Here is a 72089-nt window from a genome sequence, read left to right as displayed (position 1 = left end):
GATGCTAGGCGGGCGGGCGGGAGTGTTGTATAGCATTGAAGCTCGTCTGGAGGTTTGTTAGCACAGTGCCCAAAGAAGGGCCAGATGCATACAGAATGGTGTCGTCTGCGTAGAGGTGGATCAAAGAATCACCAGCAGCAAGAGCATATCATTGACATTTACAGAGAAGAGAGTCGGCCCGAGAATTGAACCCTGTGGCACCCCCATAGACACTGCCAGAGGTCCGGACAATAGGCCCTCCGATTTGACACACTGAACTCTATCTGAGAAGTAGTTGGTGAACCAGACGAGGCAGTCATTTGAGAAACTAAGGCTATTGAGTCGGCCGATAAGAATGCAGTGATTGAGAGAGTCGAAAGCCTTGGCCAGGTCAATGAAGACGGCTGCAGAGTACTGTCTTTTATCGATGGCGGTTATGATATCATTTAGGACCTTGAGCATGGCTGAGGTGCACCCATGACCAGCTCGGAAACCAGATTGCATAGTGGAAAAGGTACGGTGAGATTCAAAATAGTCGGTGATCTGTTTGTTAACTTGGCTTTCGAAGACTTTAGAAAGGCAGGGCAGGATAGATATAAGTCTATAACAGTTTGGGTCTGGAGTGTCAAATAGTCTGGGTAGGCATTTGATTAGCTATTCAGGAATCTTATGGCTTGGGGGTAGAAGCTATTCAGAAGCCTCTTGGACCTAGACTTGTCGCTCCGGTACCGTTTGCCGAGAAGTAGCAGAGAGAACAGTCTGTGACTGGAGTCTGGAAGCTTGGCCCCGGTGATGTACTGGGCCATACGCACTATCCTCTGACTTGGTACCCCTGTATATAGCCTCGTTATTTTATTTTTTACTTTAGTTTATTTTGTAAATATTTTCTGAACTATTTCTTGAAATGTATTGTTGGTTAAGGGCTTGTAAGTAAGCATTTCATGGTGAGGTCTACACCTTTTGTATTCGGCATGTGACTAATAGATTCCTTGTTATGCTTCATGACTTGACGATCCAAGAGCACTATACATTTGAAGGATCAAAGCGACCAATCACTTTATTTAATTGGTCTGAAACACACAGACACAAACAGGAGGAGCATACACACACAAAATCACACACACGTCTGTCTCCATTGTGGTGCGTCTCTGTGGACCCCTGGTTCAATAGGACAGGGAGAACAATGCAGACTGCAACAGAAGAGGTCAGAGGAAGACAGAGGAAAACCTTTGTCTGCTCTGCTGCCCTTATGGAGCTGTCTGGTGTAGGCCCATCGGAAATGGGGCACACACACACAAGTACACACACAAACCACACACAAAGGCAACAAAACACACACACACAAACACACAAAGAAAACCCATAAATACTCCCCTTGGGTTCTTGGTATTTGCAAATTGGAATGAAGTGGAGCAGAAACCTATATACTTCCTGACCAAAAGTATGTGGACACCTGCTCGTAGAACATCTCATTCCAAAATCATGGGCATTAATATTGAGTTGGTCCCCCTTTGCTGTAATAACAGCCTCCACTCTTCTGGGAAGGCTTTCCACTAGATGTTGGAACATTGCTGCTATAACTGCCTCCACTCGTCTGGGAAGGCTTTCCACTAGATGTTGGAACATTGCTAAAGGGACTTGCTTCCATTCAGCCACAAGAGCATTAGTGAGGTTGGGCACTGATGTTGGGCGATTAGGCCTGGCCCACGGTTGGCGTTCCAATTCATCCTAAAGGTGTTCAATGTGATTGATGTCAGGGCTCTGTGCAGGCCAGTCAAATTCTTCCACACCAATTGCAACAAACCATTTCTGTATGGACATCGCTTTGTGCACGAGGGCATTGTCATGCTGAAACAGGAAAGGGCCTTCCAAAACTGTTGCCACAAAATTGTAAGCACAGAAACGTCTAGAATGTCATTGTATGCTGTAGTGTTAAGATTTCCCTTCAATGGAACTAAGGGGCCTAGCCCGAACCATGAAAAACAGCCTCACACCATTACTCCTCCTCGACTAAACTTTAATTTGGCAATATGCATTGGGGCAGGAAGCGTTCTCCTGGATTCGCCAAACCCAGATTTGTCTGTCGGACTGCCAGATGGTAAAGCGTAATTCATCACTCCAGAGAACGTGTTTCCATTGCTCCAGAGTCCAATGGAGGCAAGCTTTCCACCACAACAGCCGACGCTTGGCATTGCGCATGGTCATCTTAGGCTATCGTACAGCTGCCATGGAAACCAATTTCATGAAGTTCCCAACGAACAGTTATTGTGCTGACGTTGCTTACAGAGGCAGTTTGGAGTGTTGCAACCGAGGACAGATGATTTTTATCCTCTATTCACGTCAGCACTCGGCGGTCCAGTTCTATGAGCTTGTGTGGCCTAACGCTTCATGGTAGAGCCGCTGTTGCTCCATGACGTTTCCACTTCTAGATAACAGCACTAACAGTTGACCGGGGCAGCTCTAGCAGAGCAGAAATGTGACGAACTGACTTGTTGGAAAGGTGTCATCCTATGATGGTGCCACGTTGAAAGTCACTGAGCTCTTCGGTAATGCCATTCTACTGCTAATGTTTATCTATGGAGATTGCATGTCTTTGTGCTGGATTTTATATACCGGTCAGCAATGGGTTTGGCTGAAATAGCCGAATCCACTAATTTGAAGGAGTGTCCACATAAATGTATATATATAGTGTATGTCACTCAACAGACCAACACTCAGAGAGCTAGCTAGGGACCCTAGAGTCAGCAGGATACATGTTAACAACAGGTTATTAATACATAGTAACTGTATTCAGCAGCTATTGAGTCTTCGACAAAGCTTTAATTAACAAGGAAGTGTAAATACTATTTCAATAGAACTTGATAGATGACTAGATTTGACTTGGAGAGAGAAAGTGCATCCAGGTCACCTCTCATCCTGTGTGAACCCATTCACCTGGAGGCACATTGCTCAGAGAGAAGGGGGTGAGAGGTTAGAGGTCAGCGGTCAGTCCTCTCCTTGTAAGAGCAGCACACACAGCTTACCAGTTACTGTGGTTAATCCCCACACCCAAACAGCGTGTCAGTGTGTTATTTTCTACCAGACCGTCTCTGCTACTGACATACTGTATGTCAGTGTGTTCTCTTCTCTACCAGACCCTCTCTGCTGCAGACAGACTGTGTCAGTGTGTTCTCTTCTCTACCAGACCCTCTCTGCTCTGAAAGACAACTGGAATTCAACACAGCCAATGGGGCTTGCGCAAATAAGACCCTGCATGACACACACACCCACTATCTCCCTTTGACACTTCTAGAAGATTTCACTGTCTGCAGTCTACTCGATAAAACTGACAGACACACAAAGAGAGAAAGGAGAGTGAATGAGACAAAACAGAGTGGGAATGAGGACGGCAAAGAAAGATAATAAGAAAGCAAGAGAAAATTGAATGAGGAATAGAGAAAGGAGATGGACAGAGAGAAAGGTCAAGGACTCCCCACTGACAGGCAGCTTTGTGTGCAGCCAGTCACTGTAAAGCCACACACACACACACACAAAATAGGTTGGCAAAGAAAGCTTTAAATCATCTGAAATTGCCGAACTTCAGACTTCTGAGTCCCATCATACACACAGTACCCAGACCTTGCTTGCTCAACGTGATATAAAACACATACACAAACACTACCCAGACCCACACTCAGAGTGACTTGCTTATACCTTGCACATTCATTGCCCATGAAGACATATCTGCAGTCTAGTGCTGTCAATCAACCTATTCCAGCCTTTAAGACTGACCACCACTAAGGATGCCACCCCTGGCTCATTTTCACCGAGGGCTATGTCCATAGTGATCTAGAAAAGCAGATTGCACATAGATTCTACCAAGGGAAGACTTCACTGAATTATGAAGAATGTTCTCTTTCCTTACCTACTACAACCAATCATCTACCACCACCAAAAGAAAGATACTTCCCGAATCTACTAATCCAAACACCTAACACCCCTCAGGAAAAATACTTTAAAGGATAAATAGGCCACGACTCACGATAAAACAGATATAATGTAAATATATTCTGTGTTTTAACATTCGCAGCTATTCTCGGGAAAGTAGTTGATAGTTTAATTCTCATCTGGCATCGTCACTAGTTATTGCGTGCGCTGTCACCTTACAGATACGATGCTGTGACTGTTCTGCCTATTTAAAAAAAAAGAAAAAAAAAAGGACTGTCAACTTATGGCACACGCAGACTACAACTCAAGGCAAGGCGAAACGGACCTGTCTGTGTAACTTGATACATATGTTATTTAATTAGCAGGGCTACTCATGTTTGAACATTTATGAAATAGAGCGCAAATATTGCCTTGTATTCGAAACACTCGCGATCCAGGATGCGCGCATGATGTTTGGGTGGAAACGCATAGGGAAACGATCCAAAAGTACACGAAGCGTATGAAATTGTATGGACAGTGAGTTATATGTCCTGTCGTTAACAAGTAGCCTAGTACAGTGTGTGTGGACTCATCACACTAATCCTGGGTAAAGTGCCCCGCTCTGTTCTTTTCACTCACCACTCCTGAAGCTCGCGGGCTTTCCAAAACGTCTGTTTCTGTTTTTCCCGAACGTTCACCGCTGATTGCTCAACGAATGCAAAGCACGAGAGGACGCGTTATGTCGGCTTCTCTTCCGTCTACAGGAAAGACGAGGACAGGGTTACAGAAGGACCTATCGTTGCTATCAACTTCACGGTAGTTCTGCCCAACACTCACACAACCTCACCCCGCTTTCTCTCCATGACTTTCTGGTGTTTTGTTTCTAACATTCACTCTCCCTTCCACTCACCTCCCCCTTAAAGGGAAAGGACCTCTTTATCTGTCGCCACAATGGGATTGGAAGAGAAGGGATCATGAGAAAGGGCCTGGGTATCAAATCAATGGGATCATTAGACTGGAAAGAAAGGCCTTTTATGCACTCGATTCTCAATTGAAACAATAACCAAACTATCAGTAAGGTATCCCTTCCCCTACCCTCCAATATAGCACAAACAGACACACACAACAAGGGTAGACCATACATTCGTGTTCGAAAGTACCTAACACTGCTCAACACAGTACTTGAACATTCATGGGAAACAGCATTCCTTATTGGAGTAAGTATTCCAAACGTTTACCTTCTTCGTGACGTTGGTCTACACTGGGTCAAAGTGTAAGTAGGACGACGTCACCCTAAAGCAACCTGGTCTCAATGCATTTCGTATTATTCTTTACGTAAATCCGGGACATGCCTTTTAGTATTATATGTTACGTTTTGTGTGGTATGTATTCATTTGTGGATGTCCATCACCAATTTCATATGATATGTTACGAATTACAATTTGTGTTATATGTTACGAATTTTCAAAATGTACAATACGTTACGAAGTTTCTAAAAACATCTTATAGGTTACAAATTTGCAAAACTTACAATATGTTTCGAATTCTAGCTAGGTGGCTAGGAGTCAGGTTTAAGGTTAGGGTTAAGGTTAGGAGTTAGGTTAAAGGGTCAAGGTTAGTATTAGGGTTAGGGGAAGGGTTACCTAAAAGGGTTAAGGTTGGAGTTAGGTGAAGGAATAGCTAAAATGGTTACGGTCACAGTTAGGGGAAGGGTTAGCTAAAAGGATTAGCTAAAATGGTTACAGTCACAGATAGGGGAAGGGTTAGCTAAAAGGGTTAGCTAAAATGGTTACGGTCACAGATAGGGGAAGGGTTAGCTAACATGCCAAGTAGTTCCAAAGTAGCTCAAAAGTAGTAAGTAGTTGAAAAGTTGCTAATTAGCAAAAATTCTAAAGTTGTCCATTATGAGATTCGAACTCGCAAGGGTTGCTAGATGTTCACATTATATGCTTAATCATCCACCCTACTTTTGTTGTTGCCTTAATTAACCATCTGTCTTATGTAACTATACCAAACATAACATACCATACTAAATGGAGTGTCTCAGATTTACGTACAGAATAATACTAAATGCTCTGAGACCGGGTTGCCTGAAGTTGTATCACATAGTACTTTATCTGTTACAAGGATGGAAGCTTTGCAGTAGTGCTGAGCGATTAGTGCTTTTTGAGGTCAGTTCGGTTTCGGCTCGATTATTTTTGATGGTTTTCGATTGTGATGACCTTTTTCAACATTAAATGCATTGTGCGTTATGTGGGTTGAATGTTGTAACAATACAGAATAAAACAATTAGTCTCATGATGGTAGTGACAACCCATTGCTGCTCACCACTTATAAACCATCATTTATTCACATATAATAAACTATTTCAGTTGTTGTGTATGTTACTTTTGTTTTATTTGATGACTTTATTTACTTCCGAGTCATCTCATCTCCATAGAGCTGCTGCCTGTGCTGTCTGACAAAAACACTATTTTGTAGTTAGCCAGAAGAGGACTGGTCACCCCTCATAGCCTGGTCTCTAGGCTTCTTCCTAGGTTCTGGCCTTTCTAGGGAGTTTTTCCTAGCCACCGTGCTTCTACACCTGCATTGCTTGCTGTTTGGGGTTTTAGGCTGGGTTTCTGTACAGCACTTTGAGATATCAGATGATGTAAGAAGGGCTATATAAATAAATTTGATTTGATTTGAATTTGATTTGAAGTTCTTCACTGTAAATAAGACTGCTGAATACCAACTATCAATCACTTAGATCATGTATTTTCAGGTAGAGATACCTCGTTAATCTACAGCTGCTCTCTATATCGCCTCACGATCGAGCATTCTTCTCTCTTCAGTAGCAGGCTTAAAATTAACGCAGACTGACAAGTATATGCGCTATGGATTATGGTAATTGTAGTCCGTTGTGAAAAACATACCCAATAGTCATACTTGAGTAAAATCAAAGATACCTTATTAATTGAATGACTCCAGTAAATGTGAAAATCACCAAGTAAAATACTAATTGAGTAAAAGTCTAAAAGTATTTGGTTTTAAATATACTTAAGTATCAAAAGTAAATGTAATTGCTAAAATATCCAAATATCAGAAGTAAAAGTATAAATAATTGTATTGAGTAAAAACTACATTATTTTCTTTATGAATGTAGTGAAGTAAAAGTTGTAAAAAATATAAATAGTAAAGTACAGATACAAAAAAATAAACTACTTATTTAGTACTTTAAAGTAGTTTTACTTAAGTACTTTACAATACTGATTGTAGTTAATTACCACGTTTTTGTGCTAAACTAAGTAGAATATTGGCCTTTTGGAAACTACAACTCCCGACTACATTGCACAGTTCAGACTGTATATGATTTATCTCTACAGAAACAGTGCGATGTCCGCATTGAGCTCACAGAAGAAGAAAAAATTAAATGGAATTCAAATAATTGAACCAAAGTAGGTTAATTAGTTATTTAAAAAATAACCGAAGTGTCGGTTAATCGCTCAGTCATTCACACAGTCATTCAGTCAGTAGTAAGTGAATCGATCAGTCTGTCAGTATGTTATAATCAGCCAGCCTGGGCTGCCCTGGCCTGTGTTTACATTCAGCCCACTTTCCAGAGAGAGAGAAAAAGAGAAGTGAGGTCCCTGATAGAGGGGGGGGGGGGAGAGAGAGAGATAGAGAGAATTGGGAGAGAGAGAGAGAGAGAGGGAGAGAGAGAATTGAGAAAGAGAGAGAGAGAAAGAAAGAGGTGAGGGCGAGGGCCGGGAGAGAGGGAGAGAGACTATAGCTAGCTATAGCTGGGAGCGAACTGATGTGCCATTTCTAATCCCCCCTGTTCCTGCCTTTGTGCTGTGGCCCAGCAGGAAGTGGGAGCTGGGCAGACAACAATTAACAAAAGAGCTGTGAAGAATACAATTAGCCATCAATGGCCAACCACAGTCCTTTGTGCCTGTCACCATGGTGATGGCCCAACACCACTATTGCAGAACCCTTTCTCCACTTCTCCTTTTTACTCCCCTTCGCCTTTGCTCTCTCTCTCCCCTCTCTCTCTTATTTTCTTTTCTACCTCTCAATCTCTCCCATCTCGTTTCTTTTTTTTCTCCCTCTCGCCAGTTCATCTTTCCTCTACTCTGTACACACTCTCTCTCTCTGTTTATTTGTGCGTCACTCTGGTGTCAGTAAGCTGCAGTGAGACTGTTTGCCTGTCTTAGGATCTGGCACCCTTATTCTCTCCTCTGCCTTTCAGGCCATGCATCTTTGTCTACCCTGCCTGCTGAAGCCAACCAAACTGGGCTGAGCTTTGATATCAATAGAGAGAGAATGTGAAAACACTACTCCAGGGGTGGGAAACTCCAGTCCTGGAGGATTCACAGTGTGTGTGCACACTTTCATTCAAACCCAGCACTAGCACACCTGATTCAAGTAATCGACTTACCATGGTCTTCAATCTCGATAATGATACATTTAATCTGGTATGTGTGCGTTGATCTGGGCTTGCACACAAGTCTGCACATACTGTGGCCCTCCAGGACCAGAATTGCCCATAAGCAAAGAGACAAGCTTTATATTGGTTTCAGTGGGACCTATCCCCACAAACCAAACTTTTTAAGTCCGTTATGTGTGTTTGCATCAGCACCTAGCCTTCATGCCATATATGTTGTAACAGACACAATCCAAGCTGAATGAGATTACCACACTCTCTTCCTGTGTGCCAGGTTGTCTCTTTGCCTCACTTTTGTGGGGTTGGCAGCCCCCTGCCCTTCTCTGATGGCAAAGATCTGCATCAGACCACACGGCTGCCTGCTCTCTGCCCTCACTCATTAGATGTCTATCTGACTGTGGGCCTCTCTGTTCTCTCCTGCATCTGATCTGTCAGCCTGCCTGCCTGTCTAATCTAACAGCACTCTCAGCACCACGGTTTGGTTGGACTGAAGCACAGTTTTCAAATGAATATCAACACACTGTCTGTCTCTCCCTGTGGTGCTGGTGGAACCCAGTCCATCGCTAACACTGCACACCCACAATCCCAACCAGTGTTCACAGCAACACAATGTACTGAAGACCTTAAGTTAAGCACGAGCCCACTAAAACCATGACATTGGTCAGCAGGGGGTTCCAATGTCGGGGCACACTTCTGGATTAAGAGACTGGAAGATGACTGGTAACATTGGTTGTTAATGAACGGGTCATAGAAAAAGGGTCATAGGAAAAAAAGTTTGGTGAGCCACCAGTTTTGGGGATAAAGAAGAATCATACTCATAATGCTTGCTTGTGCTGTATCACACTGTCAGCCAGAACATCAAGCTCAACCATTTTGTTAGCAATGCTAATGTTTAAAGAAAGCCCTAGTGAAGAGAGATAACAGTCAGATAAAGCTGTGGGGGAAAGCTACTCATGAGGTTGACTATATCCTATTATTCTGCTTAGCTGACACTACTGTATATTTGATGGCAGCCAAAGAGATAAGGCAGATTTGCCTATGTGTGCACTTAAACAAACCAAGGTGTCTTCACCAACATGCAAAAGGCGAGGTGGGAAACAGAAGAGGTCGGATACACACACCGACCGCATGGGAGAAGTAGGCTGAGAATGTTATCGAAAACAGCAAACACATCACTCCTGTGTGTGTGTGTGTTTGTTAGTGTGCGTGATACATGCTTATACGATAACAAATGCTCACATTATTTCTCAGAAGCGAAGGGACCGCAACACCCCCTGTTCCAACACCGCTTCCGCAAATTCGAGCAAAACAACACATCTAACATCGGAAAAACACACTGCCGCAGTAACACTCCCTATCACAAACATTACCCTATTGAAACCACAGTGACCCGCTTGAGCTGATCGTTATACTAGTTCATGCACAGAATTTAAAATAAACTGTTATAATGTGACAGCCAATCTTTTTGTGACAACAATTTGGGTGATAGCCAACAGAAGGCCTCAAACCAGTGCCTTTGTGCTTGTCAAGCCTCATATGGCTGTTCAATTGGTGGAGTCAGGTGTGGTAGTGGTGGGCTGGAGCAAAAGCCTGCACACCATGCCGCTCTTGAAGACCTGTTTTGAAGAACACTGGTGAAGACAGTGAAATCAATGTCTATCTAACTTCTCTCTGTCTCTCTCACTATCTCTCTATTTCTCTCTTACTATCTATATATCTCTCTGTCTAAAGTCTAGCCCCAGTAACCACCCACACTCTCCCGTGCCCTGCCCTAACATAAGGCAAACAGCAAGCCACGTAAAGATCTGCTCCCTCTCCACGGGCACACACTCACACCAGTGGATGCTGCTGAGGGGAGGACGGCTCATAATAATGACACACATGGAAACCATGTGTTTGATGTATTTAATACCATTCCACTTATTTTGCTCCAGCCATTACCACGAGCCCGTCCTCCCCAATTAAGGTGCTACCAACCTGCTGTTACACACACACACTCAGGGCAGCGGCGCAGGGCAGTTTTGTGGGGCACCCACGCAAGGTCCAAGCAAGGCCTCCTTAGGGTTTTTTCTCCTTCCATGGGGCAGAGAGAAGAATGTGCAGTATTATAGCTAATCTCATGCTATTTTACACATTTTGAGAGAATGTTGTTGTTTTAGAGCTCAGAGATTTTTGAAAAATGGGACAATCTCAACAATTTCCACAAATATGTGTCTTAATATTAAATGTTTTTTAAATATATATTTTGATAGACCAAAGTATTAGCTATCACACCATGTAAAGGAACAACCTCCTAATTATTATTTTTTTTCCTCATAAGAAGCAACTAACTGGATTATGTCAACTCTGTCAGACACCATCATCAAATTAATTACAAATTAAAGCTGAACTGTGAGTCAACAAGTATTCACCAAGTATGTTTTGGCAAGCCTAAATAACTTCATGAGTAAAAATGTGCTTAACAAGTCACATAAGTTGCATGGACTCACTCTGTGTGCAATAGTAGTGTTTAACATGATTGTTGATTGACTATCTCATCTCTGTATCCCACACATACAATTATCTGTAAGGTCCCTCAGTCGAGCAGTGCATTTCAAACACAGATTCAACCACAAAGACCAGAGGTGTTTTCCAATGCCTAACAAAGAAGGGCACCTATTGGTAGACGGGTATAAAGAAGGGAAAAAAGACATTGAACGTCTCTTTCAGCATGGTGAAGTTATTAATGACATTTTGGATGGTGTACCAATACACCCCGTTACTACATGAGGCCAACAGTGACTTTAAAACAGTTAGAGTTTAATGGCTGTGATAGGAGAAAACTGAGGATGGATCAACAACATTGTAGTTACTCCACAGTACTAACCTAACTGACAGAGTGCAAATGATGCCTGTGCAGAAAATATTCCAAAACAAGCATCCTGTTTACAACAAGGCACAAAAGAAGCTGCAGGTAGCATTGGTAGTTAGAGCATTCGGTGGTAACTGAAAAGTTTCTGGTTTCAATATCCAAGTTGAAAAATCTATTGGTGCCCTTGAGCACTTAACCCTAATTTGGTCTAGGGGTGCAATACTACTATGGCTGACCGTGTAAAACAACACATTTCACTGCACATTGATGAATAAAAAAACATTCTTAATGTGTTTATTTTATTATATTTATTAATGATATTATGAATAGAAACAGAGGAGTTGTCACATACGCAGCTATCAAAAATATATGGGAATATCTGCTCAATCCAAATTTACAAGCAATTGATTGCAGCATTACCACAAAAATGGAGGAAAGTGGAAAAGGGAGAAGGTAGGGAACTTGTTTGCCTGCCATATATTAAAGATACAAATTGGCTGAAAGGAATTGGCATAAATAGAAAAATATACCAGTTACATTTTGAGGACAAAAAGGTTGACAGCTGCGCCATACAGGTTGTAAAATAAATGGGGAGAGATGTTTTATGTAACGATTCCATGGCACATGGTTTGTGAACTGGTTCAAAAAACACTTGATTCAACACTTAAGAGTTTTTAAATTTAAAAGATTATATACAATTCTTGCCACCAACAGAATGCTATATATGTGAGGCATACAACAATCTCAGCTCTGTAGATTTTGCTGCGAAGAGACAGAATCAATAGATCATTTATTCTGGTATTCCCCTATGTAGCTTGTTTCTGGTCACAGGTTCAGGAATAGTTAAAAAAAATCACACCACGCACTTACAATTAACCTTACAAAATAGCATTGGTAGGACATCATAGGTCAATTTAAAAATATATGGCACATGGAAACCAAATGTAGCAGAAAAGCTGTAGAAAAAAAAATATATATATATATTTGTCCTCCAAAGAGGGGGGGATGGGTTAATACATTTTCTCTATTTTTCATGAAAACATTTTTTTTTTTAAATACATAAAGTGAATTAGTCCCAATACTTTTGGTCCCCTAAAATGGGGGGACTACATACAAAAAGTGCTGTCATTTCAAAATGGCTCAAAATACCCTCAAATTAAAGCTGACAGTCTGCACTTTAACATCATAGTCATTGTTTGATTTCAAATCCACACTTCCAGAGTATAGAGCCAAAAGAAGAAAAAAATACTTCACTGTCCCAATAATTATGGAGGCACTGTCTATAAAAGTCGAGGGCCCCTTCCCCACGACTTGTGGGAGCTGTGAGGGTGTGTGCTACGCCAGTGATAGGGGGGCAGGAGGGGTACAGTCTCTCGGCAGGGATGAGGGGGGTGGTGGGGTTGAGGGGAGGTGAGTACGGCACTGCCCCACACAAAGCCAGCCCTGAAATAGCCCCTCACACAATGAAACCTGCCACTCTGTCTATGAGATAATGTCTAATTGAAAACACTGCAGCCATTGTGCTCCTGTCACCGGCATTATTGTCCAGATAGCCCTCCCCCACCTCTTTTTCCATTGACGCGGCACGATTGTTCCTTGCCATTGTGGCACCCGCACCCTACTCTCTTTCTCTCTCCCTCTCTCCGTATTGTTATAATTTCATTACTCTGCTTCTCCTTTCGCTCCCCTGCAGATCTTTTGTTCAACACATTTAGGCACTTCATTTGGAACCACTGCCAGTGTGTATGTGTGTGTGTATACAGTATGTGTGCTAAACAGCTGTCAGTTTCATGAGATAAAACAGGAAGTAAATCATCTGAAGAGATATGTCTCATTCTGTAACATCATAGGGTGCTATAAAGCTATATATACCTGCAGATGTCAAGAGAAAATGTAGGAAATCTATTTTTTGTAATGAAATCACATGGTAGTTATGAAGAGATAAGTAGTATAATCTATTCACAAGTGAATCAACAAATCTTGTTTGAACACAGTAAACCACATCAGTGGTCACCAACTCTGGTTCACTAACTCTGGTCCAGAAGAGCTACTGTGTCTGTGCTGCCCGAATACATGAGATTCAATAAAATATCAAGATCTTGATTAATTGATAATCAAGATTCGATAAGGCATCATAAGTAGCTGAATCAGGTAGCCTGTGTTAATATGATTCCTGCAGCCTATTTTCCCAAAACCTTGGGGTGACTTTCTAACACCTCTGGTACAGGTTTGGCCTCAACACCCTGCCACTGTAGATCAGATCCTGTGTGTTACAGCCAAAGAGTCACACAATGAAAAATTCCTGCACATTTCCTCATTTTCACAAACCCTATTTCAAACAAAAAGGCCTTACCGGACCTGCGTATTGTTCACAGTGTTAATTGGGGGGAAAATAAGTGTGTATTGTGCATTGCGACGGCCCTGTGAAAACAAGATAAGAGCCTTATAAACAGGTTCAAGCCGATGGCCATTCAATGGATTGTTTGATAGAAAGAGTGTGAACAAGTTGAAAACAGGTTTTTTTCACGTTTTGCTATGACCAAGTCTGTCTGCCTGAGGTGAACGGTCTGGAAGTCCCCCAGGTCTGTTCTGAGAGCTTCTCCTGGATGCTGTCAGAGATGGTGACAGATGGCTGTTTGACACAAAACATCCCTGCATAGGTCAAAGGTAATACATATACCTGTATATTTGATTGACTTGATTGATTGGCAGGTAAAAAACATACAGAGACAGAGTCAAAAAAACACCCTGAAGTCATCCAAGGTACAGTATTTACAAATTTTCTCAATTAATTATTGTCACTCCATCATGCCAAGCACTAGCTAATTGAATGTTGTTTAACGTTACACACTTACACACATTCTCCCTTTTTCTCTCTCTCACACACACACAAACATGTGCATGCACACGCTTGCAAGCACACACACACACACACCACAGATTTGTGTGAGGAATAACGCAGCCCACCCTGAAGACAGAGATGGCTGTCTCTTTCTGCTGACACCGTCACCATGCAGTAACCAGACACAGTAAGCACTATTTGCATTACCACAAACTATCGCTAGCTGCAGCTGCTGCTCCAGTTTGATTTAGGAATGGATAATAGCAGTCTGGTTAGATTCATTTTAACCATTTCTTTGTAAGGAACATATTCAATTTACATTACAAAGACATGTCAAAACATTTAATTCCTACTTTCTTTTTTTGTTTATGACACAGATAAAAAAAAGTGTACTGCATGTGTTCACACAAACCCTCTGTATTTGGAAGAATTGTGGTGGCAGCATCATGTTATGGGTATGGTTGTCACTGGCAGGGACTGGGGAGTTTGTCAGGATGGAAAGAAATATGAAAGAGCAAAGCCCAGATAAAAAAAGTTAGAAGAAACCCTGTCTTCTGAATACATAACCTTCGGATAGAGTTGAATTATTTTTATGCCAAAAACACAGCAGAATGGCTTTCCAATAGGTGTTGAGTAGTCCTGAGTGGTCCAGTCTCAGTCAGACTTAAATGTTCTACCAACTAAGATTCTAAGTTGGTAGAATCTTATTCAAAATGATTCATAGCTGTAGGCAACCAAAGTAGCTTCCACCAAGTATTAACTCTGGCGTGTGAAAACATACGCAATAAAGACATCTTCGTAATCGCTTTTTACATTTCATTTGAAGGCAGCAAAATGTGAAGACTGTGCTAGGGGTGTGTACCCCCGTATCGGTACCCCTGTATATAGCCTCGTATCGTTACTTTCTTTTTACTTTACTTTATTTAGTAAATATTTTCTTAAATCTTATTTTTCTTAAAACTGAAATTGTTGGTTAAAAGGGCTTGTAAATAAGCATTTCACAGTAAGGTCGACACATGCACCTACATTCAGTGCATGTGACAAATAAAATGTTATTTGATTTGGGTAGACTTTCAATAGGCACTGTATGTTCATACAGTAAGTTAGAGGTAAAACATTTTTCAATTTCAATGTGTGCTTTTTTGGGGGCCAGTGACTGATGTCATAAGTCTGACACATTTCTGTGTAATTGTTTTCCTTCCTTTTCCACTTGTAAGTCCAAATACATAATACCACCCACCCACCCTAAACACACATAAACACACAAAAACCCAAAGAAAGTACCCTGAATACATTTTTTATAAACCGACCAACCAAACATCTCTGTTTTGAATAAACAAACATGACTATAATAACAATGTATCAAGTAGCTCTTGGTTCTATTCTTTCCTAGTCTCTCAGTCCAGGTCATGATATGATGCTATCAATGGGTGCTGGCTTTACAGGGACACACAGACTAACAAACAAACTACCCTGAGAATCAGAATAGGTACCAAGGCCACCCAGAGTTTGAAATAACAATCACATTAGAATACATCTGCCTTGATGTTATGTATTTGAACTTTCGGCATAACATTTATTCATGGAGTTTTGATACAGGCCATAGAGAGAGCAGATGTTGAAAGAAATAACCACACAAGAGTCTGCGCCCAAAACATGTTCAATGAGGGTGCTATGAATAGACAGACAGAATGAGAGAGTGGGAGGTGGGCAGGATACAGACCCACACCTGGCAGAGCCAGGCTGAGGTAGGAGAGGGGTCAGGTGTCTTAGGGATGGTCAGACGGATGAGAAGGGGGAGAAAAGACAGACACACACACACAGCAACAGGAAGTGGTCTCTGGAGAGAGAGGGGGGTTGGTTATCTGACCCAGGCACTGTTTCCTTTGTCTGAAAGGGGGAGACACAGGAAAGACTGAGGAAAGACGGATGAGATGTAGGCCTACATATGTATAAGTGTGTGACTGTGTGTGTGTGTGTCTGGTGAAGACCTTTAAAATAATTTCAATTGGCTTACTACGTAGAGAAATCCTCTAGTAAAACTTGTTTGCTAGAACCGCACCAGTGCGACGGTCAATTGCCAACGTTCTCAGTCGGACTTAAGAAGGTGTGGGAGGCGTGTCATTGAGTCAGCCCATTCCTCCTCATAGCACAATGAGGGTCATCTGGCACTTGACAACGATGCATGTTGCCTTCCTTTTAAGATGAGGCGCAGGGTTCCCCTCCTGTACTCCCGTAAGACGACACCTCAGACCTCGCTGCCGAGGCTACCTGCTCCTTTTCTTTCTCCCACTTGTGGACTACGGTCTGTCTTCGGCTGCTCCTTTCCCTCACATGTTGTATGTTTATATTATTGTAAACTGCAGATTTAAAGGAAAGGCTCACACATCTGGAATACTATATTGTTTCGTGCATCTATGAGTGATGTTCTATCTTTTACGTGGGTCATTTCATATTTTCATATGCATCTGAGTTATTGGAGAAGAGTGGGCAGAAATCCGTCCGGTATGACGTAGCACTGTGATAAAGTCCCCGCACTACACTGGAAGTTAATATGAATACAACGTTTAGATCGCGAAAACGTCTAGCATGCATGTCAGATTTCAATACTGGCCGATGTCATTTCTCGGGAAGATGTCTTCTCTCGAATGAGCCATTGATCATATTTTTGCGATAGGTGTACCTCGATAAATGTGTCATTTAACAGAGGGTATAGCACAGTTTTCCTACTTCTCTGCTTCTTTAGTCCAGGGTGCATTGCATGGTACTGTTGCCAGAGATATTATACAAAGGAGATAGGAAGCAAATGAATGAAGGAACGTGTAATGCCCCATCCAGCAGACTGTGACCAATCGCTTTCACGTTGTCATGCTGCATCACGCGGTTGCTAAGCTAATCGTCACGCAATCGCTTTCAATCAGTGTACATGTCTAGAAATGCGCCTATTTTCCTCAAAAGTACGTCATGTCACAATTCCAAAACTATTAGATAGCAAGATAATCTCACGCCTCTGAAAAGATTTGTAATGTTGTACTTCTTGATGAAATTTGTGCTAATGTTGGGTTTTTGAGCTAGCGCCCAATTGACTCCCATTCACTCCATGAAGGAGGGCGCTCCTGGTCCCAGAATTACCCAGAATGCACCGCGATGCCCATTGACGTAACATGAACGTTTCCCATATCCTCAAATTATCTGCCGTTGTAAATGCCAGACTACACTCTGAGGCACATCGATCTGCAGGTTGAACATGGTGAAATTGTAGACTCCTAAATTGATAGTAGTTTGTTTAGGCGAATAATATTAATAAATAATATTGTTGTTCTCATATGTGTTATTTAACACTGTCAATTAAAGGAATGAGTGGTTTTGGGTGGATTTTTCCTTTAAGGCTGGCCTTCCTGACCTACTCAAGATCATGTGTTACAGGTATATTGTACACAACAGTGAAATGGCCAGGTCGTGCTTTATATAATAGTCTATTAAAACCATATGGGAATACTTTGGCCATTTACGATAAGATGCATGGTAATGATGATTGACATAATGGCAGTCAGCACTGTCTTGCAAGCAACATTTCCTGGATTCTCAAAATGAAATGAGAAAAAGTATTGCATCCCTGTTGAAAAATCTATCCATACATTTATGCGAGCTTCATTGAAATACTGTATGGGCATATCACCTCCTGGTGGACCATCGATGTATTGTCACAGTCCAGAAATACAGAGTGTACAAAACATTAGGAACACTCCTAATATTGAGTTGTACCCCCTTTTGCCCTGAGAAAAGTATTCATTCGTCAGGGCATGGACTCTATAAGGTGTCGAAAGCATTCCACAGAGATGCTGACCCATGTTGACTCCAATGCCTCCCACAGTTGTCAAGTTGGCTGGATGTCCTTTGGGTGGTGGACCATTCTTGATACACACCGGAAACTGTGTAGCATGAAAAACACAGCAGCGTTACAGTTGACACATTCAAAGGCACTTAAATATTTTCTCTTGCTCATTCAACCTCTGAACGGCTCACATTCCCACACCATGTCTCAAGGCTTAAAAATAATTATTCAACCCGTCTCCTCCCCTTCATCTACACTGATTGAAGTGGATTTAACAAGTGACCACAGCTTTCACCTGGATTCCTCTGGTAAATCTAAATCATGGAAAGAGCAGGTGTTCCTAATGTTTTCTACACTCAGTGTGTGTGGCTATGAAAGTCAATATTGCAGGAGAAGAAAATACATCTAGAAGCATATCTCAATCAGTAGCCCATGCAACCCAACAGCTGAACTTATTTCAATTGGTTTTTTACAATTCTTTACAAAGTTACAGGTAACTATGTTCCCACTGAGAAACTAAAGAGTAATTGGTTGAGTAGATATTTCAGATAACAAAACATTTATTAGAGGAATAGTTGGCAAAAATAAACAATTACATTATTCATGTAACACGAACACCATTGAGCTTCAATATTGTTAGCAAAAAAATCTAACATAAAAAAAATAAAAAATACCAAAAAGGGGAAAGAAATATCCTAGAAAATGTATGTCGGCTGGAGATGGATGGACTTGGTCCTTTTGGGCTGAGTTAGGTGGCTACACTCTGTAGCAGGGTGATGTTATCTCCTTTCAGCATGATCCTCCCTGAGAGAGATGGATGGAGAGATACAGGGAGGAATTGAGAGAAGTGAGGATAGATGGAGAGACATGTGATAAGCCTACAGTAAGTGACACTTCAGCCAACAGTCATGATGACCAGACTGGTTGATAGGACACACTTGCTCAGACTGCCAAAAAAGGAAAGTTGTTTGATCATCAACAACATATGAGAAGTAACTAGAGAAAGGTGTTAAAAAAAAAAAAAAAGTATTCAGCTTTCTTATTAAGTCCTTACTCAACTTGTGGTTTTTGTCAATCCGATGGCATTAATAGGCCCTAGAAGACAATTAGTATGGAGTGTCAACAACGGCATCCTATTAGTCCAACGTGCAGGACAGGGCTGCTTACCATGAGTTGGTCACAGACTAGTCTTAAGGGCTATCCTTCCTAATCTTATCTCGTTGACTTCAATATTGAATAATGCATTTTAATGGCAGTGCTGTCTGTTAAACACCTGCATTTGATTGGCTCTGGGCAATGACGTAGATATTGCAATTCCCCTCAGAAGAGGCATTTGCTTGTTTTGTCCGCATCACTTTTAAGGCAGGTCGGCCAGCGTTTTAGTAGCTTATCTTATGCCACCTAGCTTGTTCCAAGTCGGAAAAATGTCCAGGGTCCAGTTTCCCAGAAGCATCAAGAGACCAAATTCACCAAACTATAGTTATTAAACGTGCATTTGAAAATTATCTAAATCTAATGCCTAAAATATAAATAGAGCAGGCTATAGGCCCATTTCAATCATATTGAAATACATTTGGTTACATTTTTCTTTACTTTTAGGCTACGGTCTGTAATTTGTCTCAATATATTTCATGATGTGAGGCCTAATGTGCGCAATCATGTGCCAAATGAGTAATTTAGTGCATTTTTAATCGGGCAAGCATTAGAATTAGCCGCCTCTATTTGCAGCTGAAGGTGAAAATACCGCTCTAGGAGCTGATCTATCGTCAGTATTTTGAAATAATTATAATGTTAAGGTGAGATTTGAATTGGGAACACTGATCCGAGGGCAGCACTGCCTTTCTTTTAATCCTATAAGTATTGACACACGCTTCAACAAAGCACTTACCGACTGTTCTCCTGTGTGGTGTTTTGGGAAACGCATGTTACAGATTTGGCCTTTGTAAGGAAAGGTGCATCATTGAAACGTATGTTTTTCAGTCACATGCAAAAGTACAGTGAAATGCTTTTGTTGCAGGCTCTAAACCCAACAATGCCGTAACAATTAACAATGAAATACAAAAAATAACAAGGTAGAACAAAAAACAATAGGCCTAAATTATATTGGGAAACTGGGCCCAGAAACAACCAGGAAAAATCAACTTGAACGTCCCTCCAACCGGTAATAACTAGTGGGGCACTCGCTTATAGTTCCTGAGCTCCGACTTCTCCCACATGCTGAACTCTGACTTCACAGACTAGCGCCTCGATTCCACCAACAGCATTACTGCATTTTGGTACACCAGAAGTACATTCATTTCCAAAGGAATGCTGCGTTGGCCTTGCAACATTGCAGAGGCAGTTGCAGTGCGTTGTGTGGTGCATACATTGGATTTATCAAATGTATGCATCAAACTGTATGCGTAGACAGCTTGACAGAAATGGTAGCATTAGGTGAATATTGAACTTTTGTTGCACGCATATCCCGATGATGTAGTGTACCATTTTGCGTAATGACGCTGTAGGTATGATCGAGGCCTACGACAATGAACTCAATAACAGCATTTTCAGCATTTACAATTTATTTAACTAGGCAAGTCAGTTAAGAACAAATTCTTATTTACAATGATGGCCTACCCTGGCCAAACCCTCCCCTAACCCGGACAACACTGGTCCAATTGTGCGCCGCCCTATGGGACTCCCAATCACGACCGGTTGTGATAGAGCCTGGGATAGAATCCAGGTCTGTAGTGACCCCTTTAGCAATGTAGCCTTAGACCGCTGAGCCACTCAGGCGGCAACACAACATTTATTAATATGGTTTTTGAAAACTATCATTTGTTTTCAAAACACACAACTTGTTCCCAGCTTACAAGTAGTAGTTTTTCCAAGTTTCCCACTTGTTATGAATGCGGCATTACAACCACGTGCGCGCACACACCGACTTACCCAAGGGCTTCCTGTTCTTGGTCTTCATGTGAACCTCCTCAGCATCATCCAGAACCAGGTTCATGTATTCATCAAAGCCCTGAGAGAGAGAGAGGTTTGTTGCTTTCAACTACACATATTGCTAGGTGTCAGCAGCCCTGGTCTAGTTTCAGGTGCTTTGGCTAAGAGAATAAAGGAGGAAATACCGAAGGATGATCACTTACGATGATGCAGCCTTCTATCCGCATGTTCACCTGTTCATACAGCCACACTTGGATACGAGAGCGCTGCAGGGAGAAGAGGGAGAGAGGCTGTGGTTATATTTGAGGAGATTGCTAACGATTGTAATGTATTATAAAAGCATGAAGTCTACCACATTTGCAACTCGCAAGAACCACGACCATCAGATCATCTGACAAATGCAGAAAATATGAAAGGATGAAACTTACGTTCTGTAGATACCTGAAAATAAGGTTCTGGTGGACATAGGGTCAAGGAACTGTGTCAAACATTTAGTTAGCAAACTGGCTGATTTGACTGCACATGTTTTCTGGAGTTACTGTTGGCTAGCTAACGTAACATAATAGAGCACGCATCATAGGTTACACTATTTGTGTTCCTGGACAAGGTAACCGCTTTCAGAAATATGCAATTAACGTTAATCAAACCAATGTTTAGCTGCAGAAAAGTAATTGTAGGTAGCTAACTACCACTAATAGTAGGTAGCTAACAATGAATGAAACGCAGCCTAGGGCAAAATAGTGTACTAAGTTTTTCATCAAGAAAGGATACAATTGGCTGCACCATAACCTTCTGGACTTTCTGTCCTTGTCCTCTGTACGCCATCCTCGTTATGGGTTTAAGCTGGGGTTTAAGCTGTGGGTTTACGCCTTGTTGTCCTAAAAACAATTGTCAAAACGTTTCACTCGAAGGAAGACAAGGAAATATTCACGTTGTGGTTCTTCAATGGCGCGCTTCCTGCTTTCCGCGTGCGCAAGCAAAGAGTTGACTCTCCTCAAAGTTGCAGCGCCCCTATAGGCGGGAGGCAGTTACCACAGCACTGTATTGAAGGGGAACGCTTCACCTCCCCTGGTTCATGAGGAATGTATTACCACCTCTTCTTCCCCATGAGGCTCAATAGATGTTGCATGGACCCTCAGATCCTCAAGAGGTTCTACAGTTGCACCATTGAGAGTATATCGAATGGCTACATCAACGTCTGGTACGGAAACTGCACCGCCCTCGAATGCAAAGCTCTGCAGAGGGTGGTGCGAACGACTCAGTATATCACTGGGGCGATCTTCCTGCCATCCATGAACTCTATAGCACGCGGTGTCAGAGGATGGCTCGGAACATTTCCAGACTTCTCTCTGTTAACGTCCGGCAAGTGGTACCCGAGCATCAAGCTCCAACAGGCTCCGAGACAGCTTCTGTCCCCAAGCCATAGGATTACTGAAAAGTCAAATGGCTAACTGGACGATCTGCAAACTCACAGGACTATCCACACACTCACTACCACTGACTCTGGATTAAAACCGAATTTCAATCAAATGCATAATTTTATGTATTGGATCGCAAAAAAAAAACGTTTGGTTTACCAATAAAATGGTCCGAGTGTGAAGTCGACATACTCAGTATTCATATCCTGAAAGAAAGAAATTCTCACTACAATACATTTTAATAGAAAGTTAGCCAAATTAGATAAAATGTTGGTATCATGGAAAGGACAACACCTGTCTATTTGTGGAAAAATCTCCCTGATTAATTATTTAGTCATATCCCAGTTTACCTGTTTACGTTTGGCCCTGCCTAAACCTAACGACTTGTTTTTTTAAATTATATGAGCACAAATATTCCACTACTTGGAGCGGCAAACCAGACAAAAGTAAACGGTCCTATTTATATAATGCATATGAATTCAGAGGGCAGAAATTATTAAATATTAAAGCGTTGGACCTCTCACTGAAGGCTTCAGTCATACAAAAACGATTAGTAAGAATCGTTTTTCACCCCGTGTTCAAGAATGGCCTTTTCCCCTTCATTCAGAGTACAACCTCTCACCTTCAGTTACAGGGCCTTCAGAAATTATTCAGTCCCCATGACTTTTTCAACGTTTTGTTACATTACAGCCTTATCTAAAATGGATTAAATATAAAAATGTCCTCAATCTACACACAATACCCCATAATAAAAAAAATGAAAACAGGTTTTTTGAAAATTTTGAAAATGTATTAAAAATACAGAAATACCTTATATACACAAGTGTTCAGTCCCTTTGCTATTAGTCTCGAAATTGAGCTCAGGTGACTCCTGCTTCCACTGATCATCCTTGAGCTGAGGCACAGATTTGGGGAAGGGTACCAAAACATTTCTGCAGCATTGAAAGTCCCCAAGAACACAGTGGCCTCCATCATTCTTAAATGGATGAAGTTTGGAACCACCAAGATTCTTCCTAGAGCTGACCGTCCAGCCAAACTGAGCAATTGGGGTCAAGGAGGTGATCAAGAACATGATGGTCACTTGCTCTGTGGAGATGGGAGAATCTTATAGAAGGACAACCATCTCTGCAGCACTCCACCAATCAGGCCATTATGGTAGAGTGGCCAGATGGAAGCCACTTCTCAGTAAAAGGCACATGACATCCCGCTTGGAGTTTACCGAAAGGCACCTAAAGACTCTCAGACAATGTGAAACAAGATTGTCTGGTCTGATGAATCCAAGGTTGAACTCTTTGGCTTGAATGCCAAGCGTCATGTCTGGAGGAAAGCTGGCACCATCCCTACAGTGAAGCATGGTGGTGGCAGCATCATGCTGTGGGGATGTTTTTCAGTGGCAGGGACTGGGAGACTCGTCAGGATTGAGGCAAAGATGAATGCAGCAAAGTACAGAGAGATCCTTGATGAATACCTGCTCCAGGACTTCCGACTGGGGTGAAGGCTCCACTTCCAACAGGCCAATGACCCTAAGGACACAGCCAATACAATGCAGAAGTGGCTTTGGGACAAGTTTCTGAACGTCTTTCAAATCAAATCAAATTGATTTATATAGCCCTTCTTACATCAGCTGATATCTCAATGTGATGTACAGAAACCCAGACTAAAACCCAAACAGCAAGTGATGCAGGTGTAGAAGCACGGTGGCTAGGAAATACTCACTAGAAAGGCCAAAACCTAGGAAGAAACCTAGAGAGGAACCAGGCTATGAGGGGTGGCCAGTCCTCTTCTGGCTGTGCCAGGTGGAGATTATAACAGATCATGGCCAAGATGTTCAAATATTAAAAAATGACCAACATGGTCAAATAATAATAAGCACAGTAGTTGTCGAGGGTGCAGCAAGTCAGCACCTCAGGAGTAAATGTCAGTTGGCTTTTCATAGCCGATCATTAAGAGTATCTCTACCACTCCTGCTGTCTCTAGAGAGTTGAAAACAGCAGGTCTGGGACATGTAGCACGTCCGGTGAACAGGTCAGGGTTCCATAGCCGCAGGCAGAACAGTTCAAACTGGAGCAGCAGCAAGGCCAGGTGGACTGGGGACAGCAAGGAGTCATCATGCCAGTTAGTCCTGAGACATGGTCCTAGGGCTCAGGTCCTCCGAGAGAGAGAAAGAAAGAGAGAAAGAGAGAATTAGAGAGAGCATACTTAAATTCACACAGGACACCGGATAAGACAGGAGAAGTACTCCAGATAACATACTGACCCTAGCCCCCCGACACATAAACTACTGCAGCATAAATACTAGAGGCTGAGACAGGAGGGGTCAGGAGACACTGTGGCCTCATCCGATGATACCCCCGGACAGGGCCAAACAGGAAGGATATAACCCCCCTCACTTTGCCAGAGCACAGCCCCCACACCACTAGAGGGATATCTTCAACCACCAACTTACCATCCTGAGACAATGCCGAGTATAGCCCACAAAGATCTCCGCCACGGCACAACCCAAGGGGGGGCGCCAACCCAGACAGGAAGACCACGTCAGTGACTCAACCCACTCAAGTGACGCACCCCTCCTAGGGACGGCATGAAAGAGCACCAGTAAGCCAGTGACTCAGCCCCTGTAATAGGGTTAGAGGCAGAGAATCCCAGTGGAGAGAGGGGAACCGGCCAGGCAGAGACAGCAAGGGCGGTTCGTTGCTCCCGAGCCTTTCCGTTCACCTTCACACTCCTGGGCCAGACTACACTCAATCATATGACCCACTGAAGAGATGAGTCTTCAGTAAAGACTTAAAGGTTGAGACCGAGTCTGCGTCTCTCACATGGGTAGGCAGACCATTCCATAAAAATGGAGCTCTATAGGAGAAAGCCCTGCCTCCAGCTGTTGGCTTAGAAATTCTTGGCACAATTAGAAGGCCTGCGTCTTGTGACCGTAGCGTACGTGTAGGTATGTACGGCAGGACCAAATCAGAAAGATAGGTAGGAGCAAGCCCATGTAATGCTTTGTAGGTTAGCAGTAAAACCTTGAAATCAGACCTTGCCTTAACAGGAAGCCAGTGTAGGGAGGCTAGCACTGGAGTAATATGATCAAATTTGTTGGTTCTAGTCAGGATTCTAGCAGCCGTATTTAGCACTAAATGATGTTTATTTAGTGCTTTATCCGGGTAGCCGGAAAGTAAAGCATTGCAGTAGTCTAACCTATAAGTAACAAAAGCATGGATTAATTTTTCTGCATCCTTTTTGGACAGAAAGTTTCTGATTTTTGCAATGTTACGTAGATGGAAAAAAGCTGTCCTTGAAACAGTCTTGATATGTTCGTCAAAAGAGAGATTAGGGTCCAGAGTAACGTAGAGGTCCTTCACAGTTTTATCTGAGACGACTGTACAAACATCAAGATTAATTGTCAGATTCAACAGAAGATCTCTTTGTTTCTTGGGACCTAAAACAAGCATCTCTGTTTTGTCCGAGTTTAAAAGTAGAACATTTGCAGCCATCCACTTCCTTATGTCTGAAACACAGGCGAGGGCAATTTTGGGGCTTCACCATGTTTCATTGAAATGTACTGCTGTGTGTCATCCGCATAGCAGTGAAAGTTAACATTATGTTTTCGAATGACATCCCCAAGAGGTAAAATATAAAGTGAAAACAATAGTGGTCCTAAAACGGAACCTTGAGGAACACCGAAATTTACAGTTGATTTGTCAGAGGACAAACCATTCACAGAGACAAACTGATATCTTTCCGACAGATAAGATCTAAACCAGTCCAGAACTTGTCTGTGTAGACCAATTTGGGTTTCCAATCTCTCAAAAAGAATGTGGTGATCGATGGTATCAAAAGCAGCACTAAGGTCTAGGAGCACGAGGACAGATGCAGAGCCTCGGTCTGTCGCCATTAAAAGGCCATTTACCACCTTCACAAGTGCAGTCTCAGTGCTATGATGGGGTCTAAAACCAGACTGAAGCATTTCGTATACATTGTTTATTTTCAGGAAGGCAGTGAGTTGCTGTGCAACAGCTTTTTCTAAAAATCTTGAGAGGAATGGAAGATTCGATATAGGCCAATGGTTTTTTATATTTTCTGGGTCAATGTTTGGCTTTTTCAAGAGAGGCTTTATTACTGCCACTTTTAGTGAGTTTGGTACACATCCGGTGGATAGAGAGCCGTTCATTATGTTCAACATAGGAGGGCCAAGCACAGGAAGCAGCTCTTTCAGTAGTTTAGTTGGAATAGGGTCCAGTATGCAGCTTGAAGGTTTAGAGGCCATGATTATTTTCATCATTGTGTCAAGAGATATAGTACTAAAACACTTGAGTGTCTCTCTTGATCCTAGGTCCTGGCAGAGTTGTGCAGACTCAGGACAACTGAGCTTTGGAGGAATACGCAGATTTAAAGAGGAGTCCGTAATTTGTCTTTGAGTGGCCCAGCCAGAGCCCGGACTTGAACCTGATCAAACATCTCTGGAGAGACCTGAAAATAGCTGTGCAGCAACGCTCCCATCTAACCTCACAAAGCTTGATAGGATCTTCAGAGAAGAATAGGAGAAACTCCCCAAATACAGGTGTGCCAAGCTTATACCCAAGAAGACTTGATGCTTTAATCACTGCCAAAGGTGCTTCAACAAAGTACTGAGTAAAGGGTCTGAATACTTATGTAAATGTGATTTCAGTTTCATTTTTTATAAATGAGAAAATATTCAGAAATGTATTTTTTTCCTTTTTATTATGAGATATTGTGTGTGTGTGTGTGTGTGTGTAGATTGATGAGGGGAAAACATTATTTAATACATTTTAGAATAACGCTGTAACATAACAAAAGTCAAGGGGTCTGAATACTTTCTGCAGGCACTGTATTTGAAAATTAAATAATCTCCGAAATATCGCCATAGAAAGCTAGTTGCAATTTCACTCTAATCCACCAGAAATTACAGAACAAACATTGTGGTTAAACTCAAATATACTAATTGATCAAGTAAAAAGTTATATATATATTTTTACTGTAGTCTTTGTAAATGATATCAGTAGGACTGGTGGAGTTATGTCACATGCAGTTAACAAAAATATGGAAATGCCTGCTCTGTCAAATTACAACCAACTGATTGCAGCATTACTGCAAAAATGGAGGCAAGGGAAAGGTAAGAAATCCTGCATTAAAGACCAATTGGTTAACGAAAATTGTGCTAAATTATTCCAGTTTAATTTAAGGACCAAAAAACAGACTGCTGTGCCATACAGGTTGCAAAATAGTTGGGAGGAGATTTCCCATGTACCAATTCCATGGCACATGGTTTATGAACTGATACACAAAATGACGGCGGATTCAACACTTGTGTTTTTTAATTTAAATCATTATAAAAAATGATTGCAACCAATGTGTTATATATGGGGGATACAACTGTCCTCTGCAGATTTTGTTGCGTAGAGACAGAATCATGAGATCACTTGTTTTGGTACTGCCCATATGTAGCTTATTTTTCTGTATTATTGTTCAGGAATGGCCAAAAATGCAACATTTACTTGGAGCAAATAGCAATACAAATAGCAATGCTGGGTGATTTTTGAAAAGTCATAGTCAAATCAATCAATATCATTTGTGCTAAGAGTTATCTTTAATTTACAATATGTAGAAACTATGAGAATAGAAAGGTTCAGAACTTTTGTGGAACAGCACAGTGGGAAAAATATGTCAGCTCGAACTCAACTGGATGGTCTTCAGAAATAGATTGGAGGAGTTGAGGGTAGCTGACGGCTGGGACTAAAAACAAACAAAAGACAACTCATGTAACATATTCTCTTTGTAAAATGTATATAGCATGTACAGTACCAGTCAAATTTGGACACCTACTCATTCAAGGGGTTTTCTTTATTTTTACTATTTTCTACATTGTAGAATAATAGTGAAGACATCAAATCTATCAAATAACACATATGGAGTCATGTAGTACATAAAGTGGTAAACAAACCTAAATCTAGTTTAGATTCTTCAAAGAAACCACCCTTTGCCTTTGACAGCTTTGCACACTCTTGGTCTTCTCTCAACCAGCTTCATGAGGAATGCTTTTCCAACAGTCTTGAAGGAGTTCCCACATATGCTGAGCACTTGTTGGCTGCTTTTCCTTTTCTCTGTGGCCCAAACCATCTCAATTGGGTTGAGGTCGGGGGATTGTGGAGACCAGGTCATCTGATGCAGCACTCCATCACTCTCCTTCTTGGTCAAATAGCCCTTACACAGCCTGGAGGTGTGTTTTCGGTCATTGTCCTGTTGAAAAACAAATGATAGTACCACTAAGTGCAAACCAGATGGGATGGTGTATTGCTGCAGAATGCTGTGGTAGCCATGCTGGTTAACTGTGCCTTGAATTCTAAATAAATCACCTACAGTCACCAGCAAAGAACCCCTACACCATCACACCTTTTCCTCCATGCTTCACGGTGGGAACCACGCATACAGAGATCATCCATTCACCTACTCTGCGTATCACAAAGACACACGGTTGGACCAACAATCTCAAATTTGGACTCATCAGACCAAAGGACAGATTTTCACTGGTCTATTGTCCATTGCTCGTGTTTCTTGGCCCAAGCAAGATTCTTCTTCTTATTGGTGTCCTTTTAGTAGTGGTTTCTTTGCAGCAATTCGACTATGAAGGCCTGATTCACGCAGTCTCCTCTGACTAGTTGATATCTTACTTGATCTCTGTGATGCATTTATTTGGGCTGCAATTTCTAAGGCTGTTAACTCGAACTTATCCTCTTCCTTTTGCGGTCCTCATGAGAGACAGTTTCACTATAGCGCTTGATGGTTTTTGTGACTGCACTTGAAGAAACATTACGTTTTCTTTTAATTTGGTTCATGCAAGACTTGTCAGTAGTTTGCACTCATTGGAGATAAGAACACTTACCACACATTTTCACATATCAAATGTATTTTAGATCCGTGTTTCCCAAATTCAGTTTGTGCCATACTGCCACCTAGCGTGTTAGGTTCATGCTAAGTCAAATAATGCTTTGAATTTATTTATTGTGTGGAGCTCAAGTTTAAGTGGTGGCCAAGGCAATGCAGATTTGTTAACCTCTACTTTATTCTATTAGGACCAAATAAACCCAAGCTGCACAACGTATCTGTAGGAGTAGCAGACAATGTATGTATGTGGAGGGATGGGTAGGCTGCTTGTCAGGCTTCGTGTGGTCCCATGGCCAGGTCACATACACAATTCCAGTAGTTAAATTAATAAGAAACTGAAAATACCAAACTTCCATATTGTTTGCGTGACTTGTGTGTTAGCAGATTGTAAGTGTTGGTTAGGTCTTGCATTTCAATGGTCCATGACATACTTTCGTGTGTAAGAATGTGGGTGCAAGTGCTCTGAGCAGTTAACTGATCAATTAATACCAACACTTTCCTTGATACCCAGCATCATAACACTTTAGGACACTGTCATAACCATGTCATAATGTCATAACTGTCACATTCATCATAAGGATAGGACCAAGGCGCAGCGTGGTATGTGTACATTCTTATTTATTTAAAGAATGAAACACTGAACAAACTAACAAAATAACAAAACAACACGTGAAGCTATACAAACGAGTGCTGACAGGCAACTACACATAGACAAGATCCCACAAACACCAAAGGGAAAATGGCTACCTAAATATGATCCCCAATCAGAGACAACAATAAACAGCTGTCTCTGATTGAGAACTATATCAGGCCAACATAGAAATACAAAAACCCCTAGACCTATAACAACCCTAGACATACAAAAACCCAGGACAATACAAAAACTAACTTACCCTGACTCTAGTCACACCCTGACCTAACCAAAATATAAAGAAAACAGAGATATCTAAGGTCAGGGCGTGACAATAACACCTGACATAACTTGTCATAACCTGTCAAAATATGGTCATAACACTGTCATGAAAAATATATTTACACCTGTTGTGACCTACAGTGTATTGCGTTATTTTATGGCTGATAATGACACCTACATAAGAGTGGCAAAACGTACCACACAAGGTAAAACATTCCATTACACCATAGCCTACTTGTCAACAGTATGTTTATGGTGTAATGGAATGTTTTACCTTCTGTGGTAGGTTTTGCCATTCTTATGTAGGTGTCATAACCAGCCATAAAATAACGCAATATATTTCACAAGTATCAGGTTCTGTTTGATAGTTGTATTAGTGGGTAGACAGTTCCTCTCTCTGTTCTCCATAGCTTGGGTTTGGTATTGATGTAAGGGCTATGGTGGGTCCAGGCCACAGTCACTTTCACACATGGAGTAATGAATATGAACTCTATGGGAGGGTTTCCCAACCTTGGTCCTCGAGTACCCCCAACAGTACACATTTGTATTGTAACCCTGGCCAAGCACACCTGATTAAACTTGTCAACTCATCACCAAGCCCTCAATTAGTTGAATGAGGTGTGTTTGGCCAGGGCTACAATGAACATGTGTACTGTTGGGGGTACTAGAGAACCAGGGTTGGGAAACACTGCTCTATGGTGTCGGACTCCAGTTCTTAAAGCTGCTCTTCCTCCTGACTGGTCCTGAGCTCCCGTTCCTTTTTAATCTCTATGGGCTCTGGGTCCTCCTGCCCCAGACTGGGGCTCCACTACTGCTCACAGTGCTGCTGCTCAGGGGGAAACTCCTCTGCAGTCAGAGCGCAACTGAGCACTGAAAGAAAATAGGGAATAGATAACTATGATGACACAATATGTACAATAATGTATTCTAAATCACTGTAGGCTTGTGGTTTGATACTAGCTAAGACGTATGCAAAATAACAGATAGCTATAGTGACACGTGTGCTAGGCCTAATTTATCCAATAAGAAAGCAAGCAACCAATGGTACACAGAAACAAACTAATATGTAGTGTTGCTTCACTGTTTCATCAACCATACACAAACCCTTCACATGCTTGCTAACCAAATATAATGAAGAGTTCAATGTACAATGTCATAGACGCAACCGAGAAAACACCACCTCTTCCTTCCTAATCTGACCCTTGAATCTTCGCCCACCAACCTTTCTTTGGAGGGCATATAAATGCTGGCCCTTGCGCTCTGAGTCCTATCTCGTCTGCCACACATCAATCATAACCCAATGGAGCAAGAATATAAATTATATCTTGTTTTAAAGCCCTTTTGGCTACCTGGTCTACTATTTTATTCCCGGTCACTCCCGAATGGGCTGGGTCCCAGCATAATCTCATTCACTACTACAGCCTCTTTCGATTCTCGCAGAGTTTCCAAACAACCACTGCGGTATGGGGTTCGTCAATAGTTACCACAACACAAAGTCATAAAACCCGCCTAATTCTACAATTGATCGTAAAATAAAATGTTATTTGAAACCCAACCCTAACTTTAACCACACTGCTAAAATTAATAACAAAAAGCATATTTTTGTTTTCATTAACTTTTACGTCATCATAAGAATATTCTGACTTTGTGGCTGTGCTATCTAGTGGAAACCCTTGGTATGTATGGTCAGAGAGGAAGAAACGAAGTGATATGTTTCACTCTCGACAAAATCTGTCCAGAATAAACCCAATGCGTTTCTATGGTTTTATTTTGGACCTAAGCTTTTCGCCTGTCTTCCCGCTTTGGGACAACGACTCAGGGAGGAGACATGAGCATCTCGTCATTATATACTGATCACTGATATGGTGCACAACATGTGGTGCAGATGTAAACAACACCATAGAGAATGATAGAGGCATCCAGTGGCCAAAAGGCCAATTAAAATGGGCAGCGCCATTGAGGGCTTCCATCGTTTTAATCTAGTCAACTCTTCCAACTTCATTGGCTGATCCCTCCTGGTGACCCTGTTGGAGTCTTGTCCAACTGGGTCATCAGGAGGGATCAGCCTATCTTGAAAAAGAAAATTGACTAATTGAAAATGGAGATAGCCTCAATGCCACTGCCCATGCTGTCACAGACACTTCAATGGTACAGCTGTCACAGACACTACAATGGTACAGCTGTCACAGACACTACAATGGTACAGCTGTCACAGACACTACAATGGTACAGCTGTCACAGACACTACAATGGTACAGCTGTCACAGACACTACAATGGTACAGCTGTCACAGACACTACAATGGTACAGCTGTCACAGACACTACAATGGTACAGCTGTCACAGACACTACAATGGTACAGCTGTCACAGACACTACAATGGTACAGCTGTCACAGACACTACAATGGTACAGCTGTCACAGACACTACAATGGTACAGCTGTCACAGAAACTACAATGGTACAGCTGTCACAGAAACTACAATGGTACAGCTGTCACAGACACTACAATGGTACAGCTGTCACAGACACTACAATGGTACAGCTGTCACAGAAACTACAATGGTACAGCTGTCACAGACACTACAATGGTACAGCTGTCACAGACACTACAATGGTACAGCTGTCACAGACACTACAATGGTACAGCTGTCACAGAAACTACAATGGTACAGCTGTCACAGACACTACAATGGTACAGCTGTCACAGAAACTACAATGGTACAGCTGTCACAGAAACTACAATGGTACAGCTGTCACAGAAACTACAATGGTACAGCTGTCACAGACACTACAATGGTACAGCTGTCACAGACACTACAATGGTGCAGCTGTCACAGAAACTACAATGGTACAGCTGTCACAGACACTACAATGGTACAGCTGTCACAGACACTACAATGGTACAGATATAAAGATGAGTCCTCTATCTAACTATGAATAACACAGCGGCCTACTTCCGCTGTGTGACTGGAAAATTGCATTTCCGCCACTTACTGTACTAATTTTATTTTACTTTTATTATGAAGGCACCTTTTGTCATAAAACATTTTGATAACCAAATAAAACTGCATAGGGAGATAAAATATAGATAAAATATTCTGGTTAAAATTCGTATTTTAGATGGGTTATTCTCTCTGTCTCTCTATCTCTTTCTGGCGGTCTCTCTGTGCTGCTGCTCCAGTTTCAACTGACCATGCCCCAGGACTACCTGACATGATGACTCCTTGCTGTCCCCAGTCCACCTGACCGTGCTGCTGCTCCAGTTTCAACTGTTCTGCCTTATTATTATTCGACCATGCTGGTCATTTATGAACATTTGAACATCTTGGCCATGTTCTGTTATAATCTCCACCCGGCACAGCCAGAAGAGGACTGGCCACCCCACATAGCCTGGTCTCTAGGTTTCTTCCTAGGTTTTGGCCTTTCTAGGAAGTTTTTCCTAGCCACCGTGCTTCTACACCTGCATTGCTTGCTGTTTGGGGTTTTAGGCTGGGTTTCTGTACAGCACTTTGAGATATCAGCTGATGTACGAAGGGCTATATAAATCAATGTGATTTGATTTGATTTGATTTGTGTTTTGAGTATTGGCTTAGTAATATACCTCTGTCAATCAGCAAGCATATCAGAAGAACTATCAGGAGAGACACTGTAAACATCAACAGTATAACTTTACACAATAGTTTATGTTGCAGTCATTGTGTCCCAGATTGTAGAAGTGTTGGTTGGATAATGGTCAGGTAACCGGTTTGAGGACATAGTCCTGAGAGGGGAGACAGTGTTAGAATGCATTTTGCATCTTATTCCAGGAACTCAGTCAGAGCTAAGTGTTTAATGTAGCTGACACAAAACCATTTTTCTTTAAGATCTTTTGGTCACAATTCCGTGCTTATCCATATGGCAGACACTGATTAAATGGTCAATAGATTTTTTGATGACACTTCACAGCAAAGACACAATCTGTTTTCAAACCACTATATTGATTATCTTTGACATAGTACTGTGCCATCTAACGGCATGCTATTGTATTGCAGTCCTTTGAGTAGTGGAGTAAAAAAAATAATGATATTGTGTGAACGCAATATTACTGTGAAAACAGCTGTCCGTATTCTCCCAATCACTATATCAGGAGATTGCAAATAGAGGGAAAAGTCAGGTCTTCTCATCAAAAAAAAAATGTATGTGCATTAACACAGAGTAAGATAATACCGGTATTGTACTGCACTATTCTTACTAGGGAATATATTCATGTTTACTGTTATTGAAATGTAAATCATTTGGAGTCAACCAATCAATTTTGCTATAAGTGATTTCTTATTAACATGTCACGCATTACGTTCTACGCACGTGCCCCTGCACTTTTGACTAGAAAGCCCCTAGCGTGAACCTGCCAACGCCCGCCGCAGAGACACAAATAAAGAGGATACGGTACGGAAAATGACTATTTTTAATAAATTATTTCTTCACGTATAGTAGCTAGTTACTATCGGTGTTATAACTAACATGTCACTTTCAACGTAGGTATCTGGTTGTTTACTCCATTGGAGATAAAATGTTTGGTTTTGTCATCTCATTCAACAACAGCATCCGCTTGGTAGCCAATCTAACGTCGTTTACTACGGTAGCTACTGCAAACTAGCGAAAGGAAGCCGCTAGCCAAACTAACTAGCTAAATCAACGCTAATCAGACTTTTTCAATGAAATGATAGCTAACGTTATCTAAATGAGCTAGTGGATTAACGTACTTAAAGCAATCGATCTGACAGGGTTTGTATGAAAACAATTAAGTTACGTTAATCTGTGTTTCTTCATCGTTGATTGACACTGTTACTACTAGCTGTTAGCTAGCCAGGTTGCTAGCTAGAATGGCGATGGTCGCTCTCTGCTTAAAACCGCCTGGGAGGGTAGTTAACGTTGCTGCTAGGAGGAAGCCAGGAGGTTGAACGATGGTAGCCAGCACATAGACGTTTCCGTTATTTCACGACAACGTAGCGTGTAATGTTACCTAGTTAGGAGTGTTATTATTTTGATTGTTGACCATTTCTCTACCAATGTTTTAGAATTGTCAGACAGATAGATTAGGCCATCGAATAGTAGCTACGAGCCATCTTTAATTAGCTAGCTGGTTAGCTCATGGTTAGTTAATACATGGATTGTGGTACATCGGGTATATGGTTGTGTAAAGCTGATATGTTTTTTTGTCCCCTTCCACAGTGCCATTCAGTCAGTGCTGATAGAAAAGCAATTAAACCAAACTCTGACTTTGTGGTACATTGATTTCATTTGTTTGGTGAACTGTACTTATTGACAGACTAACGTTACATTCAGAAAAAGGCATAGACCTTTAAAAGAAGTATGGTTATGTGGGTTGGCTAGCAGTACGTGAGTCAGTGTGTTTTCTACATAGGCTGTAGGAAGGAAACAGGGAGGCTGTGAAAGATCACTAAAGCCTTTCAGAGTGAGTAAATCCGGTGTAATACCAGACACCGCCTTGCAGATAGAGCTGCTTTTGGTAGTCTATACTGCACAGCATTGTACTGTAAACCCAGATGGGAAAGTCCCTGAAAGTCATTGCACAGCTGCATTGTGTGTCCCTCTGCCCCTTCTGTAAAAGTGTCCTAGGTGGGAGAACACCTGCATCTGCAAAGGGGTGGGATGGTGAATCTTCTATTGACATTCTTGGAATATCTGGGCATCCTAGCATTAGTTCAACATCAGGCACATGTGCGTGTGTTTGGAGATGGAGACAACACTTTACTGTTGTGATAATGATTGCATCAGCCTTAATCCACTCATTTGTGTTTGTAGGCCAGCCAGCACTCTGAAACAAGGCCAACCAAGGCAGTGAAAGTAGCTGACTGACAGAGCGGTGTAATCTGAGTCCACATAGGCGATAAGTCCACATTGCTAGGTATTGGTTGGCAACTATTGAAGTTGTTTCCTTTCAACAGGCCAGAGGCCTACAGAAAATTACAACATTTTGGAGAGGTGTGTGGAACATATGGTATGACCAGCTCTAATCGGGATGTGATTCCATGTTCTGTTCTCACGGGCCTACATGCAACAAAGGTGGTGGCTGTTTATTGAAAACCCATACACGCGTCACTCATCTTCTTGTCCGCTTGCTATCAGGAAGCATCATAATTATAGTAGGCATTAACCGTGTTGAGTCACACACAGTGACAAGTTGAGACACCATTTTAGACCCAGCAAGCTGTTGGTTGAACATGCTCATTAGTCTAGCAGTAGGCTTGGAGGGGATAGATGTGGCAACACTGTCTGTTCTTGTCAGGCATATGACCTAAACAGTGCTATCTATCATTCTTTAACTTTGTCTCAACATCACCCCAGCCAGTGTCCAGCTGCTTGGAGCCAGTGTAGGAGGAAAACACCCTGATCAGGCTGGTGTGTGTTGGAACAGAGGGAAGGTTAGCCCCTCATCCTCAGGTTGTTGGAGTGTGGAAGGAAGATGTCCATCTGTGCATTAGTTTATGTTCACTCCCTCTCCCGTTCACTCTCTTGCTCACTTTGCAATGACACTGTCTTGCTTTCTCTCACTCCCCCTCGCTCTCTTTCTCCCTTACACTCGTCGCTCATCCTCATTGCTACAGAGCTCTGCGGAGGCTCCACACATACCCATCTAGCGTCCCTCTGCCCCCATTGCCAGCCCCCCTACTCCCTTGCCTGGAGAAGCTGTGGCCTAACCTCTGTTGGATAGGGTTGCAATGAGGGGTTCTGGAACTCATGGTGATATCAAATATATGCGATATTACTGTGCATCGTAGACATTCTATTTTTTACTGAGATTGCACGTGGAGTCGTGTTCGCTAACAGATCATGTGACTTGTCTGTTACAGACCGCAAGGCTGTATGGAATAATTTGTTTGTTTAATCCCCTAACTCTGGTTTGTACACCGTCTTGTACCCTTGATATTTTCCTCATATCAGTTTTTGTAGTCCTTTCCAGTCATAGCCCCTGTCATCCCTAATACGGGTTGAAAATAGCAGATTGTCATTGATAAGTACCTAAATTGGAACGCAGTGACTGTACAGTAACATGCTATACATGATGTCAGAGCACAGGTTCTCCGCTTCACAGCGCTTTAGGTTTTGACTGACTGCTGTTCTGAACTTGAGCACTGCGTGTGGCAAGATGACGACCCTCTCCCCTCACGCTAATTGGGCTGCTTTTGCACATTTGTTGTTGTTTGGGTGAGGGAAATGCTGTAAATTGAGAGGAGTCTATTCTGAAAGATGAGATACTGCTTTGATGTCATACAAGCTAACCACACACCTATGAGTCGAAATGTGCATTTCACATTTCCATATTTGAAGTCATCTAATTTAGTGTCAACGTTTATTATCATTAAGTTTGTTCCACAGTTACAAGGGTGACATGTTATACCCTGGGTTGTCCTAAACAGAATTAACCTGTTTGTCGTATTGTGAAGAAAATGTGCCAAGGAACGCACACTTGAATGCACTCATGACTCTATTCTATGTGCACCAAAATCTGTTTGTCTGAAGTGCCTTTTGTAAGCCCAACAGTGGAAGATCGTATTTTATAACTTAGTTGGCAGTAGAATACGCTTTAAATGATGCCCACCTGACCCAGATTGCGATTTATAATGGAACGTTTTTGTGTAGCGTAAACATCATTAATTGTGTTATGGTGGGGATGCAGGGCTGTGTTCCAAACAAAAAACGACAAGTGTGCTTGCTTCAGTTCCTCAATGGCAAAGCTAGGAGACATATTTAAAAAACAAACAAAAAAAGGCACCTTTTCAATCAGTTAGTCGCTAAAAATTCATTTGACCGGTCATGCTTATCGGTCTGAAGGTTAATTTGCATAATTAGTGGAATTAAATTGTTGCTTGGGTATTTTCATTAGTCATCTCATTTATCACACGTGCATAGCATACAGAGCCTTGCTTGTGGGGCAGAATAGCTATCACCTGTCAACAGAGCGAGAGTACCTCCTCAAAAAGCTGGTACTGGAGTGAAATGTGTTTTTGTAAGCCCAGTCATTGTGCAACAAATGATTCTAAATTCAATCCTGTGTTAACTGTTTTGATTTCTCTCCTGTTTTATTGGTTCTACAGATTTATCTCTCACATATGGAATCACTCACATTAGAGCAGTACTTTCCTGCTAATTGTATTTTGGTGAATATTTGAAAATGTGGTTTTATTAGCTGCTTCATTAGCTGCTTCATTATCAGAGGTGCATGTTTAATAATAGACTATAGCCTTTTGACAGTAAGATGTTTCCATTAAGGTTTTTTTGATCTGATGATTTTCCCATCTTCTCCAGTGTTCTCTTTCAATTGCTACCCTGCTCATTTAATAACTTTTTATAGTTCTTCTGATAAGGCCAAATTGAAATGTTTCTATTTACACTGAACAAAAATATGCAACATGTCAACAGTTGGTTTCGTGAGCTGAAATAAAATACCCCAAAAACGTATTCCTCTCAAATTGTGTGCACAAATTTGGTAACTTCCCTGTTAGTGAGCATTTCTCTTTTGCCAAGATAATCCATCCACCTGACAGGTGTGGCATTTCATTACACAGGTGCATCTTGTGCAGGGGACAAAAAAAGGCAAGTTGAAAATGTGCAGTTGTCACACAACACAATAGATGTCTCAAGTTGAGGGAGTGTGCAATTGGCATGCTGACTGCAGGAATGCCCACCAGAGCAGTTACCAGAAAACGTAATGGTCAAATCTCTACCATAAGCTGCCTCCAATGTCTTTTTAGATAATTTGGCAGTACGTCCTACCGACCTCACAACCACAGACCACGTGTATGGAGTTATGTGGGCGAGTGGTTTGCTGATGCCAACTTTGTCAATAGAGTGCCCCATGGTGGCGGGGTTTGGACAGGCATAAACTATCAAATTTTATGTCACATAAACATGTTTAGCAGATTTTATTGCGGGTCTAGCAAAATACTTGTTTCTAGCTCCAACAATGCAGTAATATCTAACAATACACACAACCTAAAATATTTACATTTTTATTATCTATAAATACTAGGATGAGAAATATTGGAGTTGCATATACTAAAACAGTAGAATAGAGTACAGTATGTATGAGTAAAGCAAAATTATGTAAACATTATTAGTGGCTAGTGATATCAACTCTATGTACAGTTGAAGTTGGAAGTTTATATATACCTTAGCCAAATACATTTAAACTCAGTTTTTCACAATTCCTGACATTTTAATCCTAGTAAAATTCCCTGTCTTAGGTCAGTTAGCATCACCACTTAGTTTTAAGAATGTGAAATGTCAGAATATTAGTAGTGATTCTTATTTCAGCTTTTATTTCTTTCATCACATTCCCAGTGGGTCAGAAGTTTACATACACTCAATTAGTATTTAGTAGCATTGCCTTTTAAAAATTGTTTAACTTGGGTCAAATGTTTCAGGTAGCCTTCCACAGCTTTCCCACAATAAGTTGGGTGAATTTTGGCCCATTCAGGTTTGTAGGCCTCCTTGCTCACACACGCCTTTTCAGTTCTGCCCAAAAATGTTCTATAGGATTGAGGTCAGGGCTTTGTGATGGCCACTCCAGTACCTTGACTTAGTTGTCCTTTTTGCCACAACTTTGGAAGTATGCTTGGGGTCATTGTCCATTTGCAAGATCCATTTGCGACCAAGCTTTAAGTTAAAATAAAAGTCCATTCAGTATTGTTGTAATTGCCGCTATTACAAGTAAATAAAAGGGCCATTTAATCAGTATCGGCTTTTTTTGGTCCGCCAATAATCGGTATCGGCGTTGAAAAATCAGTCGGTCGACCTCTAATTACGAGTCAGGCGATAAGCTGTTTTCAAATTCTGTCAACATACTATTGGTAGGACCCGTAAAAATACATGTGATGACCACTTAAAGTCTAAAGCCCACGTGAAGAACAATGAAAAGCACCATCTTAGCCAGAGCATGCCTCTTCAAACGACCATTACTAGTGCAAGCGCAACTGCAGATTCAAGACGAGAATTTATTCAGGACTTTGTGGCTGTGTACGCCGAGTCTGATATTCCCTTAGAAAAGATAAGAAAGCTACAGCCGTTTCTAGTGAAGCATTGCAAACAGGAAGGAGTGTTGGCCAAAAATGAGAGCAGCCTCCAGCAAACTCACCTGCCCCATGTGGTCGACCAACACATGACTGCTGTTCTACAGAAGATCCGTTAGAAGTTGGCGGTGGTTGTGGACGAGACAGGTGCAAGGGATTGTAGCGTTCTAAACATAACTTAGCCTATTAACCTTTCTGATCTCCCCATCCCGGATCCGGGATCGTGAATACAGACTCAAGCTCATTACCATAACGCAACGTTAACTATTCATGAAAATCGCAAATGAAATGAAATAAATATGCTAGCTCTCAAGCTTAGCCTTTTGTTAACAACACTGTCATCTCAGATTTTCAAAATATGCTTCTCAACCATTGCAAAACAAGCATTTGTGTAACAGTATTGATGGCTAACGTAGCATTTAGCATTAGCATTCAGCTGGCAACATTTACACAAAAAAACAGAAAAGCATTCAAATAAAATCATTTACCTTTGAAGAACTTCAGATGTTTTCAATGAGGAGACTCTCAGATAGCAAATGTTCAGTTTTTCCTGAAAGATTATTTGTTTAGGACAAATCGCTCCGTTTTCTGCGTCACGTTTAGCTATGAAAAAACCCCTGTATCCAGGATTGTGTAAATCTATCAGCAAGCTCATTAGCATAACACAACGTTAACTATTCATGAAAATTGCAAATGAAATAAATATGCCATCTCTCAAGCTTAGCCTTTTGTAAACAACATTGTCATCTCAGATTTTCAAAATATGCTTCTCAACCATAGGAAAACAATCATTTGTGTAAAAGTAGCTAGCTAGCGTTAGCATTTAGCGTTAGCATTTAGCGTTAGCATTAGCGTTAGCATCCAGCACGCAACATTTCAACAAAAACATAAAAGCCTTCAAATAAAATCATTTACCTTTGAAGAACTTCTGATGTTTTCAATGAGGATACTCTCAGTTAGATAGCAGATGCTCAGTTTTTCCAAAAAGATTCTTTGTGTATTAGAAATAGCTCCGTTTTATACATCACATTTGGCTACCAAAAAAAACCGAAAATTCAGTCCTCAAAACGCGAACTTTTTTCCAAATTAACTCCATAATATCGACTGAAAACATGGCAAACTTGTTTAGAATCAATCATCAAGGTGTTTTTCACATATCTCTTCATTGATATATCGTTCTTGGACACATGGTTTCTCCCCTATATCAAATGGAAAAGTACAAGCAGCTGGCAATTGCGCACCGAATTCCACGCAGGACACCAGGCGGACACTTGGAAAATGTAGTCTCTTATGGTCAATCTTCCAATGATATGCCTACAAATACGTCACAATGCTGCTAAGACCTTGGGCGAATGACAGAAAGTGTAGGCTCATTCCTTGCGCAATCACAGCCATATAAGGAGACAATGGAAAACAGAGCTTCAGAAATTCTGCTAATTTCCTGGTTGATGCATCATCTTGTTTTCGCCTGTAGAATGAGTTCTGGGGCACTTACAGACAAAATATTTGCAGATTCTGAAACTTCAGAGTGTTTTCTTTCCAAAACTGTCAAGAATATGCATAGTCGAGCATCTTTTCGTGACAAAATATCGCGCTTAAAACGGGAACGTTTTTTATCCAAAAATGAAATAGCGCCCCTAGAGATCTAACAGGTTAATATACCGTTGCTATAGTCTACATTCTGCAATGTGAATTGTCCGCATGCAAATTGTGATATTCCAAACGACGAGCTATCGTGGTGAAATATAGCGATGCATAAATGTCAGCAACTGGTCTGCCTCTCCATCTAGCTAACTATCGCTATATCTATATTGTGTTTACACTTGAAATTTAAATAACACTTTAAATAACACTTATTGTCACAGTTATTTTAAGGAAAAACTTAGGTTAAAACAATCTTTCATTGCATGTGTTGAAAACCAGTACTTTCTGGTGGATGTCATTTTCATGGACAGATGCAAAAACTCCACATTTTCCCAAGCTATACTAGCCTCCCTCCACAGCAACGATCTGAACCTGAACGATGCCTGAACAGTGGTCACAGATAATGCTGCTACTGCCTGAAGGCATACAAGGAGGTTCTGAAAGGAGTGATGCCCAACAGCGTCCATGTAACCCGTCTCTGTCATGTCATCAATCTGGTGGGTGAGACCTGGCAGCGCTACAAATACTTCTCTGAAGTTGCATCACGTGTGACAGATCTTATCTGTCTTCTTTAAGAAGCCTGGCAGAAAGAGAAAATGGGTGAGCTTCCTCATTATGAAGGAGTTTGTGCAGGCCAAAGCTCCTCCTGAAGCAGTGAGCTCCAGATGGAGTAGCTGGTTTGAGGCAGTGAAGTACCATGCAGAGCATGTTCATCTCTACAGAGCGTTTTCGTTGGCAGAAAAGTCATCATCCCAGGCAGTCACAAACATCCTCAGTCAGCTGGAAACAGAGGTGGTGGTGCAGGCCCTCACTGTTAAGCTAACCTTCATCTCAGAGGGCTGCTCCAAACTGATGACAGCTCTGTCAATCCTGGAAGGAACCTGCCGTTCCACAGCAGTGTCTGCATACAACGCCATGGAGGATCTAGACTCTTACCTAGTGAATGGAATGGCAAAAACATTTGGGTATGCTGCCAAGACAGGTGAGCTATTGAGAAAGATGGGGATTGGAGACAGGTGCTTGACCATCTCCATGATGCATTCCACCTGGCCTTCAAAGTTCTCAAAGCACTGGGACACACATCCAGTCAGGTCTACAGGCTGGCAAGGGTGTTCGATCCTAGGCAGGCTTCAGCCATGGAAAAGTAGATTGAAGCCTACACACAATTGAAATCCATGGCAAGCCCATCAACAGAGCTCAGTGAAGAATGGATTGCCTATCAGCTCTGTGTGTCCAGGGAGTCCTCACCTGTTTTGGAGCTTGCGGATTACTGGAGGAGCATGAGTGCAAGATTCCCAAGAGTTGCAGTGCCCTACATCTACTTCCCAGTCAACTCAGTGGACTGAGGGGAGTATGAGCAAATACACAACTCCACTCACAGACAAGCGAGAGGCACTCACCGAGCTCAACACAAAGAGGCTGATAATCATGTACTTATAAATGGAGATGTCTGTGATAGATGGAAAACTTAGTTCCATAGATTTTGCCTATTGCTGCATGATTTGCCTAGTGAAGCACTTTATTTCACAAACTATGAATGTACCATTTTGTTTTTTTTACATAAGTATAACTAAGTTTTGCCTATTGCTGGCTGCATTGTTGCCTAGATTACCACATTACTTTTTAAATTTATAATGAAACACTTAGAACTCTGTATTGAAGCACTAGCCTTGATTTAAAAAAGTGTGCAATGTTGTGTTGCATCAATACAAATGTACTGTTATATCTTAAGTTCTTTGGGCTAGGGGGCAGTACTCGGAAGTTTGAATGACTGAGGTACCCAAAGTAAACCACCTGTTACTCAGGCCCAGAAGCTAGGATATGCATATAATTGGTCGTATTGGATAGAAAACACTGTGCCTGTGAGTATAACAGAACAGATATAGCAGGTGAAAACCCTTGGAGAATCCATCCGGGAATTTTTTGTTGTTGAGGTGACACCATTTAAAATGCCTGTCTATGGGATAATCAAAGGAATACCTCCCAGATTGCAGTTCCTAGGGCTTCCAGTAGATGTCAACAGTCTTTAGAAAGAGTTTCAGGCTGGTTTTTTGAAAAATGAGCTAGAATGTAGTTTTTCTAGGTGGCTCCCATTTTGGCTGTAGTATTGTGGCACGCGTGGATGAGCAAGGGCACTTCGTTATTTATCTCCGGTAAAGAACATACTATTCTATTATTTACATTTTAATGTTTATTTATATATTAGGGCTCCTGAGGATTGATTAGAAACGTTGTTTGACTTGTTTGGGCGAAGTGTATTGGTAACTTTTGGGATTCATTTGTATGCATATCCCTGACTTTTTTGGGATATAAAGGACTTTATCAAACAAAAGGACCATTTCTTATGTAGCTGGGACCCTTGGGATTGCAAACAGAGGAAGATCTTCAAAAGGTAAGTGATTTATTTTATTGCTTTTTCTGACTTTCCTCTGCTTGTTTGGAAAATGTTTGTAATGCTTTTGTACGCGGAGTGCTGGCGTCAAATAATCACATGGTATGCTTTCGCCGTAAAGCCTTTTTGAATCAAAGTGGCTGGATTAACAGGAAGTTATGCTTTTAAACTATGTAAGACACTTGTATTTTCATGCATGTTTAATATTACGAATTTTGCATTTCACGCTCTGCAATTTCACCGGATGTTGGCCAGGTGGGACGCTAGCCCAAAGAGGTAAAATTGTTGATGTTTTATGAATTCACATTAGACACTGATGATAAAGTGTAAATCGTAAAACACAGAATTCAGAAAATTGTAAACGATTTCATAGGGCCCTAGGTACACTGTATTTTCAGATAACTAGAAAGTAGTACACTGAAGTTTGGTGAAGAAATCTTTAAAATAATAACACTCAATTTGCAGAGCGTCACATCCATTGTGCGTTGCCAAGCCTTCCTTTTAACCTCTCTAGGGTATGTGGGACGCTAGCGTCCCATCTGGCCAACATCCAATGAGATTGCAGAGCGCCAAATTAAAATACAGAAATGCTCATTATAAAAATTCAGAAGAAAAAAAACATTTTACATAGGTTTAAAGATGAACTTCTTGTTAATCCAACCACGGTGTCAGATTTATAAAATGCTTTTCGGCGAAAGCATACCTTGCCCAGAACATACCTAGCCGACAAATTATTACAAACAGTAACCAGCCAAGCAGAAGCGTTACAAAACTCACAAATAGAGATAAAAATGAATCCCTTACCTTTGATGATCTTCATATGGTGGCAATCAGAAGACATTCATTTACTCAATAAATGTTCCATAAAGTCTCTTTATATCCAAAAACCTCAACAAAAAATCACAAATCGTATCCGTAAAGTTCATAGAAACATGTCAAACAATGTTTATATTCAATCCTCAGGTTGTTTTTAGCCTAAATGATCTATAATATTTCAACCAGACAATAACATCGTCAATATAAAAGGTAAACAAGAAATGCACTCTCTCAGGATTGCGCATGAAAAAGCTCTGCGACACGGTAGGGTCCACTAATTCAGACTGGTCTTACTCCCTCCATTTATAGGAATACAAGCCTGAAACAATTTCTAAAGACTTGACATCTAGTGGAAGGCATAGGAACTGCAAATTGAGTCCTAAGTCAATGGATACTGTAATGGCATTGAATAGAAAACTACAAAACCACAAAAACTACTTCCTGAATGGATTTCTCTCAGGTTTTCGCCTGCCAAATCAGTTCTGTTATACTCACACTATTTCTATTTTAACAGTTTTGGAAACTTCAGAGCGTTTTCTATCCAAATCTACCAGTTATATGCAGATCATATCTTCTGGGCCTGAGTAGCAGGCCATTTAATTTGGGCATGCTTTTCATCCAAAATTCCAAATGCTGCCCCTTACCCTAGAGGTTAAAGTGTCTAGTAATATTTTACCCTAAGACTGAGATTTACTTTTGCCGATGTGTCTGTTCTCCAAAAAATGATTAGAAGATGTGTCAGTATCTGGTGTGAACACTTGCCTCACACAGCGTGACACATCTCCTTTGCATAGAGTTGATCAGGCTGTTGATTGTGGCCTGTGGAATGTTGTCCCATCCCTCTTCAATGCCTGTGTGAAGTTGCTGGATATTGGCGGTAACTGGTATCCCGAACATGCTCAATGGGTGACATGTCTGGTGAGTATGTAGGCCATGGAAGAACTGGGACATTTTCAGCTTCCCAGAATTGTGTACAGATCCTTGCGACATGGGGCCGTGCATTATCATGCTGAAACATGAGGTGATGGCGGCAGATGAACGGCACGACAACGGGCCTCAGGATCTTGTCACGGTGTAGCGGTATTTATTAGAGAGGGGTAAAGAAAGCTTTTGTTCGGGCGCCAGGCAGGTATTAACCATGCCGAAAGGAAAAGAGTAGAATAGAGAGAACCACTACCAGACCCACACACATCAGCAGAAGAGACTGCCTAGAGTGTAGCCTGTTTACCAGATAGCCAGTGGAGAGAAGAGAATACACACCATATAAAACCCACATCACAGCACAGGGGTAACCCAAACAAGAATACCTCATACAATAATACTAATACTAATAATGGCATAGCAATTCAACAGCAACTTCATACAAGAACGAACCCAGTCATCAACATAGGATTTGCAATAATCTGTATTATTTTCTAGTGGATGAGTGCAGAGGGTATGAATGTGGGGGGTGTTCATCGACACAACAAAGGCCTTAAATGTCATTAGTACATCTCAATACAGTTCACATAACAATACACAATTTGCAAGCAACCTCCCTTTTAACTGAAATGTCCAAATACTTCTGACAGGGCAATAATAGTCCAGCTCTAATGAACTTCAATGGGAAGTGCATTGGAAAAATAGAGAGTCTATTGCAGGGTAAAGCACTGGAACGATAGAGGGAAGAGAAAAAGAGAGATCTTAGCTGTGGTCTTCAGGCGTGCAGGTGTACTGTCTGACTGTCCGATGGTTTGTATGTTAAAGCTTCGCAACAATGTTGCTACTAATCCATGCGATCCATAACGGGTGTGTTCCCAAACTAAAACAACCACGACCTAGCGCAATTACACCGATGATTGAGTTAAACACTCAATAAACTACACACGCTGAAAACAAACAAAACTTCTGCAGCACAGCACACACAATCAAACTGTCGCGCCACCAAAGAGCCCCTCCCCAAAGAGCTGAACGAGCTCTCTTTATTTTCTCCTTCCTTACTGCTCATGCGCTCTTAAAGTGGCAGTGCACGGTGAAGGCTCCGTGCAGATTTCGCCATAACGGTATCTCAGTACATTCAAATGTCCATAGAAAAGGTGCAATTGTGTTTGTCCGCTACGCACACCTCCAACTCAATCGAGTAGACAACCAAAGCAGCTGATCGTGGACTCCAGGAAACAGCAGAGGGAGCATGCCCCTATTCACATTGACGAAACCGCAGTAGAGCAGGTAGAAAGCTTCAAGTTCCTCGTCATACACATCACTGACAATGTGAAATGGTCCACCCACAGACAGTGTGGTGAAGAAGGCACAACAGTGCCTATTCAATCTCAGGATGCTGAGGAAATTTGTCTTGGCCCCTAAAACTTTTACAGATGCACAATTGAGAGCATCCTGTCGGGCTGTATCACCGATTGGTACGACAAGTGCACCGCCTGCAACAGCAGGGCTCTCAAGAGGGTTGTGCGGTCTGCTCAACGCATCACTGGGGGCACACTGCCTGCCCTCCAGGACACCTACAGCACAAGAAGGCCAAAAAGTTAAAGAACAACCACCACCTGAGCCACTGCCTGTTCACCCTGCTACCATCCAGAAGGAGAAGTCAGTACAGGTGCATCAAAGTTGGGACCAAGAGACTGAAAAACAGCTTCTCTCTCAAGAACATCAGACTGTTAAATAGCCATCTCTAGCCAGCTTCCACCCGGTTACGTAACCCTGCACCTAGAGGCTGCTGCCCCATATACAGCTGAAGTCGGAAGTTAACATACACTTAGGTTGGAGTAAAAAATAAACTCATTTTTTCAACCACTCCACAAATTTCTTGTTAACAAACTATAGTTTTGGCAAGTCGGGTAGGACATCTACTATGTGCATGACACAAGTCATTTTTTCAACAATTGTTTACAGACAGATTATTTCACTTTATCACAATTCCAGTGGGTCAGAATTTCACATACACTATGTTGACTGTGCCTTTAAACAGCTTGGAAAATTCCAGAGAATGGTGTCAGGGCTTAAGAAGCCTCTGATAGGCTAATTGCCATAATTTGAGTCAATTGGAGGTACACCCACAGGTACATTTCAAGGCCTACCTTCAAACTCAATGCCTCTTTGCTTGACATCATGGAAAATCAAAAGAAATCAGCCAATACCTCAGAAAAAAAATTGTAGACCTCCACAAGCCTGGTTCATCCTTGGGAGCAATTTCCAAAGACCTGAAGGTACCACGTTCCATGTGTACAAACAATAGTACGCAAGTATAAACACCATGGGACCACACAGCGGTCATACCGCTCAGGAAGGAGACGCGTTCTGTCCACTAGAGATTAACGTACTTTGGTGCGAAAAGTGCAAATCAATCCCAGAACAGCAGCAGGGGACCTTGTGAAGATGCTGGAGAAAACAGGCACAAAAGTATCAGTAAAACGAGTCCTATATCAACATAACCTGAAAGGCTGCTCAGCAAGGAAGAAGCCACTGCTCGAGGGAAGAAAAAAAAAAAAAAAAAAAAAAAAAAAAAAAAAAAGCCAGACTACGGTTTGCAACTGCACATGGGGACAAAGATCGTACTTTTTGGAGAAATGTCCCATGGTCTGATGAAACAAAAATATAACTGTTTGGCCATAATGACCATCGTTATGTTTGGAGGAAAAAGGGGGAGGCTTGCAAGCCAAAAAAACACCATCTCAACCGTTAAGCACGGGCTAGCAGCATCATGTTGTGGGGGTGCTTTGCTGCAGGAGGGACTGGTGCACTTCACAAAATAGATGGCATCATGAGGTAGGAAAATTGTGGATATATTGAAGCAACATCTCAAGACATCAGTTAACATCTCTAGGATAGGGGGCAGCATTTGGAATTTTGGATGAAAAAGCATGCCCAAATTCAACTGCCTGCTACTCATCCCCAGAAGATAAGATTGCATATTATTAGAAAACACTGAAGTTTCTAAAACTGTTTGAATCATGTCTGAGTATAACAGAACTTATTTGGCAGGTGAAACCCGAGGACAAACCATTCAGATTTTGTTTTTGTTTTGAGGTCACTCTCTTTTCAATGGGAATCCAGATTTCTAAGGGACCTTCTTGCAGTTCCTACCGCTTCCACTAGATGTCAACAGTCTATAGAAATTGGTTGAGGTTTTTCCTTTGTGTAATGAAGTAACACTGAACGAGGCTAGAGTGAAGAGGACTCTTTGTTAGAGGCACGTGACCTGAAAGCTAGCTACATTTTGTTTTTCTCCTGTATTGAACACAGATCATCCAGTCTTCAATTGTATTGATTATTTAGGTAAAAAATACCTAGAGTTGTATTACAAAAGTAGTTTGAAATGTTTTGGCAATGAATCCCCGAGCTGACAAAGTTAAACATCTGTCGTTCTGTTCTTAACTGACTTGATGAGTTAAATACAGGCAAAAACATTTTTTTAAATCGGCCACAATCGGTGTCCAAAAATGCCGATTACCGATTGTTATGAAAACTTGAAGTCGGCCTCTACTCGTAATAGTCCTTTTGGTATTGCTCTGCTCTCTCAAAACACCCCATTTTGAAAACGTAATTATTTCTCTAGGCCTACTTGTCTGTAATCTTTAAATTATGAAATAATTTAGGTTACTACAATATTTAGGCCTGCTTTAGATTTTTTTTTACATCAATTTCAGCCAAATTATGGAAAATTTTTGCAATATTCCACATTTTACAGCTGATTCCATTTTTATGGCCAGATTCCGTCCGTGTTTTCCGCAACACAGAAATCATAGGGCCCAATGTACCTCAAAGAACCAATAAATAACCAGCATCTTGAACAGTTATTGCATAGGCTATCAAAGTGCACTCGTGGGTCTGGTATTAACCAACCAAAAATGTGTTTACAATTCTTTATTTGAATACCTTTTTATTTTCATTGAATTAGAGGGTTGCACACCTCAAAAGGTATATACATTTGAGCATTTACATAACACTAGAGTTATGGATGTGAACAGGTCCCAAAAGAAACTGCAAATGACACTGCACTCCTATTTCAAATGTATGAAGTTTTAGCAATTTCATTCTAGATCGTTAATGACATGTTTTATTTCGAAGATTAAATGTTTTTTTATCAATCACCTACTGAGTAACACATAAGGCCTGTTGTCCACAAAAGGTCATGGACTGGACCACTTGACCAGCTGCCACCCAACCCTTGTCCACCTTGGCTGGCAAGATGTACACATCCTGTGTGGTCGTTACTCCTCAAGAACTGGATTTCAACTGCATCAGTCTATCTGTTACCAGTCCCATGAACTGCCTGTTGGATTTTGTGGCTTTATATTTGACAAGAAGACAGGCCCCTGTTTTTAATTTTCACGATTGGAGCTGGACAAGGACTGGTAATCAGAGGATTGGTGTGTTTAGGTGGCAGTACACTGCTCTTGAGGACACTGCACAAAATTGTGCTCAGCTGATTTACATGCAGATGGAATAGTCTCTCACTTTCCCCCATGAGATGTGCTCAACATGGATGGCCTGGATCAGGTCTGATATCTTTCCACATGTCCTCCACGTGATGCTTCTGGGTGGAGTCTGCTATCTCTTCCAATGTAATCAGCTTCATCTGTATATTCAGGCATCTCTGTTTTGCCACAGCTAAAAAGGTTGCTGCATTGTTTACCCCCCCCCCCCCCCCCCCAGTTCACTGGTAACCATAGCAGCACCCACCCGGCAGGTATATTTCACAGATCATCCCCAAAGCCAACTTCTCTTTTGGCTGCCTTTCTTTCCATTTTTCTGCTGCTCTTTTGCACCCCAGTATCTCTACTTGCACATTCATCTTCTGCACATCTGTCACTCCAGTGTTAATGCTAAATTGTAATTGTTTTGCCACTATGGTCTGTCTATTGCCTTACCTCCCTCATCTTACCTCATTTCCACACACTGTATATAGACTTTTCTATTGTGTTATTGACTGTATGTTTGTTTATTCAATGTGTAACTGTGTCGCACTGCTTTGCTTTATCTTGGCCAGGTCGCAGTTGTAAATGAGAACTTGTTCTCAACTGGCCTATCTGGTTAAATAAAAAAATGCTCCGGTTAGCAGAATGCATTACTGCAGTTCATATGAGAATGTGCGTGCACCCAAAATGGATCACTCACAGATTAAGATTGCCTGCTTGTTAACATAAACACACTTCAGAAGCAGTAGGAAGTACATGAACATTTGATCATTATTGCATTTTATCATGATCATGTTATGAAGCATCCTTAACTGTCACATCCTTTACGCTTAGAACGAGTACTGACAAAAGCAACCGGTTACACATCACCTAAGCCCTTTATGAAAGATAGCTTTGCATAGAACATTTGCATGCAATCATACTGGAAATGCTGCTACATTAACTTTTAATTCAAAAACTTTACGAATGTGACACTGCCTGTCCAAATCAGCGTTCTCTCTTCACTAGATTATAATTTTGCATACTTGCACTCAATGGACAATTATTTTGTATTTTTTTTGCTATTGGTAAATGAACCTTCCAACTTGGTCATAAACACAGGAGGACAGATGTGAGTATCAAAGCAAGTTATATCTGGTTGATTTGAAGAGCCTTATTTTGAGACTTTGTATCCTATGTGGTAGCAACAATAATATTACATTTGTAAATTAGGAAGGCCACCTGTAGTCTGTACTTCAAAATACATACATTCAAGGTAAATTTGAAAGTAGTTTAATTAGGAAATTAGCTATTTTAGTTTCTCATGCACAGGTTGACCATGCACAGTTGACCATGTGCTGCTGTAGCAATATAGAATGGCCGTCCCCTTTCAAGTCAATGATGGCATAATGGGTGGACTGGCGAGTGTACCTATAGGTGTAAAACTAGGTTGAAGATAACATATCATGTTAACAACCTATGAGCAGAGCAGGAAGTGTGCCCATCCAATATGTGCTGTGACTTGTTGATTTCAACTCAACTGACACATAAACAAAAATACATTCCATTGCATGAGCCACCTCAGTAAACATCTTTTGAATTAATTTTCTACATTCGCATGAAAAATTATTGCACCACAATACCAGGCAGCCTTTGCGAGTGTACCCATGACTTTACCAGTCACATTTCCAGGGATTGGAGTTCCAAGCCTGTTTTATTGATTATATTTATGTGTGTGCTGCTGCAGCAGCAACCAATGACTAATTTGCTACAACTGTTTCAGCAAGGAGCAACAAAGCTATATCATATTGTTAAAGGTCCAGTGCAGATGTTTTTCTCTCTCGTAACAATTAAGTACCTTACTGTGATTTTTGTTTATTTTTAATTTAAAAACAATGCTTCTTAGCAAAGACATTTCTCAAGCAAGAATATTGCTAGGACTATCTGGGAGTGGTCTGAGTGTGGAGGGGAAGCTGAAAACTAAACTCAAACAGAAACGTCCCTTTTTCAGGACCCTGTCAAAGATCATTCGTAAAAAAACAAATAGATCTTCATTGTAAAGGGTTTAAACACTGTTTCCCACGCTTGTTCAAAGAACCATAAATAATTAATGAACATGCACATGTGGATTGGTCGTTAAGACAGTAGGCAATTAAGGTCAGTTATGAAACCGTAGGACACTAAAGAGGCCTTTCTACTCTGAAAACACAATAAGAAAGATACCCAGGGTCCCTGCTCATCTGCGTGAACGTGCCTTAGGCAAGGAGGCATGAGGACTGCAGTTGTGGCCAGGGCAATAAATTGCAATGTCCGTACAGTGAAACGCCTAAGACGGCGCTACAGGGAGACTGGACGGACAGCTGATTGGCCTTGCAGTGGCAGACCACGTGTAACAACACCTGCACAGGATCGGTACATCCAAACATCACACCTGCAGAACAGGTACAGGATGGCAAAAACAACTGCCTGAGTTACACCAGGAATGCACAATCCCTCCATCAGTGCTCAGACTGTCTGCAATAGGCTGAGAGTTTGGATTGAGTGCTTGTAGGCCTGTTGTCGTCTGGTGAGGACCTGCCTTACATCGGCAACAACGTCGCCTATGGGTACAAACCCACCGTCGCTGGACCAGACAGGACTGGCAAAAAGTGCTCTTCACTGACGAGTCACGCTTTTTTCTCATCAGGGGTGATGATCGGATTCGTGTTTATCGTCGAAGGAATGAGCGTTACACCGAGGCCTGTACTCTGGAGCGGGATCAACTAGCAGAATGGGTGATTTCAGTGTTCTGCCATGGCCAGTGAAGAGCCTGGATCTCAATCCCATTGAGCACGTCTGGGACCTGTTGGATCGGAGGGTGAGGGCTAGGGCCATTCCCCCCAGAAATGTCCGGGAACTTGCAGGTTAGCCCCACTCTTCCACCAAGGCACATCTCACAGCAAGAACTAGCAAATCTGGTGCAGTCCATGAGGAGGAGATGCACTGCAGTACTTAATGCAGCTGGTGGCCACACCAGATACTGACTGTTACTTTTGATTTGTGTCCCTTTGTTCAGGGACACATTATTTCCATTTCTGTTCCACATGTCTGTGGAAGCTGTTCAGTTTGTTGAATCTTATGTTCATACAAATATTTACACATGTTAATTTTGCTGAAAATATAAGCTGTTGACAGTAGGAGGACGTTTATTTTTTTTCTTGAGTTTAGCCGTTATTGGTAGAGAGGATTCGAGCTCACTTACTGGTCTAACTAATTTAGCACCAAAACAGGCTGAAATGTTAGGTCTTTTCAAACAGCTCTTACACTAAAAGGGGATTATCCTTTTCACAAAGAGGAAATATAGCCTACACAGTGCCTTCAGAAAGTATTCCTACCCCTTGACTTCTTCCGCATTTTGTTGTTCGAGCCTGAATTTGAAATGGATTGCATCTTTTTCTCACCCATCTACACACAATACCCTATGTGAGAGCATGTTTTTAGAAATGTATTGAAAATGAAATACAGAAATATCTAATTTACATAAGTATTCACACCCCTGATTAAATGCATGTTCATCACATTTCGCCATGATTACAGCTGTGTAAGTTTCTCAAGAGCTCTGCACACCTGGGTTGTACAATATGTGCACTTTTTTAATATTCTTCAAGCTCTGTCAAGTTGATTTGTTTATCATTGCTAGACATGCATTTTCAAGTCTTGCCAAAGCTTTTCAAGTGGATTTAAGTCAACTGTAACTAGGCCATTTTGGGAACATTCAATGTCATCTTGCTAATCAGCTCGTGTAGATTTTGCCATGTTTTGGGTTAATGTCCTGCTGAAAGGTACATCTGTCTCCCAGTGTCTGTTGTAAAGCAGACTGAACCATGTTTTCCTCCAGGATTTTACCCATGCGTAGTTCTAATAAGTTTATTTTTTTATCCTAAACTTCCTAGTCCTTGCCATTGACAAGTATACCCATAACATGATGTAGCCATCACAATGCTTGAAAATATGAGGTGGTACTCAGTGATGTATTTTCCCTGAACATAATGTTTTGAAATCAGGACACGAAGGTAATTTCTTTGCCACTTTTTGCAGTTTATTGCCAACATGATGCATGTTTTGGAAGATTTTTTTTTTTGTACCGGCTTCATTTTCACTCTGTCATTTAGGTTAGTATTGTGGAGTAACTACAATGTTGTTGCTCCATCCTCAGTTTTCTTCTATCACAGCCATTAAACTGTACCTGTTTTAAAGTCACCATTGACCCCAACTGAGTTAGGAAGGACGCCTGTATCTTTGTAGTAACTGGATGTATTGATACACCATCCAAAGTGTAATCAACTTCACCATGCTCAAAGGGATGTTCAATGTCTGCTTTTGCCCCCTTTTTTCCCCACCTACCAATAGGTTCCCTTTGTGAGGCATTGACTAACATCCCTGGTCTTTGGTTGATTCTGTTTTGAAATTTACTACTCGATTGCGGGACATAAGTAGTTGTGTGGAGTACAGAGATGAGGTAGTCATTTAAAAATCATGTTAAACACTATTGCACACAGCCCATGCAACTTATGTGGCTTGTTCTTAGCGAATTCTTACTCCTGAACTTATTTAGGCTTGCCATAATAAAGGGTTTGAATACTTGACTTAATTTTTAATTAAAAAAAATATCTAAAAAAAACATTCCACTTTGACAGTATGGGTGGGGTATTGTCTCACTAGCATAGACAGTTTCAATTAAATCCATAAAAATAAAAAAAAGTATTGTATTAAATATTTACCATATTTGTACATTTTAATCATTCAGCAGACTCTTGTATACAGAGCAACTTACAGGAGCAATTAGGGTTTAAGTGCCTTGCTCAAAGACACATTGACAGATTTTTCACCTAGTCTGCCCGGGGATTCGAACCAGTGACCTTTCGGTTACTGGCCCAACACTCTTAACCACTTGGCTACCTACTGCCAAGAAAATCACGTTTGTATTTGCACTGGGCCAGTAACCGAAAGTTACAGCAGAAATTGACTCAACAACAATGCCTGGCAATTCTGTCAGCTGTTCGTTCCACCCATTTTTATTTTTGTTCCCTAACCATTGACGGTTATCTTATTTTCATGACTGTCATCATAACCATCTGTTACACGATTATACGGTCATTGTCTGTTATGACCTGCTGCCGGGTACTCTGAATCACTTTTGTGAGTTGTCAGTGAGTTGCTTTGAGTTCTATGCTGTGTGTTGTTGTGATCTAGCTATGTGTGCTGAGTGAGCTGTGCTATGCTGTGCAGCGCTTCTAAACCGATGACGTTATGCCTCAGCTTAAAGCCGCAGTGACCCACTGTCTGCACGGGGAGGGGAAGGCTGGCTGGTCAGAGGGCGGATGGAGGGCGAGCAATAGTACGGCGGGTGGGTGTAAATGGTCGTCTGTCACACTATTAATGCAACTTGGCTGAGGATTCAGCCTGTTTCCCTGGGCTAGAGGACAGCCTGGCTCAAAGGGGGATAACAACAATTTAGGCTAATTCAAATGTGTTGTGCCAATAACTTCTGACTGTAGTTTTCTGTGCATGTGTAAATATGAGAGTGATTTTGCTTCTAGATGTTAGTGTGCATCATCTAGGTCTAGCTGTCAGCAGTGTCCAACATTCAGTTTGATAGTTTTTTTTTCTCAAGGAAAACTGTTTCTTCCCCGTTCCTCTCTGTGCTTACTGATTCCCACCCCTCCCAGTAAAGCAGAAAATGTCAGCATTATTGTGACCTTGGGCTTGTTCAGTCTATGGTTACAGAGTATATGGATAAACTATAAAGATCAATGTGTTTTTTTTCTCTAGCCTCACAAAACCCTGTGTTCTCCATCTCACTGACAGAGCCCATTTTTCTATGCCAGCAGCCCAGCTCTGCTGTGTATGTGTGAAGAACACTACTCTATTTAAATTATCCAAATGTCCTTGTCTCAGTTCTCTCCATTAGGGCAGTGTCTGGAGGTGTGATGTATAGTTGCAGTACAGGCCCCTGTCCCTTCCCATCACCCAGATCTATCAGATGAATGGATAAGCAATATTCCTGCGTTCCATTCAACCCATTTGAATGCTATTGAAGCCATCCCCATAATGCAGAAGAGTTTGTCCTGTGCAAGGGGTTGTTTTACAGACCGGGCCTTACTCGGCTATTGAACAGGAGATCTCGGTGTTAGGCATCCAATAATCACTGTTGTACTACTTAACCAACTGTTATTTCTAACTGTACTGAGATTTGGTCTCCGTGACTAGAGAATGAGAGGGGGACAGAGGGAGTGTGTAATGAAAGCAGCGTTTTATGTAATGAGCAAGAGAGAGTAAGGTGTGTATGTGTAATGAGATGGAGTGTGTATTCAGCGCGGTGTGTGAGGGTAGCGAAATAGAGGGAGATGGTGTGCATTGTTATGAGAGGTAGGTAGTTTGTATGTAACCAGCATGTGAGTGATAGTTCAGAAGACAACGAGGGAGGGTGTTGTGTAATATAGGCTTGGGTGGTATCCAGATTGTCATACCAGGATACCCCACTCCGCCTTTGTAATCCAAAGGTTAGCAATGCTAACAAGTACATGTAAAATCCCATAGAGCATGCTAATTAAATGCTAAAAAGCAAGGCTCTTGATCTGGGAGGGGATTCTCTGCTGTGAAGCTTGATTTTTGGAAGAAGCTAACCACTTAGCTAGATGGCTAACTAGCTACTAAATTAGCAAACCAAATGCACCACTACAGAGAATTTAGCACATTTTTACACGGTTAACTTAATAGCTAAGATATCTAGCGGACGAACATTTGGTTGTGAATTCCATACTGTAACGCGATGGTGCGTGCTGAATAAAAGTGACTCACTCACAAGGCTCTGGTCTCGTCATTGTGACCTTGTAAACAAACACCTCACGGCTGAGAACTACCAGTAAGTGTCATGATGAAAAATTGTGATGGGTGAAATGAAGAACGCAGTCCTTATCTCCTAACGTGTATTGCAGAAGTTGACTTAAGGTATTTACTTAAAGTAGCTACAAATATTCAAATTGATTTGAAAAACCATCCTGTGGCTATTTCCAAATACCCCGGTATACTGCCCAAGCTTAGTTGAATTGTGACTGGCAGGAAGGGATGGGTGTTTGAAATAATTTGACTCTTCAAATAGTATCAGGACTTTTTGTCAGATATTCAAAACTTTTTATTTTATTTTTTAAAATATATTTTTTAACCTGAGCACTACTGCGCAAAGGTGAGACTTGTGCACAATTGCTACAGCTGCGGAGGGTATTGGTCAGCATGTGTGGCGAGCAGACTGAGGGAGAGAGAGACTCTAAGGGAACTTGACTACAGCAAAACTAGAGAACTTGTAGCAACCACTATTGTTTTATCATCCCATATAACCATGCCTGTCTTGCATGGAGTAGCCTAGAGAAGCTAGCTAGCTAGGCTTATTGAGGGCACATGCTCTGCTTTCTTCCCAATGCCATTCAGATAAAACAGCCTACCTGTTGGGTTGCTCATTGTAGCCTAGTCCTCATTTAGTTAACTTTTAATTCTGTAATAGTATTCCATCTTGCACTGCATTAGTGAACTTTCACTCCACTTTCTACCGATTTTAACCTCTTCCGCGTTGATTTGCCAACATAAACAACAAGCTACACACGTAAAGGATACCGTTCTTTTTATGAGGCACGCGGTGGTCATCATAACTACACTGAAGTTATTTGAAATGAATTTAATAAAACTGTCTTGCTTTACCCTTATGTAACACATTATTCACAAATGAATACTCCTACAAGTATTTGAATACTAACATCCGTTCGGATATTCAAATAACCGTGCACATCCCAACTGGCAGGCAGACTGCAGAGCTCGGTCTCACCTTTTTAACTGGGTGAACTTCAGCACATCAGGATCTCAACCTGTCGTCTTCCTCAACTCTGGTTCTCGTGTTCATTTAGGGGACAGTATGTTGTCACTACCTCAGTCGCAGTCCACCGACAGTGCTTGGAATGAATGTGAATGAAGACAATTGAGTTTATTTACACTAGCGCTGGCAGTTGGCTAGACAGCAGATTAGTCATTTTCAGCCAGGTACTTTTTCTACTTTTCAGTTTGCTAGTCTGAGAAAAGTCCTCTTCCGCTAGAATGAATGATATGCATCTTTGAGTGAACGTGGTACCATCAGGCGTTCGGAAATTGTTCCCAAATATAAACCAGACTTGTGGAGGTCTACAATTTCTTTTCTGAGGTCTTTGATTTATTTTTATTTTCCCATGATGTCAAGCAAAGAGGCACTGAGTTTGAAGGTAGGCCTTGAAATACATCCACAGGTACACCTCCAATTGACTCAAATTATGTCAATTAGCCTATCAGAAGCTTCTTAAGCCATGACACCATTTTCTGGAATTTTCCAATCTGTTTAAAGGCACAATCAACTTAGTGCATGTGAACTTCTGACCCACTGGAATTGTGATACAGTGAATTATAAGTGAAATAATGTGTAAACAATTGTTGGAATAATTACTTGTCATGTACAAAGTAGATGTTCTAACAGACTTGCCAGAACTATAGTTTGTTAACAGGAAATTTGTGGAGTGGTTGAAAAACAAGTTTTAATGACTCCAACCTAAGTGTATGTAAACTTCTGACTTCAACTGTATATGTATTCGGACCCATTACTCAGTACTTTGTTGAAGCATCTTTGGCAGCGATTACAGCCTCGAGTCTTCTTGGGTATGACGCTACAAGCTTGGCACACCTGTATTTGGAGTGTTTCTCCCATTCTTCTCTGGAAATCCTCTCAAGCTCTGTCCGGTGTTGCTGCACAGCTATTTTCAGGTCTCTCCAGAGATGTGGCTGGGCCACTCAAGGACATTCAGGGACTTGTCCTGAAGCCACTCCTGCGTCGTCTTGGCTGTGTGCTTAGGGTCGTTGTCCTGTTGGAAGGTGAACCTTCGCCCCAGTCTGAGGTCCTGAGCGCTGTTCAGCAGGTTTCCATCAAGGCATCTCTCTGTACTTTGCTCCGTTAATCTTTCCATTGATCCAGACTAGTCTCCCAGTCCCTGCCGCTGAAAAACATCTCACAGCATGACGCTGACACCACCGTGCTTCACCGTAGGGATGGTGCCAGGTGTCCTCCAGACGTGACACTTGGCATTCAGGCCAAAGCGTTAACTTGGTTTCATCAGACCAGATAATCTTGTTTCTCATGGTCAGAGTCCTTTTTTTACTGAGGAGTGGCTGTCGTCTGGCCACTCTACCATAAAGGCCTGATTTGGTGGAGTGCTGCGGAGATGGTTGCCCTTCTGGAAGGTTCTCCCATCTCCACAGAGGACCCTTGAAGCTCTGTCCGAGTGACGATCAGGTTCTTGGTCACCTCCTGACCAAGGCCCTTCTCCCCCGATTGCTCAGTTTGGCCGTGCGGCCAACTCTAGGAAGAGTCTTGGAGGTTGCAAACTTTATCCATTTAAGAATAATGGAGGCCACTGTGTTCTTGGGGATCTTCGATGCTGCAGATATTTTTTGGTATGCTTTCCCAGATCTGTGCCTCGACACAATCCGGTCCCTGAGCTCTACGGACAATTCCTTCAACCTCATTGCTTGGTTTTTATTTTTTACATGCACTGTCAACTCTGGGACCTTTATATAGACAGGTGTGTGCCTTTCAAAAATCATGTCCAATCAATTGAATTTACCACAGGTGGACTCCAATTTAGTTGTAGAAACATCTCAAGGATGATAAATGGAAACAGGATTCACCTGAGCTCAGTTGAGTCTCATAGCAAAGGGTCTGAATACTTAATTAAATAAGATTCGTTTTATTTTTAAAATATTTGCTAAAGTTTCTAAACTGTTTTTGCTTTGTCATTTTCGGGTTTGTGTGTGTGGGTTGATGAGGGGACTTAAAACATTTTTTTTTAAATAATGCTGTAACATAACAAAATGTGGAATAAGTTAAATGGTCTGAATACTTTCCGAAGGCACTGTAGCTGAGAAAATTCCTTTGAAGGAAGCTTAAAGCCTGGTAAGTCAGCAGACTCCTACAGGATTCTTTAAAGGCCCAGTGCAGCCAAAACATTTGTTCTTTTTTTATTTTATATTGTAAAACAGCTGATGAAACTAACACTAAAGTGTGATTGACAAAATAAATTATATTTTTTTTATCAAGTGTTATTTCCTGAGTTGCTGGTTGAAAATACAATCTAGCATTTGAATGTACCAGAGGCTACCAAAAATAGAGCTTGTTCGGTCAAAAAAAAAAGTAACCTCCCCCAGCCCGGGGGAGCCTGGCTGGCTACTTTTTCTAATTGGCTGGCTACTCCATGTGCTTGTGGAAAACACTGCAATCGAATTTTCATTCAACTTTCATCTTATTTTAGAATAGTTTAAACAGGGTGCTCATGTTAGCCTGTTGTTTTGACACTACTAGCTACCCACACAGCTCTATATCTGACCGTCACTAATCTTTCTCTCCCCTTTTCTCTCTAGATCTTGAATGAGTAAAGAGGATTCTAAAGCACAGCTATGCAGACGATCAAATGTGTTGTGGTGGGGGATGGAGCTGTGGGTAAAACCTGTCTGCTCATCTCCTACACCACAAACAAGTTCCCCTCTGAATACGTACCCACGGTAAGTACTTTATGCACACTGACACTCACACTGACACTCACACACTGTCTCAAACCCCCCTCCCCCTTGCTCTCTCTACCCTTCCCCTCTCTCTCTCTGTTGCAGGTGTTTGACAACTATGCTGTAACTGTAATGATAGGAGGGGAGCCCTACACCCTGGGGTTGTTTGACACTGCAGGTAAAGTATGCTCCTCTTCAATGCCCTGTCTCATCGTGTGTGTCCTACTGATGACTAAGGGTAGCTAGGTTCACTAAGCTGTAGTAAAGGGACTGGTATTGTTATAGAAACAGCCTCCCATCAGCTGCATTCTACACGTGTGTGTGTGTGTGTGTGTGTCCTTGCTATTTTAGACTGGGGTTTGTCTTGGTTTCTATACAGTGGAGAGGTTTGACTCTGCCTCAGTCTGCTCAGAGAGACACCCTGCCTTCTCTGGACAGCCTGAATACTGACACTAAAGTCCCTTTGTGTGTGTTTCGGTGTGTGCATCGAAGCGCTTGTGTTTTAGAGTACCTAACAAAAGTTTGAAAGCATGTTGCGTTCCAGGTGTGTGTGTGTGTGTGTAACGTTTGTTTTCTCTCCAGGTCAGGAGGACTATGACAGGTTACGGCCTCTGAGTTACCCCCAGACAGACGTCTTCCTCGTCTGTTTCTCCGTCGTATCCCCCTCTTCCTTCGAAAACGTAAAAGAAAAGGTGGGTCTACGCTCCCCCTCTTCTCATATCCTCCTTCTGCCTCTCTTCTAGTCTCTCCCTCCTCCACATATCACTCACACTCTAACCTGTGTGTGTGTTCCAGTGGGTTCCAGAGATCACCCATCACTGTCCAAAGACCCCGTTCCTGTTGGTGGGGACTCAGATAGATCTGCGAGACGACCCGTCCACCATAGAGAAGCTGGCCAAGAACAAGCAGAAGCCCATCACTCCTGAGACGGCAGAGAAACTGGCCAGAGACCTCAAGGCTGTCAAATACGTTGAGTGCTCAGCTCTCACGCAGGTAAGACCAGACACTCGCATACAAACCCACACAGACACGCGTACGCAACACACCCCAGCCTAGCACATTCAAGTCACTTCCACATATGTACACACACACTACCGTTAAAAAGTTTGGGGTCACTTTGAAATATCCTTGTTTTTGAAAGATTTTTTTTGTTGTTGGGGGGTCCATTAAAATAATATCAAGTACACCTTGTTAATGTTGTAAATGACTATTGTAGCTGGAAACAAATGATTTATTTTAATAGGCGTAAAGAGGCCCATTATCAGCAACCATCACTCCTGTGTTCCAATGGAACGTTATGTTAGCCAATCCAAGTTTATAATTTTAAAAGGCTAGAGCCCATTTGCACCGTTCTGTGAAGGGAGTAGTACACAGCGTTGTACGAGATCTTCAGTTTCTTGGCTATTTCTCGCATGGAATAGCCTTCATTTCTCAAAACAAGAATAGACTGACAAGTTTCAGTAGAAAGTACTTTGTTTCTGGCCATTTTGAGCCTGTAATTGAACCCACAAATGCAGATGCTCCAGATACTCAACTAGCCTAAAAGTCAGTTTTATTGCTGCTTTAATCAGCACAACAGTTTTCATCTGTGCTCACATAATTGCAGAAAGGTTTTCTAATGATCAATTAGCCTTTTTAAAATGATAAACTTGGATTAGCTAACACAACGTGCCATTGGAACACAGGAGTGATGGTTGCTGAAAATGGGCCTCTGTACGCTTATGTAGATATTCCATTAAAATTCTGACGTTTCCAGCTGCAATAGCCATTTAGAACATTAACAATGTCCGCACTGTTATTGTTCAATTTTATATTTTAATGGTCAAAAGTTGCTTTTCTTTCAAAAACAAGGACATTTCTCAGTGACCCCAAACTTTTGAACGGTCGTGTACAGTTGAAGTGGGAAGTTTACATACACGTAGGTTGTCATTAAAAGTCATTAAAACTTGTTTTTCAACCACTCCACAAATTTCTTGTTAATTAACAAACTATAGTTTTGGCAAGTCTGTTAGGACATCTACTTTGTGCATGACAAGTAATTTTTCCAATTTTTTTACAGACAGATTATTTCACTTATAATTCACTGTATCACAATTCCAGTGGGTCAGAAGTTTACATGCACTAAGTTGATTGTGCCTTTTAAACAGATTGCAAAATTCCAGAAAATGGTGTCATGGCTTTAGAAGCTTCTGATAGGCTAATTGACATAATTTGAGTCAATTGGAGGTGTACCTGTGGATGTATTTCAAGGCCTACCTTCAAACTCAGTGCCTCTTTGCTTGACATCATGGAAAATCAAAAGAAATCAGCCAAGACCTCAGAAAAAGAATTGTAGACCTCCACAAGTCGTCTAGTTAATCCTTGGGAGCAATTTCCAAACCCCTGAAGGTACCATGTTGATCTGTTACAAACAATAGTACGCAAGTATAAACACCATGGGACCATGCAGCCCTCATACCGCTCAGGAAGGAGACGCGTTCTGTCTCCTAGAGAAGTGCATATCAATCCCAGGACAACAGCAAAGGACCTTGTGAAGATGCTGGAGGAAACCGGTACAAAAGTATCAATATCCACAGTAAAAAGAGTCCTATATCGACATAACCTGAAAGGCCGCTCAGCAAGGAAGAAGCCACTGCTCGAAAAACCACCATAAAACAAAATGGCAGACTACGGTTTGCAACTGCACATGGGGACAAAGATCGTACTTTTTGAAGAAATGTCTTCTGGTCCGATGAAACAAAAATATAACTGTTTGGCCATAATGACCATTGTCATGTTTTGAGGAGAAAGGGGGAGGCTTGCAAGCCGAAGAAAACCATCCCCAACCGTGAAGCACAGGGGTGGCAGCATCATGTTGTGAGTGCTTTGCTGCAGGATTGACTGGTGCCCTTCACAAAATAGATGGCATCATGAGGTAGGACAATTATGTGGATATATTAAAGCAACATCTCAAGCCATCAGTCAAGAAGTTAAAGCTTGGTCGCAAATGGCTCTTCCAAATGGACAATGACCCCAAGCATACTTCCAAATTTGTGGCAACTGGCTTAAGGACCACAAAGTCGAGGTATTGGAGTGGCCATCACAAAGCCCTGACCTCAATCCTATAGAAAATGTGTGGGCAGAACTGAAAAAGTGTGTGCGAGCAAGGAGGCCTACAATCCTGACTCAGTTACACCAGCTCTGTCAGGAGGAATGGGCCAAAATTCACCCAACTTATTGTGGGAAGCTTGTGGAAGGCTACCTGAAACATTTGACCCAAGTTAAACCATTTTTAAAAGGCAATGCTACCAAATACTAATTGAGTGTATGTAAACTTCTGACCCACTGGGAATGTGATGAAAGAAATAAAAGCTGAAATATATAATTTGCTTTACTATTGTTCTGACATTTCACATTCTTAAAATTTAACTGGTGATCCTAACTGACGTAAGACAGGGAATGTTTACTAGGATTAAATGTCAGGAATAGTGAAAAACTAAGTTTACATGTATTTGGCTAAGGTGTATGTAAACTTCTGACTTCAACTGTATACACACACAAAAAAACATCGTCTTCACCGAGGTAAGACAGCTGAGACACTCCCACACATCTTCACTCAATCTTGAAATTACACAGGCCACCTGCACCTCTCTCTGCTCAGCTGAATAGATGCCCTATATCATCTGTCACTGCTCAAAGAAACAAGAAAGTGGGGTAGACTGCATGCTCTGGTCTGTGTATTCATCTGATCTACCCAGACCTTTTATGGCACAAAGGTACTAGTACCCTTGGAACCACATGTTCTCTGGTTCAAGTCCCACTCTGGCTGTTCCCTTTGAATCACTACAGTAGTAGAAACAGTAGTGAAATCGGTCAATATACTTATCGTAAAACAATATGCATAGATAGACGTACATTGCCTAGCCCTACTCTAAAGTGTTTAGCAGCTGCTGTCTGCAGTCTATCAGTTGTTGGCCTCATTCAGGAAGGTGCAGTATTTTTAGTTGCAGATAAAAAGTTGGTCTGATGAAGTTGTTTGTAGGCGTTAGTAGTTTTTTTTACACCCAAAATTCAACATTTCCATCAGCTTGTGGTACAGGGGTGTGCTTGAGCTGCACCAGTAGTCAAACAAAGCAGATTGTCAAACAGTCTATATTATATTAATCCTTTTAGATGGAAAAATATTGTCCTCATTATCACCCTGTTGCGCATATCAGAGATGTCCATTTCTAAGCTGCAAAGAGGAGTACAGCTATCACCACCATCTCATACGGCCGTCTTGTCTGATGGTGTTACGCGGTGGGAGTTGGGCTGTACTGTGGAAACAATGGGTCCCAGTGGATGTGAGCTGTGGCCCAGTTTAGTTTTAGGTCCCCGCTCCCTCCCCATCTTGTCTCTCTCCTACACTGGCCTGGCGTCTTGCCGCCTTCCTTCCTCTCTCTAGACCAGCTTCCACTGGCGTAACAGATGCTGATGCAATATCCTGTTTCCTGTGTGACTGTCTCCCCAGTAGGCAAAACAGAAGTTGCCCATAACCATTGGACCTGGGTCAGATGTTTTATCCACATGGTGAAGGTTGTAACAGGGGGTATAGGGTAATCTGATCCTAGATCTGTTGGTCACAGAAACTTCTATCTCGAGCTCATCCTCTCCTATTTCACAGGGCGGTATCTCTCTAGAGGCTTCCTCATCTCCTTTACCAACGTTGTTTTACAGTAGATCCATCTTCTAGTCCTCGCTCTAGTCTCCTAATTCTCTGTCCTTACATTTTCTACACAATGTTGCCTGCACTCTTTCTCCTAACCTCACTCGCTCTCATCTGCATTTTGCCATTTCAATTTCTTCTTGCCTCTACTGCTATCTCTCCTCCACTGCCTCTTCCGCTCTCCTCTTTTCTTTTCTTGTCTTCTCTGCTCATCTCCTCTTTCTCTGTTTGCTGTGCTAACTGTGCTGTCATTTTCTCCCTTCTCCTTTGTCGTTATAGCGAGGGCTGAAGAATGTATTTGATGAAGCTATCCTAGCCGCCCTAGAGCCACCAGAGACGCAAAGAAAGAGGAAGTGCTGTATATTCTAAAATCCGTTCCTCCTTTCTCTCAAATTGTTTGCTGCTTACTTTTAGTTTAAACCTGTCGTTTTACCCAACCAACCCAGAACCTCTTAAAGCAATCCCCTGTATCCACTCCCCCGTTATGACAGTGCTACTTTCTATTGTGTCCATTGCTCTTCCTTCCCTTGTCTTTTTGTTTACTTGTCCTCATGGGCCTTACTGTGCCTGAAGGACTGTTTTGGTTTGGTTAATCCCATCACTTATCCTCCCTGGGTGAATCTCAAATGACATCCTGTTACCATAGTGGACAAAGTAGTGTACTTTCTGGGAGTTTGCATGTGATTTGAGACACAGCCCATGTCTCTTCTTTGGTTAGTGTTTCTCCTCCTCCCCATGCTATATTATTTGGAGAGTCCAGAGTTAAGGGAGTGTCTTATATACTTGGCTCCACAGCATTGTGATTTAAGCACCAATTCTACAAGCCTCCATGATTCCTAATGTTCATGTGTTTTTTGTACTACTGCTGATGTATGACAAGCCTGCGGTCTGACCATTTACATTTAGGGCTGTGCCAGAGCAACAGAGAGTTTGGCCATCACGGTTTCAACCAAGAAGCATTACAACAATGCTCTTTGATGATATCACGGCAGCCATGTTACAACCTTTTGGGCAGTACTGACCCATGGCAGACCATGGATTTTAAAACTTTGAAACCAAACTTGCAAAGGCAACCATTTAGAGCTAGAACCCAAATAGTAGGGGTGTAATGGTACATGTATTCATACCTAACTGTTTGGCAGGGTAACCTCAGTTCGGTCCGCACTGTGAACCCAAATTAATATATAACGTATATTTACAAAATAAACACTAGGCCTATAGGCTATGTCTATGCTACGTTGAAGGCATATGCCTCTTCACGGTATCTGGTAGGCGCGTTGGGCCAGTAACCGAAAGGTTGCTGGATCTAATCCCTGAGCTGACAAGGTAAAAAAAATCTGTTCTGCCCCTGAGCAAGGCAGTTATCCCATTGTTCCCTGGGCGCAGAAGACTTGGATGTCGATTGAATCAGAGGTGCGGAGGGCTGTGTCTCAGGTTAAATGCGGAAGATGCGTTGTTGTACAACTGACTAGGTATCTCCCTTTCCCTAAGTGAATCTGAGCTGAAAAAACACTTCAGTCTTCCATAAAATCAACTAAAGCTGATGCACGTGTTGTAATCCAAATTTGGCACATTTCAAACTTTCCTTTTGTGAGGCACAGCCGGGAACTAATTGGGTACGATGAGCACCCACTTCTCCCACATGGTGACCTCTGATGTCACCTACTATGGAAATGGCCTCTAACCGCAGTTAATTTTTTTAAATAAAAGGCAATCTATTAATGTGGTTTTTGACCTTCATAATCTGTTTACAAGCATGATATCTGTACTTTCAGTTTATGGTTGACACAGCTTATTCGCCATAAGCCAATCTGCATTTCAAATCACATGTATTTACGACTTCACAACTGGTAAATTCCTATTTTCCACATGGTTACAAATGCAGCATTAGTGGAAATGTGAAACGCCCAACAAAACAATCCATATCAAATCGTATCGTATTGGTCACATACATGTGTTTAGCAGATGTTATTGTGGGTGTAGAGAAATGCTTGTCTTTCTAGCTCCGACAGTGCAGTAATATCTAACAATCTCACAACATATACACACAAATCTAAGTAAAGAAATTGAATTAAGAATATATAAATGGATGACCAATGTCCAGTCACAACAAACAATGGAACATTGTGATTGCTGAATGCTGTGAATGGCATTTAATTTTTCCGTTGTACCGTGACCCCCCCAAACACACTATGTACCGAACTATGGGTTTAATGAACCGTTACACCCCTACCAAATAGTCATCCTGAATGGAATCCTCCAAGGCAGCACCATGCCGTCCAGCTCTAACAGGCCAAACTCTCTCTATGTACCACTCTGTAGTGCCATTTGCTGCAGTTCATATCTAGCCGTCTTGGGAGTAAAAATAAATAAAAAGCTAATATAATCGTGTGAAATGATTTGTGACATGAATTAATAAAGGACAACTGAAATTGCTATCCTTTTTGTCCGCCTGTCTTTTCCTCCATCTACGGGGACAGCTGGATAGCAGCTCAATCGTGCTGCGTCATATTGCTACATAGCCCCCTAGACCAATTTTTAATAGAGCCTGATCTCTGGGTAAAACATGTCTTGCCATAGTTTGTTTCTACAGGGTTCCTTGAGTTTCCTTAAACAGAGGGATACATGGGCTTCCTGCTCTGCTCATAGAGCTGTGTTGTACCACTCTCCTGTTACATGGCATGGCTTGAGGCCATCCTTCCTATCCTAAGCTGCTCTACCAACGAACAGTGAGCGCAGAAACATGCTGCTCCAACTAATTACACGTTAATCAGCAAAAGCCAAGGGAAGTTCCAGCTAACAGTAGGCTCTTTAGTGATCTGGTGAAACTGTTTGAGTGGTCTGGCTTGGTGCAGTTGTTTAATTTGACTTCCCTTCCCACTGTGTATGTGTGAGATGCGGAATGTGTCTCTTTGAGCCCATGTTCTCTTGTACCTCCTCCACCTTGTTTGCCCAGACTTTGTTTTGAACGCTCCTCACTTTGATATGAATGAATTCAGGTTGATCATATCCCCAACTGCTCTTGACTTCATTTTCACCTCTGTCTGTGAAGATAAAGTATCCTGGGTTTTAATTTCTGCCAATGCTATGTATTGTTTGCACTTGATCATTTAACCCTTTGTTTTTTTGTTTAATGTCTTTCTGTATTCATGCTATTGTTCTTCCCTTTCATGTGTGTGTCTGTGTTACCCCGTCATTGATCATTGAATTTTTTAGTTTAGTAATTTAGCAGATGCTCTTATCCAGCGGACGCTCTCATGGGTCGTGTGTATATGCTGCCCCTTCATTGAGCCTGTGTGTTTGTTTGTATCCACAGAAAGGCCTAAAGAATGTGTTTGATGAGGCGATACTGGCTGCGCTGGAGCCTCCCGAGCCCAAGAAGAAACGCAAATGTGTGCTGCTATGAGTGACTCCACCCCTCACACACATTTACACCACTTCACACACACCCTCACCCGCCCATCCCATCCCTTGCTCTGCTAAGGCTGATTGACAGCCATTTACTCTGAAGCGAAGTATAAAAACAAACAACGAGTTTCCGATTAGACTGCAATAAACCAGCGGGCCGACGGATGGAGAGACAGAAGTGAACCTAACCCTGCTTGTAACCGTGACTATCATGGCCACACTCCTATTCCAGTTAGAACAGTAAGTATGAGCCTTTAGATGTGTGACAGACAACCCAGTCCTGCGTAATCTGTGCCTCTCAGTAGGCTAAAGTGGCTTCCTCTCCTCATCTTAATCTACACTGATCTCACAGTAAAGTTAGTGAAAGCAATATGATGGATGCCCACTGAGCATTGGCTTTAAACTTCAGGGAAGGAGACAAGGAGAGGCAGTAACTATAGACTGAGATCCAGCCCTGCACTCAAGGGAAGGCCAAGACCATGTCCCTTTTTACTATCCAAAGGGTTTGAACCATGCCGGCAACACACAGGTGACATAGGCTCTCATAAAAGTGTCATCTCTCATAGGTGATTTAGGAAATCAGGCTAAACTGAACTTTGACTTTTAAACTGTCTTTGACATCTTGCCCTGTCAGTGATGTCGATTGGCTCTTAGTCATCCATCTTCTTTGCAGCCATTGGCCAGTTAGCCGTTCTGAAAGACCTATGCTCCACCCCCAAATGAAATAGCTGCTGCATTATTAATCCCCACCCCTCTTGATGAGCACGTCAAGTGCCCAATCCTGCTGCTCCACCTCCAAAACCACCTGAAGTAGTGCTGAGAGTAGCTTTTTTCTTTGCCAATGTCTCCCCTCCACATGACAGAACAGAAGTCTGATCATAGAAACTTCTTTCTCAAATATGCCCCTACCCCCGGGGCACTTTTGTAGATCTTAATAAACTGGATAGGGAAACATTTTATTACCATATTGTTCATACCTATCCAATCCTTTCAGAACTGTAGGACTGTACTGTAGGGGAAGAGGCTAGGTGTAAATTAGGGACTGGCATTACTAAATATCTAAACTAAAGGCATCCCGTAGCAATGGGTCTTGATGCAGGAATTGGCCTTTTGAAGCAGGGAACATAAACAGTGTTAGCAGAACAAGTGGTGTGTGCTTAATGTGTTGCTAAGGTCCAACATTGTCAAAACGTTATGGTAACCATAGAATTAGAATTGGTAGAGCTGACATGCCCCGTTCAAAGCAACGTTCTATAGTAGGTACACCTGCAGCCATATTTTATGACCTATTTGAATTGTTAATTAATTGATGCTTATTGAATCAGAATTCTGTGCCACATCAGAATTCTGTGCCTTTCTCAGTGTTTCATACTGTCATGCTGCAATGGCAATGCTGTGGTGCTGCCATGATACTGTATGTGTACCTCAAAAACATCTGTGGTCTGAGGGATTTGTCTGTTCTATTACTTTTAATTCTATGGTGTTAACGTTGTCGAAATGTTGTTGAACCTGCTGGTGATGCATGTAGATGAGCCCCTGGTCTCTGAGATGATTGGTTAACAGATTTAATGATGTAAGCTGGCACATGTCAATGTAGGCTCCAGATATTTTTACCAAAATCGTTTTTTTCTTTTCAGTTGTGCGGATTTTGATTTTATAAAAAGGTTACTTCCTCTCCTTTTACATTTTAGGGGCTGGAACTCAGCTGAACTCTGACTCACCAGCTAGAAACACTCATTGGAGTTCATTTAAACCTTCCAATGACAGAAGAGTGTCTGTTAAACCTGGATCGTGATTGGTTGATTTGACTGGTAGCTCAGAGTTGGGTTGACATGCAGCCCAAGTCATTTATTATATTGTTATTATTATAACCTATCGTTGTTTTGGTGCAAAACCAAATGCTTTGTCTGACGTCTGTTCTTTGTATATGCATTCTTTAAAAAAAAATATTAAACTTATACCTTAATTGCCTTTACTCCTTTTTCCTTGGCCATTCTTATCAGGCAGTTTACAGAAAACAAGGTGGCGCTCAAGGGTCAAATACCCAATACTGCTCTGTGTGGTTTGCATAGACAAAAGTATACTACCCTCATCTCGCATTCCAACCATGATGTAGGAGATATCTATTCACTTGTGGAGGAAAATGGAAGTTCACTAAAGTATTACTTTATAAAAATAATTATAGAGGGTGCAGGAGGTAAATGTGTGGGGCATGTCAACACATCTCTGGTGGAGTGACTTGACTACCACATCACTTGACACTGCATCTTGCCCCATGGATACTAGATAGAAGGGAAGCTGCAGGCATGAGTACAGTCACAAGTGAAGAAAAAATTCAGCAACTCTTGGGCTGTTTATGTTAAGAGCTTAAATCCACTGACCTCTGGCTGCTGTTACGAAGCCAGCCCAATTCTGATCTTGTTGGACTTTTGATCAATCAGATCACCTCTGGGAAAATAATCTGGTTGGTCGAAAGACCAGGTAGTGGAAAAAAGGTTAGCTGCCTGTCTAAACACTGCCCAAAAGTTGAATTTCCTCTTCACTTCAGTTTGCTCCTCAATTCATGCACCTTGGTTGGAGAGTAAGGTAGCGTGTCTTCCCTTCAGCCAGATGCCATATTTATTATTTTGCGTGTGTAGGATATTTCTTTAACCACCAGGGAGCGCTGTTTGATTATGGATGCATACGTCTAATAAATTGAAATACTTTTCAGAAAGATTTAAGTATCAGGTTCTATGTTCTTGGTGATACACACACTCATTCACAGATGCACATGGATCGTCTGCCCCTGAGGGGTGTTGAAATATGCTCCCTTACACACACCTCTACCTCTAAGAGGCCTTCACACATTCTGTGCGTTTCTGGAGTGCTGTCTGTTGGTGCCTTCTTACGGTAAAGAGCTGCTGAGACCCATGAATTATCCCATAGGCTGAACTAAGGGCATTCCTGTGTCTGTTAGCTAGGGGTAACCACCTGCAGAAGAGATTCAGCTAACACTGTTACTATCCAAGCATTTCCATACAAGCACACAGCTTAGTGGGCAAATGGCTGTACAGTGGTGATACCAACATCTGCTG

The 72089-nt window shown here is 41.7% G+C and overlaps 3 protein-coding genes and 1 long non-coding RNA gene across 11 annotated transcripts in view; 1 reads left to right on the top strand and 3 right to left on the bottom strand.

Moving 5' to 3' along the window:
- The window catches only part of LOC100135783 (rtSox23), a 69377-nt gene extending 64559 nt beyond the window's left edge, over positions 1–4818 (bottom strand). For 2 of the 7 annotated variants that reach the window (XM_036981840.2, XM_090239477.1), the window contains exons 1-2: positions 4733–4813; positions 4525–4643 (exon numbers count right to left, since the gene is read on the bottom strand). The gene's annotated coding sequence lies outside the window, so the exon portion shown is untranslated. 7 annotated transcript variants of the gene reach the window in all.
- Positions 4819–18381: 13563 nt separating this feature from the next.
- Positions 18382–22263, bottom strand: snrpe (small nuclear ribonucleoprotein polypeptide E). Its single transcript, XM_021609826.3, has 5 exons — positions 21539–22263; positions 21196–21222; positions 20971–21033; positions 20768–20846; positions 18382–18643 (listed from the first exon to the last, which is right to left on the bottom strand). The coding sequence occupies exons 1-5, from the start codon at positions 21590–21592 to the stop codon at positions 18588–18590; spliced, it is 279 nt and encodes a 92-aa protein (XP_021465501.1). The 5' UTR covers positions 21593–22263; the 3' UTR covers positions 18382–18587.
- A 2357-nt stretch (positions 22264–24620) lies between these two features.
- On the bottom strand, positions 24621–60769 carry LOC149982583 (uncharacterized). Its single transcript, XR_016497310.1, has 3 exons — positions 40986–60769; positions 40559–40620; positions 24621–24755 (listed from the first exon to the last, which is right to left on the bottom strand). It is a non-coding gene; the product is annotated as an uncharacterized LOC149982583 (long non-coding RNA).
- On the top strand, positions 34232–70987 carry cdc42 (cell division cycle 42). 2 transcript variants are annotated; one of them, XM_021609823.3, is made up of 6 exons: positions 34232–34422; positions 60780–60920; positions 61026–61098; positions 61503–61612; positions 61716–61913; positions 68921–70987. In XM_021609823.3, exons 2-6 carry the CDS (start codon positions 60816–60818, stop codon positions 69008–69010), a joined length of 576 nt encoding a protein of 191 aa, XP_021465498.1. In that variant the 5' UTR covers positions 34232–34422; positions 60780–60815; the 3' UTR covers positions 69011–70987. The 2 variants fall into 2 exon arrangements, with proteins under 2 accessions (XP_021465498.1, XP_021465500.1); XM_021609825.3 differs by lacking the exon at positions 68921–70987 and adding an exon at positions 65884–68042 and having other exon boundaries at positions 34319–34422.
- Positions 70988–72089: the final 1102 nt, after the last annotated feature.

The sequence above is a fragment of the Oncorhynchus mykiss genome, chromosome 7 (genome assembly GCF_057628025.1).
Source record: "Oncorhynchus mykiss isolate SJ-2025 chromosome 7, ASM5762802v1, whole genome shotgun sequence".
Taxonomy (NCBI): domain Eukaryota; kingdom Metazoa; phylum Chordata; class Actinopteri; order Salmoniformes; family Salmonidae; genus Oncorhynchus; species Oncorhynchus mykiss.
This window is presented reverse-complemented; position numbering and strand designations above follow the sequence as displayed.

Excerpts from the sequence above, each read along its gene's own strand:
- snrpe (XM_021609826.3), bottom strand. The coding sequence starts at position 21,592 with ATGGCGTACAGAGGACAAGGACAGAAAGTCCAGAAGGTTATGGTGCAG. Across the intron at positions 21,223-21,538 it reads AGGTTATGGTGCAGCCAATT|AACCTTATTTTCAGGTATCT; the intron begins GTATCCTTTCTT and ends TATGTCCACCAG. Across the intron at positions 18,644-20,767 it reads CAAGAACAGGAAGCCCTTGG|GGAGGATCATGCTGAAAGGA; the intron begins GTAAGTCGGTGT and ends CATCTCTCTCAG.
- cdc42 (XM_021609823.3), top strand. The coding sequence starts at position 60,816 with ATGCAGACGATCAAATGTGTTGTGGTGGGGGATGGAGCTGTGGGTAAA. Across the intron at positions 60,921-61,025 it reads CCTCTGAATACGTACCCACG|GTGTTTGACAACTATGCTGT; the intron begins GTAAGTACTTTA and ends TCTCTGTTGCAG. Across the intron at positions 61,914-68,920 it reads AGTGCTCAGCTCTCACGCAG|AAAGGCCTAAAGAATGTGTT; the intron begins GTAAGACCAGAC and ends TTGTATCCACAG.